The following is a 60,948-nucleotide window of genomic DNA, read 5'->3' as shown; positions in this document are numbered from 1 at the left end:
CATATCTTTCTGTGCCACCAACCATTTGCATGTCCTATCTTTGTCTCTGCCACACACTCCATTATTTTGGCCAGTAGATTTCCAAGCCTCGCTTCTAACATTCTTTCCGATAACTTCATGCTTTGCTTAATCAACATAATAACACCTCTGTAGCTACTACAGTTCTGCGCATCGCCGTGGTCTGAATTAAGAAATAGAAGTCAACACCTTTCCGGGGAACTTCTCGCTTTTTAAGAATCTCCCCTGCCATCTCTCCTTGATAGTTCCATGCTGTCACTGGAATGTCGTCTAGGCCAATTGCCTTCCACTCTCCATCTTTTACAAATGTCTGGGTATGAATTTTATCTATATTTCTTTTTCTCACTCATTGGCGGCCCCACAGAGGGACTTGTAGCGGCTCCACAGAGGGACGTGGTGTGCCAACAGAGGGACCCTGGTGGCATCAACAATTTTGGTGACCTCCGTAAAACTGAGGTCAACAGAGGGAGTGCAGGAAATGGGGTCAAAATACAAAAAGTCCTGCCTAGCTACAAAAACAGATATGCTCAAACCTCATTGAATAAAGTACATAAGTATACAAATAAATAAAAGAAACATTTTAAGCATATAATTATACCTACACACCAAATCAATAAAGACATAACTCGACATTTTTGATAAGTGGTGATGAGAAAGGTTTTTATAACTTTATGATCTGATATATTTCTGAGCACTTTGAAGTAACAAATGACTTTTGATATATTGCCTAAATAGCTTAATGACCCTTAAGGAACTGTGTAATGCATGCCTGATGTTTTTTCTCGGAATCATGGACACGACCAGAGTCGTCTTGACCGTTCAGTACTTGATTGTATCTTGTGTTTTGACTAATGCTAGACGCCAGTTTTTGATTACTACTGAACGCTCTGCACAGAGGGAAATGGTTTGCCTAACAAAGAAAATATACGGTTGGAAGCATGATTAAACTAAGAATAAGCAAAGACATGATGTATCAAAAGAACAGCAATAGATTAATGATGTCACAGCCAAAAGCTAACATAATTTTGTACAAAATGACAAAATTAAAAGAATCCAGCAGTACGACAGTGTATGTCCAACATTGGAGAAGAATGTTCACAGGAAGGTCACGTGGAGATAAAACCAGCAGGTGCCAGAAGGAGCCACCCAAAGACTCGGCCAAAGATGATCGCCAAGGCCGAAAGACGGGAGGGAAGACAACAGCTCCCACCCGAGAACTCGGCCAAAGATGATCGCCAAGGCCGAAAGACAGGATGGAAGACAACAGCCCCCCTCCACACACACACACACCAACAGCCCCCCACCTCCACACCAAATCGCCCATAATCAGCACCACTCCCATGCAAGCAGACTCTCCTTCGAACTTGCCCCACCCCGAAGACTCATCGCCCATCAATCCCGGCCCACAATGTGCTACTGAATATAAAACTGATCTAACAACCTTGGACTTTGCCTTTTCTGAATGGAGACTTTCCGCTCTTGAAGGGCCCAGCGCTGTATTGTACTTTCCTGAAAACAGAGCTTTTTGAACAAGAATTGTGATTGAACTCAACCAATCTGTGTAAGTCTAATTACTGCTTCAGTGTCTTTGCATTTTCCTAAATCTGAAGAAATCAAACGAGCACGCAGTGAGTAAATTGGATAACAGGTAATTGGCAAAGGCTTTTGCCGTGAGGCGCAGATAACGCGCTCCCTAAATTGTGGACAGAATCCAGCAGAATTTATGCAAATGTTTTGTCTGACCCTGGGCAAAACGTTTGATGCAATTTACGGTCGGAGAACTTTTCTGCCAACGCTCGAGCAAGCTTTTTAGCGTGCATGTTAGCGAGGTGTAAGCACGTCCAAAGTGTAAGTTGACGCTGAAAGAGAGCAAAAGCAGTTAGTTTTAAAAGTCTAAGAAATGGGGAAGACTCACCTTAGAAAAACGCTGCATGTTGTGGAAAAGGGTGCAGAGCAGCACGACGTGACGCTGTCAAAAGTGAGCAAGAGAATGATTGTCGCGTGCGGGAGTTGTTTATGCCCATTAGGTCTTTTATTCTGGCGTCCTTGATTACATTCAGGTGAGTAGCGCGCACACGCCCTGATCGCCTCGTTTGACGCGGTTGAGTCGCGTGCGCGCGCACAGTCAGCTGCCGTTCGCCGCGACATTATTTTATCGTATTGTTTTTTCAGCATAAAATGCCAGTTGGTCAAGAATGTTTATAGTTTGAAAAAAAAAATGTTTTTCAATTTCAGGCAAACTGATGCCCATTGAATCTGTTCTTACAGACTGAGAAACGATGTTATTAATAGTTATTCTTGATTGTAAGTTGATCTTTCTTTTTTATATACTTTTTGTTTTCTTAATGTTCTTAATGTTAATAACAGGGGGGGGCAATGTTTTCTTCTCCCGCGGGGGGGCATCTCAGAAGATGATTGAGAAGCACTGGTCTAACTGAAGTGTAATTTGGAGTTCCCTCTCTATTCCTGTAGGTGGCCTTAGAATGTCCACCTGGCGTCAGTGACACGGTTCTATTCTATATTTGCTGGTCACGGAGAATTCAGTTTCAGCAATGTGTGCAATCCTATAATAAGGTAAAGTGGCTGTTGTCGTCCATCACCAACAGCGCTGGTCAAGATCTCCTTTTTAGGACTGAAGTAAACTAGTAGATTGAAAACCACAGCTGGTGCACAAAGCCATGACATCAGCTCCTTGCCAGGTATAAAAGATACGGGCCTGACAGGGGTGGGGGGCTTTTTTACATCCATGCCTTGGGCCACTCAACTTTTTGGAAAGACTTCACTCTGACATTGGTTGAATAAAATCTTTTCCCAATCAGCCGTGGTCCCTGAAGTGCTCATTCGTCGGGAAACAGCCACCGATCACCGAGTGTTTTTTGAAGACCAGCGAAGCAGCAAAAACCATATACCACATAACCTAACAGAATATGTACACGTTACCGTTTCTCCCACTTCAGTGTTCAAAAAATATCATTCACCCGAATCCATTGAGAGTTCATTTAAAAAATGTGCCTTTTGTTTTTAAATTTAGCAGCAAAAAAAATTCAACCCCCGAATTTTGTTCGACAACGCATCTAGAATTTTTTGTTCGAATTCTGATTCGCTCCACATCGTAAAATATACGTGGGGGAAAAAAAACACAATCAATCATCAAATCAAAGGATTATCAAGAGAAAGTTTAATGGATAAGGAAAAAAGTGACACATCTCAATTGTTCGTACAAACGACGGCAATTCCACTCGCCGTTTCTCATTCAAGCGAGAATGATGCCGTCGCAAACCTCTTTGGATTGTGAAGAAAAGAAAAGAAAAAAGAAAATGCAACTGAATTACACAACATAACTAAACGATGATTACGGGGACCCTTACTTTAACAGTCCTTACTCACGTGAGAATACATTCATGTATGAATAAAACATCCATATTGAATACATGTTGATGATCCATCCATCCATCCATCCATCCATCCATCCATCCATCCATCCATCCATCCATCCATCCATCCATCCATCCATCCATCCATCCATCCATCCATCCATCCATCCATCCATCCATCCATCCATCCATCCATCCATCCATCCATCCATCCATCCATCCATCCATCCATCCATCCATCCATCCATCCATCCATCCATCCATCCATCCATCCATCCATCCATCCATCCAACCAACCTTGTGACATCAACAACGATCAACCATGTTTAAAAATATTCAACTGAAACGACACAAAAAGGAAGAAAATGAAAGCTAACTCAATATTCAACGCAACCTAACTAAACAATGGTTATGGGTGGCTACCCTTACTTGAACAGATGTCATTGTAAAACACTCACGAACTTAACACATAATCAATCGTAGCTAACCTATGCTTATGGCCACTCCTTATGTTAACAGATGTAAGGGATTTTATGATAGCAAAGCAAAACATCCTAAAATGATCCAAAAGTGAGTGTGTGTGTGTGTGTGTGTGTGTGTGTGTGTGTGTGTGTGTGTGTGTGTGTGTGTGTGTGTCATTCAAAACAGGTCGTGTTTTCCGACTCAATCATTTTTGACTAACGACGGATTGACCATGTCACATCAGTCTAAATTTGGCACCGTCTGCTGGTGAAATTTTGAACTGCAACAGCGCCAAACTGCTTTTTTAAAAGAATTCATTTGGAGGAACTAACTTCCAACTAACCGTTTGTCAGGTCTCTCTCGTGTCAAGCTTCTGGTGAAATTCGAAATTGCACTTGAGCCCATTTGCCCGGGCCAAATCCGACACACATTTGCGCACCGCCATCTTACTTGACGAGCGCTGCGCAAATGGGTGACGGCGGGCAGCACCCACGTGATCCCACGGGGATGCCGTTCCCAGGCTCCGCCGGCTGACCGCTCACTTTCTGGGCCGGATCTTCATCTCCACAAATCTCAGACAGGTTTCCCATGATCCCGGCACGCCATACCAGACTGCATTGCTATTGTCGCAGGTGCCGGTTGCCTTGTACACCCCGTTCAAGTTGGAGTAGTGACACCAACCAGTAGTGTTGTACCACCAAGCTCCGTCACAAAGTTTGGCGCAATTGCGATCAATGGACTTGTCTTGGTCGCGGTCTTTGGTGGTGAACTTCCTCCCAGAATGGTAGGCTAAATTATTGCCTGCAAAGCACACAAACTTGCTTTTGAGCACACGCAGGCGGCGCAGGCTCTCGAGTGTGCCCCCCCCGGGCGGGAGTCGCTACCTGCATTTCCAGAGTAGCCGCTCACAAGCAGCGGGTAGCCGTCCTTCTCGTGGCCCACCGAGAAGTCGTCGTAGAGAGCGTAGTAATTGCGGCCGTCGGATATGGTGAGGTCGATCCGCAACTGGTAAGCGCCCGAGGCCGTCAGAGCGTGGATGTTTTGCAGGCCTGCAAACACGCAAAGGCGGTGGCGTCACGTCACGCAAACCACAAAGGCTTGACAAGAAGGGTGTCTTTGTTTCCGACCGAGCCAGTGCTCTCCGGCGAGGTCTCCAAAGCCTTTTCGATAGTCGTTCCAACCCCGATAGAAGTCGACGGAGCCGTCCTTTCTCCTCTGGATCACCTGCAAACACACACGCACGCACGCACACCATCAGCGGAGCAAACGAGCATGACTGGCCAACTGGACGTTCAGCATTGAAGAAAAGTGCCAACTTTATTGGGGAAGGCATCACGAGGGGAACTTTGGGGTGTTTTTTTGGGGGGGGGTCAGGCATTTACGGTCCAGCCTCCCTCGTCCAGGCTCATGTTGCAATAAGCCTCCAACCTGTCGGACCCAATAGAGAAGAAGGTATAGACTCCACTGTGGGACTTTCTCGCCCCCATGACGTCACTGCAGTCTCTGGGCAAGAGACCTGAAGCATATAAAAAAAAAAAAAAACATGTGAGAGCGCAAAATAGATGCCCGCTTTAAACAAACTGGACACGCTTGCTCGCTAGCTACCATGGAGTTCCCTGTTAAGTGTGGGCTGATCCACCACCTTCTGCTGCAGGCTGGACAAATCCAAACTGAAGTTGTGTAACTCCTTGGTCTCTTGTGACAGCTCCTGCGCACCAAGCGTTTGAAAAAACTGAAATGAGATCTCCAACTGGGACACTTTGTTTGCAGCTTTCAACAATACTTTTGTTCTTATTCAAAGGAGATAGTAGTTTGTGTGTAAGAGGAGGGAGGGAGGGAGGGAGGGAGGGAGGGACGTTAAGTCCTGAAATGTCCACCTCACCTGAGACATGTTCTTGTAGTCCGTCTCCAGGTCTTTCAGTGTCTCATTCAGTAGGCCTTTGTTGCTGCGAATCTCCTCCCAGACTTTGTCCAGCAGGCTCTGACTCGCCTCCAGGTCGCTGCGAATCGCGGTGTGACTCGCCTTCAGCTCTGCCAATGCCGTCTGACCTGCCTTCAGCTCTGCCAATGCCGTCTGACCTGCCTCCTGACCTGCCTTCAGCTCTGCCAATGCCGTCTGACCTGCCTTCAGCTCTGCCAATGCGGTCTGACCTGCCTCCTGACCTGCCTTCAGCTCTGCCAATGCCTCCTGACCTGCCTTCAGCTTTGCCAATGTGGTCTGCAGCGCCGCCCAGTGGCAGGCTAAGTCGCTGCAGTTGTGGTCCGGGATGCTGTTGGGCAAAGTCGCCACCAGCGCGCCCAGCTCTTTGACGATGTCCTGAGGCCTTGGAACACATAAAGGGTATACATGAAGCTGCCATCCTTTGTGAGGAATGTAACTTGTGGCGGTCAAGTGTTTGTTCATTGCGTGCGTGCGTGCGTTCGTGCGTACCTGTTCAAGTGGAAGAAGACGATGTTTTGGATGACAAGCACGACCAAGAGGAGCGTCGGGACCACCACCAGAATGGAGCCCCAGCGTATCTGAACAAACTGAGCGCAAACGTCGTCACAGGCGGCGGCTCTCTCGCTCTCTCGCTCTCTCGCTCTCTCGCTCTCTCGCTCGCTCTCTCTCTCTCTCTCTCTCTCTCTCTCTCTCTCTCTCTCTCTCTCTCTCTCTCTCTCTCTCTCTCTCTCTCTCTCTCTCTCTCTCTCTCTCTCTCTCTCTCTCTCTCTCTCTCTCTCTCTCTCTCTCTCTCTCTCTCTCTCTCTCTCTCTCTCTCTCTCTCTCTCTCTCTCTCTCTCTCTCTCTCTCTCTCTCTCTCTCTCTCTCTCTCTCTCTCCTCTCTCCCCCCCCCCCCCCCCCCCCCGACGGAGCGAACGACTTGCTCAACTCGACCAAGGCATTAGTCAAGCGCGTGCGCGTCCGATGCGTACCTTGGGCTTTGGTGGTTCGCCGATCAGTTTCTGGGTGCTTTGGTTCATCTCGAACCACTTGTCATTTGCCATTTTGTGCTCTCCTTCTATTCTTGCTTATTCCGTACGAATGTCCCGAGCTTGTTTGTTCTGCGTGCGTCTAATGCCGTATTTTGTGTTTAGCCAAATGACGTGAAGTTTTCTTTCCACTTGACGTTGGTTTTGACCTTGTTTGCGGCAACGAGATGGGACGACACCTCTGTCCGGGCTCGGTCGGTACATTATTGCGAGAGAGCGCGAAAGCCCGACAGAAAAGGAACGGGCTGTACACGACACAAAATGCGACGCCGAGCAAGTTCAAGGTCTCATTGACAATATTTCATTGATTGATTGGTTGGTTGATTGATCGGTCTTTATCTATCTATCTATCTATCTATCTATCTATCTATCTATCTATCTATCTATCTATCTATCTATCTATCTATCTATCTATCTATCTATCTATCTATCTATCTATCTATCTATCTATCTATCTATTTTTTCATTCATCTGTACATGTACTTTTGGACTGATGGATTCATTCCTGTATTTCCTCATTTATTTATTAGACACTATTAGATTACTAGACACTTGAAAAATTAGAGGGAACATTGGTGCCGACACCGTGAGTTTGATTCCCACGTTTGACGCTCTGAACGTGTGTGTGTGGGAGTGAGAGAGTGACCAAAAACAAAAAGCGCATGTGTATATGAGTGTGCAAGGAACAATAAAGAGGAGCAATACCAAACGCCACCACGGTGTGGTGTCTTGTCTCCGATTAGATGGACGTTGAAACGGCAAACCCAACCGACTGGAACACAAAAAAAGACAAGAGCTCTAAAGCTGAGGAGAAAGCCAGCCAAGGCAAAGCCATGTAACGCGGCGAGCCCGGCGCTGTTTCAGAAAAAAAGGACGGCAAACGGCCAAACGGCAGCAGACTTTGTCGTCGAGTAAGCATAACAATACATTTGATTGATAAGGCGCCTTTCAAAGCACTCAAGGTCGCCGTACAGACATAAAATAGCGTTAAAAAAAAAAAAAGACTGGAGTAGAGTGATGGATAAGCTGACTCACGTCTCTGACTGGCCGACGGCCACAGGCAAAGATGCTCCTCCGGACACGCCGTCGTCAGTGGTCGCGGAACGGTCCTAAGTCCAGAAGAGGGACAAAGGTGTGAATTCAAATGGCGGAACTTCGACTATTTGCAGTCTTGTACGTTGTTATCAAAGAAGACCTCTGAAGACATATTGACAGTATTGTATACCTTGTTACAAAAAGTGATTATAATAACTAGAAAGAAAATAGGATGTTGACTTCTGCTACGGTCAATTGTGACCACTAGAGGTCCCTGGTTAACCAAGGTTAACAACGGAACGTCGCATCTCCGTGTGTTACACGCGCACACACTCACCGTTCTACGTTACACGTGCTTATAGATAATAAATTGAGTTGGAAAGCACATATAATGTATATCCAAGCAAACATTTCCAAATCACTAGCAGTATGGTATAAAGTAAAAGACCTTATAATTCAGTCATCATTACATTCCTTGCACTGCTCCTTCATACTCCCATACATCATTTACTGTGTGGAGGTGTGGGACAATACATACAAAACAAACACAGATCCAATCTTTATTTATTAAACTGATATTTAAAAACAAAGCATTACGACTTATAAATAATGCTGATCATCGAGAACCATCTAAACCCTCTTTTTATTATACTGAACTCACTGAAATACGACGACCTAGTCGACTTCAAAACCGTCCAACTCATGTACAAAATAAGAAATAATCAATTGCCAAACAGTATCCAGAGGTTGTTTGAGTGGAGGGAAATTTATTTAAGGGGAACACTTATGTTTATTTGTTGAGAACAAACTTAGTTACATTGTATAACAGTTAGAGGTGTGGAATTACGGAACAGCGGCAGTGAAGAACTAAAGAACCTTACTGAAGTTTAAAAAAAAAATGTCTAAGGACAAAATGTTGACGGGATACCCTAATATGCCGTGAAGTTGTTTAAGTTGCTTTTGTATTTATTTATTTGATATATTTGACGATGGTCAAATCTTGACCGAATCAAAGACATATGTAGTTACAAGGGGAAGAGTCAGATAAGCTTAGGCTCCCTTCTCCTCCCTTTTGAACAAACATGAATTTACTACAAAGGGAAAATTATAATGCAATATCAATTTCTTCTTTTTTGATCTTCTATTGTACTATGGAGTTATCATTTTCTGTGTTTTTTACTTTTTTCTTGTATTTCTTTTCATGTTCGAAATGAACAAACCAACCAAACAAAAACGTTAACGTTTCGCTAACGTTGGTGACTCATGTTTACATTTTCAATATTGATACAATATTCTCTGCATGTTGTTTATACTATTATTGTACTATTTACGTGTATGAAACCATTTTGGAATGTTCTAATCATAAAGTATCCACTTAAAAGCTTTCATGTACATTGATTGACACGCAGAATAAATGTACGGTTGAGAGGGTGCGGTCACGCAACGGCGGCCCTGCCACTAGGCAGACGAGGCCAAAAAGATCTCTTTTTTTATTCTCCCCTTCAAAGTTGTTCTAACTCATATCAATATTGGGTTCAAAGGATCAAATAAAACGGAGGCTGCCTTTTCTGAATGATATCAAAATATCCATTGATATGAGTTTGGTCAACTTAGAAAGACAATGGTCATTAAAAGATGTTTTTGTTCTTTTTTAGGCCGAGTATAAGGGCTGCCTTTGAAGAAACCGATCAAGCTTCCAAAGTGCTGACCAAAGTTTTGATAGTCGCACACACGCACGCATGCACTATAAATTATGGAATTACAACCTGCATGTTCTGAAGTTCCATCTCTCCTTTGCAGTCGTCGGGTCAGCGTCTTGACGGCAGCAGACGAAGGCTGGTGGCAGTGTCCTTAACAACAGTTGGCTCCAAAATGACACACGCACCTTGAGACCAAAACGGCCTGGGCGTCACTGAGCTGGAAACATTTGGCATCAACAGCATGTGGTCAGAAAAAATTCTTCAAGGGAATTGAAGGAAACGAAACCTAACTCTCTCGCACGCGCATGCACACACACACACACACACGCAGTCATGCATGCGCACACGCACGCACGCGCACACACGCACGCACACGCAAGAAGAAGAAAATGGTGGAATCGGTAAAATTCCAATTGACGGCGAGGAAACAATAAATGACCTTATATGGAGCCAAGACCACCTGTGCGTCACTGTGCTGGAAACGAGGGAAGAGGCGGAGAAAAGAAGACGAAACTTAACTCCCAGACACAGCGATATTCATCAAGGAAACCTTGGTTCTCAAATTGATACTTTTCTTGTGATGTTGGCAAAATAGCTTTGGTATTTGCCTGTTGCCGATTGATGCCTGGATGCAGCCAAGTGCCACCCATGTCGAAGGGAGCCGGACGGTCATTTTGCTGCTCTCTTGCATTGTCGCTGAAGAAGGAAAAAGAATTTTCTTTCATGAGATAGATCATCACCAAACAGTTTGGAGATGCTGAATCATTTCAGGGAGTGTACAGTCAGTCCACGTGCTGCCTGCCACTTGGCCAGGCAAGCTTGTTTTTTTTTTTTACTCAAGTGCGGCCCACGTCAAAAGAGTCCACATCCAACTTTTTCTGTTTTTTGTTGGGTCTTTTCTTTGAACTAGCAAAGGAGGACATGTTGGAATTTCACACCTCATAAAACAAAGCTACAGAATCATCTCAGTGACTATCAGGTCCTCTCCGCCCACTGGCTGGCTCGCTCCTCAGCAACCTTGGAAGAGCGCGTTCCCGCGGAGACCCACGTCTTTGCCCCGACGGAACGCGATATTACTTGGGCCACCTTTGTCCAGACTTTGGACACCACTTGGATTTCATTGGGGACGGGAAAGAGGGGAAGCGAGCATGTTTTGAAAAACATATTTGTGAGCTTTGCGCACTCGGCAGCATCATCCTGTAAAGCAGGGGTGTTTTTGCAAGGAGGGCCAGATTTAATAAAGTGAAGGGGCCCGGCCGGGGGTCAATAGTTTTTTTCAGACATTTTTGAACGACAAACATTTCATGCAAATACACACTGTTATAAAACAAATTTCATTGTCACAATTGTTTTTATTTTTCAAATGACAAAATAACAAAATATAAGCTATTCAGGCAGATGTGAACCACTCTAAAAACACAAATTCTGCCTGAAGAGTCAGATAACATATAACAAACGGTTTGAAATATCTTACATGAGTTTAAAATTATTTTTTCCTCATGAACATTTTAAACAAGAGTTATAAGTAATGCAAATCTGTCTGTTATTATTAAAACTTAAAACAAGTGAGTTTTGCTCTTGTCATTTAATAGCTTGTGTCATGTCTACAGGTTTATAACATCAACAGTATTAACATGGCCACTCATTAATGTTTAATATTAAGTAATATTTAAATTCAATTTCATTTTAACTCACAGCCCCGCGTGAAGAATCGCTCCTGTGATGCCATGTTGAGTCTACTAGTGTCTCTTTGGTTGAAATGCTTAATTAACCCGGCTCTGCCCAAATTTTTTTTTTCTAAAAAGGTGCACATTTTCTGGGTCCTGAGGTGTCCCTAAGTACGAATACGCCACGCTTTTTTGTTTATGGCATTGCGTACACAAGATATGCTGCATCTATATATAGACTATGGGCTGATACGTGCACAAAAATCGGAGCATTCTGACGATTTACAAGTGTAACGTGATGTAATTTATTTGAATGTTCAGAGTTAGTTGTGTTTTACACGTAACAGCTGTCTGCAACATGAAAGGGACCATTTCTGCAATTTTCAATGGGCATGCATGTGCAACACCTCCAGTCAACAGCGGCCGTCATCCCCAGGGTACGGGGACCAGTCGTAAGAAAATGCCGAAGTTTCTATGAACACAGGTTGGCTTTCATAGCCGTATTTATTGGCAACAAACTTTCTGGGAAAACGGTACAAAACCATGGTACAATAAGCGCAGTGGACTGAAGATTGCGGTACCATAAACGCAGTGGACGGCCGTGATTTGTAACTCAGCAGTGATTATGTTCAGCCTTGCGCCGCCACTTCTGGTCAGAAAACGGATCACGCGACCGGTGCTTCTCACACATTCTGTTCCGGCTGGTGGTAACCACGGAAACACTTCATGCACAGTGCCACGCGGCACTTGGAGCACGCACTGGACGGACGCGATTTGCAAGTTGGCAGTGCGCACTTTCGGCCCTGCTCCGCCACTTCCGGCCAGTGCTCCATGCCGTCGAAGCGCGAGTCATCGGCAACTGCGCACAGCCGTGGTCTGCCCACTCTCCGAGCTCGAGTGACGCCTGGTGCTGCAAGCAGAGTTCGGGCCACCTTGCGTCGGAAGTCCAGCAGAGACATCCCGCGATGCTCATCCAGCCGGTGCAGCACCCATGCCTTGAAGACGGCCGCGTCCAGCATCCAGGTGAATATCGGTCACCACCACTTCTTCCAGCGCATGTTGATGCGATAGAGCCCGGTGCTCTGGTCCGTGCCGCCCATGCTGCAGTTGTACAGCTGGACAACAAATGGCTGGTCTACTGCCACCTTCATCTTCTCCTTCGCTGACCAGCGTGACGCCTTCTGCAGAGGATGCTCGGCGGCGAGGGTGGAGGCGAGAGTGGAGGCGATGGTGACCACGGCGTTATCCTTCCACCGAGTGAGCGCAATCTTGTTTGCCGTGTCGTACACGACAGACAAGATTTGGTGTCTTCCAAAATATTCAATCAATGCCTCGTCCAGATCAACATTGCAGTCCATTGGATACGCCTCCCTGAACCGAGCGTTGAGGATGTCCATCATGGGACGCAGCTTTGTCATCCGGTCGCTGAGGTTCAGGTCCGCGTTGTCGGCGCAGTGAATGTAGCGGATGATCTCCTCAAACCTGTTGCGTGATATGGCCCCAGCGACGAGGACGCACTGGAGATCTTCATCTGTGCTCCAGTCGTGTCGGCGACTGGGGAGAGAGTGGTAACCCGAGAGCACCAAGATCCCCAACACGCGCATCAATTCTCCGATGGTGAGCTGGAAGTTGGAGTCAGTCACCTTGGTCTCTTGAACAAGGTGAAGATATACATCAAAAAGGAAGAAGTCCAGCTTCTGATTTGCGCTCCTTCCGACGACAATCGTGGGGGCGGCGAGAGGTCTGGCGTCCGGGAATTTGTCAGGCGCAGACTCCACACTGATGACGGGGGGGAGCAATGAATATTTCATCCACAGCTGCGTCTTCATCTTCACCTTTGATTGCATTGAGGACATCCAGCACCGATTTTGTACCCATAGACGCCCAGAGTCTATATATAGATGTTTTGCATAAAATAATACATGGAGGAAATACATCAGGGCGAATCATCACTGCAATCACATCAGTCAATAACCATTATATGATAATTGTTCCCTAAAAGTTTCACCCCTCTATCTCGAGTCTATCATAATATCCTGGAGCTCAATTTTGATCATGTTCCATCGTGAATCGCAACCGTCCGGCTTCATTCACCTACCACGACTGACTCATACACTGGGCAGATGGCGGCGATTCCGGTTTCGACAGGTCAAAAACTGGTTATTACTGTATACAACTGGCACGAATGCTGGTCGTCATTTCAGGACGACAGACGTTACGGAAATTGGAGCATCTATATATAGACTATGGGCAGAATTAAACAAGGCAAGTGTCTCTTTAGAAATGAGACAAACAATTGCCTTGATTTTCAGCGAGCAAGTATTGTCATTCCCATTTCTCTTGAAAGCGTCAACTGTCGGCAGAAATGAGCGGCGAGGGGTGGTGCTGCCACCCTTTGGTAATAGGAGGGATTACAGGTCCAAGTTTCTTTTCCATCCATTCATCCATCTTCTTCCGCTTATTCGGGGTCGGGTCGCGAGGGCAGCAGCTTTAGGAGGGACTCCCAGACTTCCCTCTCCCCAGCCACTTCATCCAGCTCATCCCGGGGGATCCCAAGGCATTCCCAGGCCAGCTGAGAGACATAGTCTCTCCAGCGCGTCCTGGGTCGTCCCCGGGGTCTCCTACCGGTGGGACATGCCCGGAACACCTCCCCAGGGAGGCGTCCAGGAGGCATCCTGATAAGATGCCCGAGCCACCTCATCTGGCTCCTCTCAACGTGGAGGAGGAGCGACTCTACTCCGAGTCTCTCCCGGATGACCGAGCTTCTCACCCTATCTCTAAGGGAGAGCCCGGACATCCTGCGGAGAAAACTCATTTCGGCCGCTTGTATCCGGGATCTCGTTCTTTCGGTCACGACCCATAGCTCGTGACCATAGGTGAGGGTAGGAGCCTAAATCGACCGGTAAATTGAGAGCTTTGCCTTTTGGCTCAGCTCTCTCTTCACCACAACGGACCGGTACAGGGTCCGCATTACTGCCGACGCTGCACCGATCCGCCTGTCGATCTCGCGCTCCATCCTCCCCTCACTCGTGAACAAGACTCCAAGATACTTGAACTCCTCCACTTGGGGCAGGATCTCATCCCCGATCCGAAGAGGGCATTCCACCCTTTTCCGATCGAGGACCATGGACTCGGATTTGGAGGTGCTGACCCTCATCCCGACCGCTTCACACTCGGCTGCGAACCGTTCCAGCGAGAGCTGGAGATCACGGCCTGAAGAAGCCAACAGCACCACGTCATCTGCAAAATGCAGAAACGCGACGCTGAGGTCCCCAAACCAGACCCCCTCAACGCCTCGGCTGCGCCTAGAAATTCTGTCCATAAAAATTATCAACAGAATCGGTGACAAAGGGCAGCCTTGGCGGAGTCCAATCCTCACTGGGAACGAATCCGACTTACTGCCGGAAATGCGGACCAGACTCTGGCATCGGTGATTCAGGGACCGAACCGCCCTTATCAGTTGGCTCGGCACCCGTACTCCTGAAGCACCCTCCACAGAACCTCCCGAGGGACACGGTCGAACGCCTTCTCCAAGTCAACAAAACACATGTGGACTGGTTGGGCGAACTCCCATGCACCCTCGAGGATCCTGCCGAGGGTGTAGAGCTGGTCCACTGTTCCACGGCCAGGACGAAAGCCACACTGCTCCTCCTGAATCCAAGGTTCGACCTCCCGACGGACCCTCCTCTCCAGCACCCCTGAATAGACCTTACCAGGAAGGCTGAGGAGTGTAATTCCCCTGTAATTGGAACACACCCTCCGGTCCCAATTCTTAAAGAGGGGAACCACCACCCCTGTCTGCCTCCGGGCGGATCTCATCCACCCCCAGGGCCTTGCCACCGAGGACTTTTTTAACTACCTCAGTGACTTCGACCCCAGAGTCTCCAGGCCCTGCTTCCTCAATGGAAGGCTTGTAGGTGGAATTGAGGAGGTCTTCGAAGTATTCGCCCCACCGACTCACGACGTCCCGAGTCGAGGTCAGCAGCACGCCATCCCCACTGTAAACAGTGTTGACGTTGCACTGCTTCCCCCTCCTGAGACGCTGGATGGTGGACCAGAATTTCCTCGAAGCCGTCCGAAAGTCATTCTCCATGGCCTCACCAAACTCCTCCCACGCCCGGGTTTTTGCCTCAGCAACCGCCGAAGCCGCGTTCCGCTTGGCCATCCGGTACCTGTCAGCTGCCTCCGGAGTCCCGCAGGCCAAAACGGCCCGATAGGACTCCTTCTTCAGCTTGACGGCATCCCTTACCGCCGGTGTCCACCAGCGGGTTCGGGGATTGCCGCCACGACAGGCACTGAAGACCTTACGGCCACAGCTCCGGTCGGCTGCCTCAACAATGGAGGTGCGGAACATGGTCCACTCAGACTCAATGTCCCCCGCCTCCCCCGGGACGTGGGAAAAGCTCTGCCGGAGGTGGGAGTTGAAGCTCTTTGTGACAGGAGATTCTGCCAGACGTTCCCAGCAGACCCTCACAGAGCATTTGGGTCTGCCAGGTTGGACCGGCATCTTCCCCCACCATCGGAGCCAACCCACCACCAGGTGGTGATCAGTTGACAGCTCCGCCCCTCTCTTCGCCCGAGTGTCCAAAACATGTGGCCGCAAATCCGATGACACGACTACAAAGTCGATCATCGAACTGCGGCCTAGGGTGTCCTGGTGCCAAGTGCACACATGCACACCCTTATGCTTGAACATGGTGTTCATTATTGAAAATCCGTGTTGAGCACAGAAGTCCAACAATAGAACACCGCTCGGGTTCAGATTGGGGGGGCCGTTCCTCCCAATCACCCCCTTCCAGGTCTCACTGTCATTGCCCACATGAGCATTGACGTCACCCAGTAGAACGATGGAGTCCCCAGAAGGAGCGCTCTCCAGCACTTCCTCCAGGGACCCCAAGAAGGGTGGGTACTCTGAGCTGCCGTTTGGTGCATAGACACAAACAACAGTCAGGACCCGTCCCCCCACCCGAAGGCGGAGGGAGGCTACCCTCTCGTTCACCGGGGTGAACCCCAATGTGCAGGCGCCTAGCCGGGGGGCAATAAGTATACCCACACCTGTTCGACGCCTCTCACCGTGGGCAACTCCAGAGTGGAAGAGAGTCCAGCCCCTCTCAAGAGGGCTTGTACCGTAACCCAAACTGTGCGTGGAGACTAGTCCGACTATATCTAGTCGGAATTTTTCTGCCTCGCACACCAGCTCGGGCTCCTTTCCAGCCAGAGAGGTGACATTCCATGTCCCAAGAGCCAGCTTCTGCAGCCGGGGATCAGACCGCCAAGGTCCCTGCCTTTGGCTGCCGCCCAGCTCACATTGCACCCGACCCCTTCGGCCCATCCCACAGGTGGTGAGCCCATGGATAGGGGGACCCACATTTCCTTTTCAGGCTATGCCCGGCCGGGCCCCATGGGCGAAGGCCCGGCCACCAGACGCTCGCCTTCGAGCCCCGCCTCGAGGCCTGGCTCCAGAGGGAGGCCCCGTTGACCTGCGTCCGGGCGAGGGAAAACGAAGTCCATTTATTTCAATCATCATAAGGGGCTTCTGTGAGCCGTGCTTTGTCTGGCCCCTCACCTAGGACCCGTTTGCCATGGGTGACCCTACCAGGGGCATGAAGCCCCCGACAACATGGCTCCTAGGATCATAGGGGCACGCAAACCCCTCCACCACGATAAGGTGACGACTCACGGAGGGGCAAGTTTCTTTTTTTTTTTATATTCAGTTTGACAATGCGGGCCATATGAAATCTGATAGTGGGCCGGATTTGGCCCGCGGGCCGGACTTTGAATATGCCTGCCGTAGTGGTTGTTTTGAGTTCACTTGGCGCTGCTGTTCTCCCCAAAACACTTGTGCTTCTTGACCTGGAACTTGAAGGGGAATCGCTTGTCGCACACGGTGCAGCTGAAGGGTTTCTCACCCGTGTGTCGCCGCTTGTGCTTGCCCAGGGTGGCGCTGTCGCTGAAGCTGGTGTTGCAGATGGAGCAGGTGAAGGGTTTCTCTCCGGTGTGCGTCCTCGTGTGTTTGATCAGATCGCCTCTTAAGGCTTAAGACACTGATTTGCGTAACCATGTGAATCGATGGTGTGGTGGATGCTTATAATTGCTCTGTCGCCCTCTTGTGGTGAATGCCTGAAGCACATGCTTAATTCATTATAAACATAAATATATACATTCAGCCACATGTACATAATATACACATTGCACATAATGAACATAAAGTACATAATATGTAAATATATATATAATGGTTTAACCATGTGCTTCAGACATTCACCAAGAGAGGCCGACAGAGCAATTCAAAACCCATGCCCATCATCAATTTACTTGGTTACGCAGTCCAAGTGAATTTTTGCCCCGTAGGCCAGTGTCAAATTCAAGATTTGTGGTCCAATAAAGTAAATGAAGTGTTTTTACTTTGGGTAATGCCAAATAGATGCACTAAATTTATTTTGTCAAAATAAATAAAAGATTTGAAAAAAATGTCTCTAAATATCAATTTGACTTTTTGGAAATAATAAAGAATTTACCAAATCTCTGTTTAGCAGGAATTTAACAATAATTGTTTACCCAAATATATACTTACTATTTTTTTAACTATTTTCTGTGATTCCTAAAATAAATTTGTTGTTGAAATTAGACTAAGCGAAAATCCATGGAAACAAAAACCTATTTCTGAGGTAAGCCACACCTCACAGGTGTGTCAAGTCGTGAATTAGATGCATGATTACTGCTACCGATCTTTGTGCCATTTTAATTTACACAGATGAATCGTTAAAAAAAAGCACAGATTTAGCCACACTTTTGAAATTGTCGATAAAAGTGAATTGAAGTGGTCAGTAACACTCACGTGAGTCTTTCTGGGTCTTGCTGGCACGTAATGGAGAAGAGGAGCATGGTGAAGGTCCACAAGCTTGGTCTTCTTATTTAAGTGCACTTCCCAAAATCAGAAAAATCCTTCCAGGGAAGCTTGCATTACTTGGTGAACAAACATTAAACTAAAGTAGCAAAAAATAAATTGTTTAGGGTTTGGTGCATGAACTTATGAGGCACAATCTTGACAAAGAAACAATTAGGCTTAAATAATGAATAACTCCATCCAATAGACAAAATCATAAAGAAGCATTCGTGTAAAACCGCACACTCAGATATGTTTCATTTGTTTTCCCATACGGACTCATTATATAGCGTCACCGACAGTGCCACCTTGTGGACAAGCTTTGTAATGCAAGCGCTGCTGTTGAAGAAAAACACAAGTCAAAAAGGTCCTTTTAAAAAAGATGATATATTACAGGAATTATACTTACACACATTATAAAATAATACTTCTCTTTTTCAGCACCATATTGTTTTTCTTCACGTTGAAATATCTTCAAATCAATAAAAACAAACTAGCAATTGAGGTCATTCTCTCTGAAGGACTTTTTTTATTTCGTTGAAGGATTTCGTGGCCTTCCCCACCCACTTCCCTGATATATCTAAAATTAAAATCAACAGCAATAAGATTTAACAAACAAAAACAAAACAACAACAACAAAAAATCCACAATATAGCTAACAGAGACTGGAAGGCCAAGTGGGGTGGGGGTGGGGATCTTCTGCCCTTCCCCTCCCTCCCGCTCACCAATACCTTCTGCCCACTGTGGTCTCTCGCACCGACGTGAACGGTTCAGACGTGAAAGTCAAAAGCAGCGGCAACAGAGGTGGAGATAGTCACCTTTTAATGTTTACACTGGGAGTGGAAGCAACATTGAACAGCACAGGACAGTCCAGGGGGGAAACACAATCTGGCATAGCCGCAGATTCTTTGGTCTGATCTTCTGCAAAGGGGCCGGTGGCAGAAATAAATACAAATGAAATATACCACATGTGACGGCGGGAATATTTGGTGGTCCGTTTCTTTCCTTTTTTTTTTTTTTGTTTAATGTCAAAGCACCCTGTTTTGTTCTTAAATAAATACAATAGAATAGCGCTATGTCTGTACAAATGGAATGTAATGCACATTTGCCCAGCTGGAGGCTCAATGACATGATAAGAGGAGAAAAACGGAGTCAAACTTTTGGCACAATTAGCACTTTTTGCCACACGCGTTCTCTCAGGAAAACAAAGATTTTTATTCAGCGAAGATGGCATCACGCCACATTTAGTTGGTAGAAGGAAACCCCCCCAAGATGCGATCACGCGAACAAGTTGGAGTTTTTTTTTTTTTTAAAGGAATTCTGTGGTTCTTTAACACGTGGAAGAGGTGAGAGACATCGGGGGTGCAGAGAAGGCGGTGTGACGGAGGAGTGGAGGGGCGGATGGCAGGTGGGCGGGCGGAGGGAGGGCAGCCTGGGGGGTGGGGCTTTTTTGGGCCGGGCCCCCCTTTTTGATGCTGCGTCACCGGGAAGAAAACGCTCCCTCTCGATGATCCTTCCCTCCGAGACCTCTTCAGAACTTTTTTTTTTTAGTTATTTATTTTACGTCCATTAGTTGTCGGGAGGATGCTGCGTTGCTGGGGCAACACCATCCCTGTGTGTGTTTGTGTGTAAGTGTGTATGTGTGTTTACGTGTGTGTGTGTGTTACATATCATTTACAAGTTAATTTACAAATTTTTGAGCATGAATGGCTTGTATGTAGGTGTCTCTAAGTGCGTGCGTGTGTATGTGCATGCATGTATGTGAGTTAGCCTTGGAAGCACACAGGTCCCACTTCAAATCCAAACTGTTGGTTACTCTCCCCAAAGTCCGACACTTTGATGTCCAGCAGAGGAAGATGTTCCACCTGTGGCGTGTTGATCTCCAGCACTGTCCTGTCGAAGCCTTTGCGATACTGCCGAGACGCGCAGGAAAAGGAAAGTTCAGTCAAGACAAGTTCTTCTTTGATTTGATCCACCAAAATCTTACTTAAGATTCATTTGAAAGGATTTTAAGATGAGACATAAATGTGGACTCACAGAACATCCGTCCACCAGCGCTTTGATGTACGGGTTGGTCTCGTAGCTCAGCTCCTCTTCGTTAGCGGCCTGGAAGTGCAGCGCCCTATCGTGGTTGTCCTTGGCGCTCTGGTCGGCCCAGGCCACCGAGCGGTGGCAGTGGTAGGTCAGGTTTTGGCGGGCGACCACGCTCAGGAGGCGCAGGAATCCCAACTGGACCACGCCCACTGGCTCGCCGTCAGAGTCCACGTAGGAGAACTGCGAGGAGGCGGCAGTTGATGATGACGAGAACCACTTTGAAGGAGGTCTTCACGTTGAAGAGCAACTCACCTTCCCGCCGGTGGCAAACTCACTGTACCAGGAACCTGGAGTCTCTTTTTCCCACGAGTCCATCTTCACCTGCCACCACAGTCAGAGCACACAACTGCTTACACCACTGGTGTCCAAAATACAGCCCGTGGGTCATTTTGTGTCCCACCCTCCGTTCTCTCACTGTTCTAAAACAACTCTTAATATGTCAGGGACTGACCATGTTGATGTTCTTGTTGGGATACAGGCACGTGTCACCGCTGGTGAAGTTACAGAAGATCTTGAAGGAATCTCTGGAGCAGCCCTGGTTGGGGTCAATCCAGTACTCTCCTGTTTTTGAGATAGAGTGAGATGGTAATGAATTGTGACTTGTTGCAAAGAACAAAGTCGACTTACCGTCTTGGAGCTCAGGCTGGCTGAGGCGGAGATCCTGGCAGGTTCTTGCGGGACTGTCCTGCGTTCCCATCGGGAAGCGCATGGTCTCGATCTCCTGTCGTAGTGAGTTGAGGGAACCGAAGATCTCTTCCATGCCCTCGCTGGGCATCAAGAACTCGGCGCCGGCGGTGTCGGAGGCGGGCATCTCCAGGTCGGGGACCATTTGGCTGGCGTCGATGGAGCGCTTGGACTTGGGACTCCTCTGGATGGGGAGCGGCTGGATGACCTCACCAGGTGGGCCCTGGTGGTGATGGGGGGCAGAACCAAGAGTGAGTCCACCATGTTAACATTTGAATAAAGGAGAGAAGTTACATACAGGAAGTCCTGGAGCTCCTGGAACACCCTTTTCTCCTTTGGGACCAGATCCTCCCTAAATACAAGCGGAAGAGAAAAGATTCAGAAGGAATCGCGGCAACCCCTCCACTTGCTCAGCAAGATTCAGGAACAATACTCACAGAGGCACCCTTAGCTCCTTTGACTCCTTGAGGACCCTGAAAATGACAGAAAGTGTGAGAAGACCTCAGTGGGACATAAAGCACTCTGAATTGAGGCGCCTGATGTATTAAGGTTTCAAATAGTGCTCTCTAATTTTTGTGTTTACTCATTAAACAACGGTGTGAATAGTAAATAAAGACCAAGGTCTCCTAAAGTATGACGAGAAGGAACTCACAGGAGGACCAGGAGGACCAGCAGGACCGAGAGGTCCGGTGCCTCCAGGCATTCCCTGTAAAAAGCAATCAAACATATCACAACCATTCTCATCAAGTCCACAAATGTCCCAGTAAGACTTACAGTTTCTCCCTTGGGTCCGCCAGTTCCATGGGGTCCGGGTAGACCTCGGTCTCCCTTCTCTCCCTGTTCTCCCGGAGGTCCGATAAGTCCAATAAGACCTGGATGTCCCTTCTCTCCTTTAGCACCAGGGTCTCCACGCAGACCAAGCAAACCCGGAGGTCCCTGGAGAAACGACACAGTTAAGTACAGCAAAGGGAAGATCTTCCCAGCAAAGAGGACCACGTCGGAGTCTTACAACAGGTCCAGGTGGTCCCTTTGGTCCTGCAGGGCCAGGAGATCCTTGCTCACCCGAAAAGGAATACACACGCAATTTGAGACCAAGAGAAATTGTGCATTCCTTGATCCACAAACTCCTATCTTGAACAGACCACAGCCGGGGATCAGACCGCCAAGGTCTTTGGCCAAGGTCAAAGGCCAAGGTCAAGCCTTTGGCTGCCGCCCAGCTCACATTGCACCCGACCCCTTCGGCCCCTCCCACAGGTGGTGAGCCCATGGGAAGGGGGACCCACGTTTCCATTTCAGGCTATGCCCGGCCGGGCCCCATGGGCGAAGACCCGGCCACCAGACGCTCGCCTTCGAGCCCCGACTCCAGGCCTGGCTCCAGAGGGAGGCCCCGGTGACCCGCGTCCGGGCGAGGGAAAACAAAGTCCATTTATGTTTTTCATCATAAGGGGCTTGGGTGAGCCGTGCTTTGTCTGACCCCTCACCTAGGACCCGTTTGCCATGGGTGACCCTACCAGGGGCATGAAGCCCCCGACAACATGGCTCCTAGGATCATAGGGGCACGCAAACCCCTCCACCACGATAAGGTGACGACTCGCGGAGGGGGAATAAAAATCAGGGAAATAATTTTTTAAATTATAATATTTTTAAAGTTGAGAATGAAGAGTTAGGAGTTCAAGTGTTCTTTGTAATCAAACTTTATTTCTTTTGCAAAGTAAACATTCGTTAAACAGATGTTGGATGGTTGTCTGCTCAGTGCCGAGTGGTGAGCCGGTGAGACGAGTGGTGGGCCGGTGATGAGTCTGTGCCTGGACCTAAGACAAAAAGATCTGCAAGTCAAAAGTCAAGCCAACATTTGGTGCAGAAAAAGGTTTTGGGTATGAAACTTCAAAGATGTCAAAGATGTTGTTCATAACACCAAGTGTTGAGAGCTGCATGACCAGGAAGCTGAACTTGTTCCTTGCGACCTGTCATAAAAAAAATATGTATAGGAATAAAGTTGTCATGAGGATTGTGCCGTGATGAGCATATTACCTTAAGTGCAAATATTGACTTGGGGATGAGGAAGCAACACAAAAACTTATGTTGCCAGAACGCTGCTGTGCTCTGGTCCTCAGCCACCGCTGCAAGCAGGTACTTGATAGTGCACCAGCCTGGACACAAAATGAACAATTATTCAAATTTTGCAACATGGTGGCTGAAATGATATGTAGTTTCCCGCATCAAGACAAAGAAAAAGCAGGTTAGTGTTCTTAACATACCGCATTTGCCAAGTTTAGTTACCTGTCAGCATGTTGGACAGGAAGATCATGACTCTTTGGTCCAGCACCCGAAACAACAAACTGGTCAAGCATTTTGATTTGTCCAATTTGTCATTGCAATAGGTTCAGACCTGGAACTTTAACTTCAATCCATGCAGCAGGCACCGGGTCGTTTGGCACCACCTGGTGGACGAAACAGGAAGAGAATGCACACGCTAAAATAAATTGGTCAAACAATTGTTCATGTATGAACGTGGTGCACGTGTTTCACCAATGAAGAATGCAGGCAAGGGCCGCTCTGAACTTCTCTCCAACCGCAGTTTGTTGGCCTGAAAGACAAGGTAACGTTGTACCCCATAGTGTTACATTTTCAGTCATACGAGCTGGTTTGATGGCAAGAGTAGACTTGCAAACGTCTCATGAAGTTGGGGCTCTCAGGACTGCAAGCCGGCCATTTTGACCATGCAGACAAAAAAAAAAAACCAAAGAAAAGTCAAGAACTTGAAAGAAATGATCAGACAGAACAGTAGTGTATGGCAGTACTGCTATATTTGAGGTTGCTAGTCGCCGGGATAATACCAGATCTAAGGTATTTCCATTCTTATGCGTTGCTGCCTGTACGGCTTGCGTAAAACCAAACGTATCGATTAAAGTCTGAAATGCCGAAGTCAGTGGTTCTGACGGTGAATTCATGTGGATGTTGAAATCACCCATGATAGCTATATTATCTGCATTTGTCACTAGATCAGCCACAAATTCTGAAAATTCATCCAGGAAGCCAGAGTAAGCCCCGGGTGGACGGTAAATAACAGCAAGATAGAATGACGGTAAAGCAGTGGATCGCACAATGAGAACTTCAAATGTTTGAAATACGTGAATTGAAATCTAGGCTCGGAATTTGAGATGAGGGCGACACCCCCAGCCTTTTTTCGAGGACGCGCCACATGCGAGCTCACAAAATTTGGAGGCGAGGCCTCGTTAAGTGGCAGCAGTTCATTAGGTTTTAACCAGGTCTCGCAAAGGCCAAAAATGTTTCGATTATGTTCCATGATAAGGTCATTAACGAGAACTGCTTTCGTACGAAGCGATCTAATACCGTATTTGCCGGTGTATAAGTCGACTCGGTGTATAAGTCGACCCCCTAAAATTGGACGGAAATTTACGATTTTATGATATATCCTTTGTATAAGTCGAGCTCAATTGTTGCATTATATTAAACTTCAAAATTCAATCAGAAATATGCAAAATTTATTGACGAAATGTGTTCAAATTCACGAGTTTGTAGCGAGCGATCTATACGCCATTTTAAATATTATTTACTTCATGACCCTGTGATATTACGCGCCGAGAGAGACTAACAATGAACACTCTTAGAAACTGGTTTATTTTTAGTTAAGAAACAACAAATTATAATTATAAAGTGATTGCCGGTACATAGAGTTCAAAATTCGTCTTCGTCGCTATTTCCGAAAAGCTCGTTCCATTTGTTTTCGTTTAGTTTGTCATCATAAAGGGCATCTTCTTGGTCTTCTCTATCCTCAGTTTCCTCCTCCTCTTCCCAGATAAGGTCGCCTTCTGACCCATCGAGAGCGTTTGGCGAATATTTTCTAAGTGCCAACGGCTCTTGCGCCATAAAGAGTCCGCCTCGGCTGGTTCCCCATGTCGGCCAGAACAAGTGAAAATTCGGCCTCTTCCCCTGGAAGTCTGGCCAAGTTTGGCGAATATTTTCTAAGTGCCAACGACTCAACCGCCGTAAAGTGTCCGCCTCGGCTGGTTCCCCATGTCGGCCACCACAAGTGAAAATTCGGCCTCTTCTCCTGGAAGTCCGGCCAAGTTTGGCAAATATTTTCAAAGTGCGAACGACTCAACCGCCGTAAAGTGTCCGCCTCGGCTGGTTCCCCGTGTCGGCCACCACAAGTGAAAATTCGGCCTCTTCCCCTGGAAGTCCGGCCAAGTTTGGCGAATATTTTCTAAGTGCCAACAACTCAACCGCCGTAAAGTGTCCGCCTCGGCTGGTTCCCCAGGTCGGCCACCACAAGTGAAAATTTGGCCTCTTCCCCTGGAAGTCTGGCCAAGTTTGGCAAATATTTTCAAAGTGCGAACGACTCAACCGCCGTAAAGTGTCCGCCTTGGCTGGTTCCCCGTGTCGGCCACCACAAGTGAAAATTGGCCTCTTCACCTGGAAGTCTGGCAAATATTTTCCAAGTGCCAACGACTCAACCGCCGTAAAGTGTCCGCCTCGGCTGGTTCCTCCGGTCGGCCAGAACAAGTGAAAATTCGGCCTCTTCCCCTGGAAGTCTGGCGAATATTTTCTAAGTGCCAACGACATTCATTTAGACATGGCGATTGAATGTTTACGTACCGGTAGTTATTGTCGTTGCTTGACGCGCGATGACTCGCACATTCGCTCAATACCCAGTACTTCCCACTAGCAGTCATCGTCGCTGCCTGGCTTTCGATATCCGTTATTGAGGTGAGAATATTTGAAATTGTTGCTGAGGATGCGTGTTAATGCGACGAACGCTTTATAATGATTCAGTTTCTCGCTGTTTGATGAGCCTGACGGACGCACACCCACGCACAACGAGATGCATGAGAAACGGCCTTGGTTACCATCACATTTGAAGCGATGAATACGAAGTTAAATTTTATGACTCGGTGTGTAAGTCGAGGTCGATTTTTTTCGGTCGATTTTGGATCGAAAAAGGTCGACTAATACACTGGCAAATACGGTATTCATAAAACCGAGTTTAAGTGTAATCGGTCGATCGGGGTGCGTATCTATCAAAGGATTTTTAAACGGGATGCGAGTAAAATTGTGTTCTCTAGGCCTAACATCACCTCTCAAAAATTTATTAGCGCGGTGGGATGAAACGACCGTGGCAATTTGATGATGAATATTTGTTACACATGTGAAGTTATCTAAAACAGGCACCGTTTCATCAGCAAGCCCGGTCGGGACGGAGTGATTGGATTTGTCTACTACCCCAGTAGAAAGTGTGTTTGTGTGTACTGCAGCACTATTTAAACTGTCACGCTGTAGTCTACACGAGGAGCTATGTGTATGCTGAAAGTCTAGCCTAGCGCTAATTAACTTTAACTTAGCAGACTCCAAATCCATCCTCACAGGTGGTCTAATCACCTGTACCCTGGCCTGCTCTAAAGTGACCTGTCATGAGTGGCTCAAACAGTAATCTATATTCCTAGAAAGAGTGAAGGCGCCTTCACGGTTAGGGTGAAGGCCGTCCTTCCTCAGCAGGTCGGGGCGGCCCCAGAAGGAGGACCAGTTATCTATAAAATACAGTCCCTGGTTTTTACAGAACCCAGCCATCCATCGATTAAGGGAGACTAATCTACTAAACCTCTCATCAGTGCCACTCCCAGGCAGGGGGCCAGAGACAAATACTCGATGCCGACTCATCTTTCTGGCAAGATCACAAGTCCTAGCTATGTTTTTCTTTGTGATCTCTGATTGTCTCATCCTAATATCATTGGAGCCGACGTGTATCACTATGTCCGAGTAGCTAGTGCTGGTGGAACTACGCTGTTGACTAGGCCTATTGCGAGTCAGCTCCCTAAGATTAGCTTCTATGTCGGGTGCTCTGTCCCCCCAGGAATACACATTACCGTGTCTGGATTTTTAAGCGGAATGTTTCGGGTAATGGAGTCACCTATGACCAAAGTGCGAGGGCCAGTAGACCGAGATGACTTTGGACGGCTATGCGTCTTACCTGGCTCATCGCGATTAGCAAGCCGCTTGGGGCTAATGCTAACCGGGCTAGCGGGCTGACTACAGCCCGCGTCTGTGTCCGCCGCAACTACTGTTATCGCACTATTCTGCTCTAAGGGGCGGACACGTCCCTCTAGCAGAGACAACCTCTCTAAGAGAAGGGTGCAGTTGGTGCACGAAGCCGTACAAACCTCTTGGTCCGCTGCCATACTTTGTGTCCGAAGAGCGGCGATCGATCTAGTGGCGTGAGTGCGCCGGCCGCCGGAAGTCAAGGCTTGGAAATCTCGAGCCAGATAGACCCATTGTAACCCATAGTGTTAAATTTTCAGTCATACGAGCTGGTTTGATGGCAAGAGTAGACTTGCAAACGCCTCATGAAGTCGGGGCTCTCAGGAAAGCAAGCCGGCCATTTTGAACATGCAGACAAAAAAAAAAAAAAAAAAAAAAGAAAAGTCAAGAATTTGAGTCGGTTGTACGTCAAATAAAAATGTGATTTTTGCCTTTTTTGCAGTCAATCTGGGTCTTGTGTTGCAGATGCAGGCCTGTGGACAGAAATGGACAGTTAGATGCAGTTGATTATAAGGTTTACATGCGAATCCACATTATTCGAACAGAAAGTAGGTTACTTGAGGCTCATTTTGGAGAGTCGCTCCTGTAGACAGATAATAGAAAATTAATTTGATTTGATTGATTCTGTTGTGAATTGCAGGAAATGGGGTCAAAATACAAAAAGTCCTGCCTAGCTACAAAAACAGATATGCTCAAACCTCATTGAATAAAGTACATAAGTAGACAATTAAATAAATAAAAGAAACATTTTAAGCATATAATTATACCTACACACCAAATCAATAAAGAAGACATAACTCGACATTTTTGATAAGTGGTGATGAGAAAGGTTTTTATAACTTTATGATCTGATATATTTTTGAGCACTTTGAAATAACAAATGACTTTTGATATATTGCCTAAATAGCTTAATGACCCTTAAGGAACTGTGTAATGCATGCCTGATGTTTTTTCTCTGAATCATGGACACGACCAGTCGTCTTGACCGTTCAGTACTTGATTGTATCTTATGTTTTGACTAATGCTAGACGCCAGTTTTTGATTACTACTGAACGCTCTGCACAGAGGGAAATAGTTTGCCTAACAAAGAAAAGATACGGTTGGAAGCATGATTAAACTAAGAATAAGCAAAGACATGATGTATCAAAAGAACAGCAATAGATTAATGATGTTGTTGGATTCTGTCCACAATTTAGGGAGCGCGTTATCTGCGCCTCACGGCAAAAGCCTTTGCCAATCACCTGTTATTCAATTTACTCACTGCGTGCTCGTTTGATTTCTTCAGATTTAGGAAAATGCAAAGACACTGAAGCAGAAATTAGACTTAGACAGCTTGGTTGAGTTCAATCACAATTCTTGTTCAAAAAGCTCTGTTTTCAGGAAAGTGCAATACAGCGCTGGGCCCTTCAAGAGCGGAAAGTCTCCATTCAGAAAAGGCAAAGTCCAAGGTTGTTAGATCAGTTTTATATTCAGTAGCACATTGTGGGCTGGGATTGATGGGCGATGAGTCTTCGGGGTGGGGCAAGTTCGAAGGAGAGTCTGCTTCCATGGGAGTGGTGCTGGTTATGGGCGATTCGGTGTGTTGGTGGGGGGCTGTTGGTGTGTGTGTGTGGAGGGGGCTGTTGTTTTCCATCCCGTCTCTCGGCCTTGGCGACCATCTTTGGCCGAGTTCTCGGGTGGCTCCTTCTGGCACCCACTGGTTTTATCTCCACGTGACCTTCCTGTGAACATTCTTCTCCAATCTTGGACATACATACCGCATTCAACCGTATCTTTGCTTTGTTAGGTAAACTATTTCCCTCTGTGCAGAGCGTTCAGTAGTAATCAAAAACTGGCGTCTAGCATTAGTCAAAACATAAGATACAATCAAGTACTGAACGGTCAAGACGACTCTGGCCGTGTCCATGATTCAGAGAAAAAACATCAGGCATGCATTCCACAGTTCCTTAAGGGTCATTAAGGTATTTAGGCAATATATAAAAAGTCATTTGTTATTTCAAAGTCCTCAGAAATATATATATATCAGATCATAAAGTTATAAAAACCTTTCTCATCACCACTTATGAAAAATGTCTAGTTATGTCTTCTTTATTGATTTGGTGTGTAGGTATAATTATATGCTTCAAATGTTTCTTTTATTTATTTAATATGTGAATATACTTGTCTGCTTATGTACTTTATTCAATGAGGTTTGAGCATATCTGTTTTTGTAGCGAGGCAGGACTTTTTGTATTTCGACCTCATTCCTTCAATGTCACAGCCAAAAGCTAACATAATTTCATACAAAATGACAAAATTAAAAGAATCCAGCAGTACGACAGTGTATGTCCAAGATTGGAGAAGAATGTTCACAGGAAGGTCACGTGGAGATAAAACCAGCAGGTGCCAGAAGAAGCCACCCAAAGACTCGGCCAAAGATGATCGCCAAGGCCGAAAGACGGGAGGGAAGACAACAGCCCCCACCCGAGAACTCGGCCAAAGATGATCGCCAAGGCCGAAAGACGGGATGGAAGACAACAGCCCCCCTCCACACACACACACCAACAGCCCCCCACCTCCACACCGAATCGCCCATAATCAGCACCACTCCCATGCAAGCAGACTCTCCTTCGAACTTGCCCCACCCCGAAGACTCATCGCCCATCAATCCCGGCCCACAATGTGCTACTGAATATAAAACTGATCTAACAACCTTGGCCTTGGCCTTTTTCTGAATGGAGACTTTCCGCTCTTGAAGGGCCCAGCGCTGTATTGTACTTTCCTGAAAACAGAGCTTTTTGAACAAGAATTGTGATTCAACTCAACCAATCTGTGTAAGTCTAATTTCTGCTTCAGTGTCTTTGCATTTTCCTAAATCTGAAGAAATCAAACGAGCACGTAGTGAGTAAATTGGATAACAGGTGATTGGCAAAGGCTTTTGCCGTGAGGCGCAGATAACGCGCTCCCTAAATTGTGGACAGAATCCAGCAAATGGTGACCATCCGACGTGATTTCTTCAGAAGGGAAAGTGCATGCTCAACAAAGGATTCTTCCTTCTCCGCTCTTGCTCAACAATATTGCAGTCCGACAGGCACAAAAGGTAAGGGGGAACCTTTTTTCTCTCTCCCAGAGCAGCAATGTTGTGGAGTGAAAGCGGAATACAAAAATTAATAATTTCAGCTCTGTGTTCAGGAATGGTGGTTGTATAGAAGTGTGTGTTTGTGTGGAACTTGGTAAAAGTGATTTGTGGAAAAAATTAAAAATACAAAAACAGGTGAAGGCGTCGCTGATATAGCAGGGCGGATGCTGAGCGACTCCAATAGTGTGACCTTAGAACATTATAGGGCTGTCTAAGGCGAGGGACATCTGGGATGTCCGAGTCGTGGTGAATTAAGAGAAAGGTGGTGAGGACTTTGTCTGATCAGCAAAGGGCGCTCACACCGCTGGAACTTGTGGGATGCCAGTGACTAGCATATGGGCACCTGAGTGGCCTCAATAGTAGACACTTAGGAACTTATACTGTTGCCTAAGGTCGGGGTCGATTGGATCGGCCAGGCCACCAATACGAGTCGGGGACTCGTGAAAAAAAAAAAAAAGAAAAAAATGGTGAAGGCATCGCTGATATAGCAGGACGGATGCCTGGCGACCTCAATAGTGCGACCTTAGAGACTTATATTGTTGTCTAGGGCGAAGGGTAACTGGGTTAACCAGGTCGCTACATAATTGTTGAAGTGTGTCTATGATGATATTGTGTGGAAAGCAGGCTTGGCTGTCAGATGGGACAGCGGCGCAGCTGAAGAAGTGAGTGATTAGTTGTGGTGCTGTTCATGGGATGGAAGTGATGATTTGTGGTTCATGAAGAACAATAAGTTGATTTGTATAAAATTGTTGATTTTATTTTGATTTTGCATGAGAGTTGGAGTCAGAAAAATGGCTTAACAAGAATTTGATAAAGAATGTATATTTAATTAGCATGAAGGTTATATCCCATTGTGTGGTGGGGTTAAACTGTAACCATTTTTGTTTTCAAAAGGGTGCGGCTCTAAAGTTTGGGCCAAACGGTCAGGTGGGCACAAATGCACATTTTGGACAGAGGTGGGGGGTTACATTGTGCGACGTGGTGGTGGCGAGGCTCTCCGCACGTCAACTGCCCCCCCCCCCTCTTGTCATCAGCTGGGAAGGTTGTCATGTCTATGTTGTGGGCCCGTGTGTTATCTATGTTTGTCTTTGTGTATCAGTTCGTTATAAATGATGGAATTGGGCTAAAATGGTGCATGAGAAACGGTGTGCTAGAAAATGGTTTATCAGATTAGCATTGTTAAATGTAAAAATGAGAAATTATCGAAAAATCTGAGGGTTGTGGGCAGAAACTGGTCCAATGAGGAGAGTGCCCAGCCCTCATAAAAATGTGAGAGTAAGAGAGAACATACATTGTAGAATTGGATAAAAATTAAATTGTGATTGCAGATGTTACATTTAGGAGGAATTATTGATCGATTAGGACATTAGACTATACAAGGTGGTTACATGTAAGAGTAAGTCAAAAATTTGAATCACTTAGAGTTAAAAAACAACAAATAAAAGCGACATTGCAAGGGGGCACTTTTTATCAAAAGAACACCAAGTAAAGTATTAAGTGTTGGGCATTTGTGATTGGGATTAAATTAAGGCTAAAATTATGTCAATGATTAGAATTCAATGGTGCTCTACACAAAAAGGCTAAAATTTTAATGAGGAAATAATAGGAGTACTGTGTGGGTCCACATATGTCATGGTCCTAGTTTATTTGGTTTTTTGATTGATTGATATCTTTATTTCGAACATCCAAAACAAAAAAGAAAAAACAAAACAAATCACACTCTAAAGTGCTACATATAAGTCCATACAACAAACAAACAAAATATAAACCCACAAACAGAAAAAAATACATAAATAAATAATAATAATAATACATAAGTAAATAAATCAATAAAGAATGCTCGAAAAGGAGTAGGAAGAAGCATAGCTTTTTAGATTCCTACCCCTTTCTCACTTTATCCATTAAACCAATGATTCAACATATACTGTAATTCTACAACAGAACACAAGTAGATACACTTTCACACTTATTTTTCTGTTTCATTTTAACTTGAGTGTAGCCCTTTGGCACTTTTAGCCTTTGTACCCGCTAAACAACATTTTTTTGTACATTCTTTTAAACTGGTGGATATTTGGACTTTGCTTGAGTTCCTCACTTAGATTGTTCCATAGTTTGACCCCAGTTATAGTGATGCAGAAACTTTTTAAGGTTGTTCTTATGTTTAATTTGTATTTAATTTTATTATTTAATTTAATTTTATGTTTGATTTTGAAGTTGTGATTCCCCCTTAACTTATAACCTCCCTCCCGATTCCTAAATAAGTTTTGGATATTTTCTGGTAGTTGTTTTGCTTTTGCCCTATACATGATGATTGCTGTTTGGTAAGATACTATGTCAGTGAATTTCAATAGTTTGGATTGTATGAAAAGTGGATTTGTGTGTTCCAAGTAGTTGACTTTATGAATAGTCCTTATTGCTCTTTTCTGCAGAATGATAAGTGTTTTATAAGTATTCCCCCAAACCTCAGCACAGTAATGCAAATAGGGCAAGACAAGAGAACAATAAAGTGTACGAAGTGAATGATAATCCGGTAATTCTTTTGCTTTGTATATGACTGCCATGCTTCTTGAAATTTTAGACTTTACGTTTTTGATGTGTGGCTTCCAACTCAGCCTGTCATCTATTATAACCCCAAGAAATTTGTTTTCCTGCACTCTTTCAATTTCAGTCCCATCTATTTCTATTCGTATCTTTATGTTCGCTTTGCCAAATACCATAAAATTGGTCTTACTTACATTTAATGATAATTTGTTCCAGTCGAACCACATTTTTATTTTTTTCATTTACTCATTCCACACTGATTCCACTTGTTGGATGTTATCACCTGAACAAAAGATATTTGTATCATCTGCAAAATTGATGAGTTTTAGTTCTTTAGAGACTTTGCACATGTCATTTATATACAAAATAAATAATTTAGGGCCTAAAACTGACCCTTGTGGAACACCACAAGCTATGTCCAAATATCCAGAGCAGTGATTGCCCAACTTTACATACTGTTGCCGTTCTCGCAGATAATCCTTTATCCAGTCCAATACAATTCCCCTTATCCCATATTTTTCTAATTTATTGAATAGTATATTATGATTAATTGTGTCAAAAGCTTTTTTGTGGTCAATGAAAACTCCCACTGCATGTCGTTTGTTATCTATTGCATCTGTGATTTCCTCGATTGATTCCATTAATGCCTGTGCTATTGATCTGTTTACTCTAAAACCATATTGGTTCTCTGCAAATAATTTATGTTTTTCCAAAAATCCATTCATTCTACTGTTAAAAAGCTATTCCAATATTTTTGAGAGTTGTGGCAATATTGAGATAGGTCTGTAGTTTGTAAAAATGTGTTTGCTCCCAGTTTGTCCCGTCTCTCTGTCCCGTCAGTACGGTGATTTGTTCGTCTAATGAGTGTTCGTCCGACAGTCTTGTGTGTTCGTCTCGTCCGTGCTACAAGTACAGCAGGCAGGTTCTGCTTGACATCGGCAGAAGTGGGTTTTGCGGCGTTCTGGACTTTGAAGCGTCGACATTAAAGGCGCTCGGACTGCTACGTCCTGAAACGTCGCCGACCTCACCCGCTATTCCTACCCCGGTTGGGAGCCGTCGGAAACGGTGTGCGAGGAGGCAAAAGAGGGGCAAGCGCGGAGGCGTCCGGGCCAGGCTGGCGGCCAACCCAGAGCGACCGGCGGTGCCCTCCATTCTTCTGGCGAATGTTCGATCGCTGGACAACAAAATGGATTACGTTTGCCTGCTGAGGTCTACGAACCGGACGGTGCGGAACTGCTGTGTGCTCGTGTTCACCGAGACCTGGTTGAGTGACAACATTCCGGACTCTGCAGTGCATCTCGAGCGGCTAGCGTGCCATTGTACGAGGGGGAAAGTCGCGAGGAGGTGGAATATGCGTCTACATCCGAGAAGAATGGTGCCGGGACTCTGTGGTGGTATGTAAGCGCTGCTCGCCGCTTGTGGAGTTTGTGATCATTAAGTGCCGTCCTTTTTATCTGCCGAGGGAATTTAGCGCGATTCTGCTAGTCGCGGTATACATCCCGCCTTCCAACATCGAAGGAGACAGCATCGCGGCGCTTGGTGAACTGTACCAGGCTGTCAGTGAACAGCAAACAGCGCACCCTGACGGTTTCACCATCTTCGCTGGAGACTTCAATCATGCCAACCTGAAGTCTGTTTTCCCGAGGCTTCACCAGTATGTTCCTTTTCCGACACGTGGCGACAGCTTCCTGGACCTAGTCTACTCGGCGCAAAAGGGAGCTTTCAAAGCCACCCCCCTCCCCCATCTGGGGCTTTCTGACCATCTCACCGTTTTGCTTCTGCCCGCATATAGACAATTGGTAAAGGCATCCAGGCCGGTTCGGAGGCAGGTTCGTGTGTGGCCTGAGGGTGCCTCCGATGCACTTCGTGACTGCTTCGACTCCACTGACTGGGACTTGTTTAAGCAGGCAGCCACCTACAACGATTGGACGGACATAGAGGAGTATACTGACACTGTTACCTCTTACATCACGAAGTGCATCGATGATGTGACTTGCTCGAAATCCGTCGTCACTCGCGCGAACTGGAAGCCGTGGCTGACGGGGGCTGTCCTCGGACTGTTGAGGGCCAGGGACAAGGCTTTCAGAGCGGGGGATGAGGCTGGCTTGAGGACAGCGAGGGCCGACCTGTCCCGAGGCATCAAAGAAGCGAAGAAGGCGTTGTCGTGCAAGGTCTCCACCCACTTCAAGGACAGCAAGGACGCACGTAGCCTTTGGCGGGGCATTCAGACCATCACGGACTACAAGCCCGCGCCGAGGAGCTGTGAGGGCGACGTCCGTCTGCTGAACGATCTGAACCGCTTCTTTGCTCGCTTCGACGCCCAGAACAGCACTTGCCCGCTGAAGACCGCTCCCCCCCCACACGAGCAGCCCCTGCGCCTCTCTGCCGACGGTGTGAGGAGGGCGCTTGCCGCTATTGACACCCGTAAGGCGGCGGGCCCTGACAACATCCCGGGTCGAGCGCTGAAGGACTGCGCTGGGAAGCTGTCGGGTGTCTTCACGGACATCTTTAACGTTTCCCTGCAGCAGGCCATCGTCCCCTCGTGTTTCAAGGCTGCCACCATCGTTCCTGTGCCGAAGAAACCTGCACCGTCCTGCTTCAATGACTACCGCCCCATGGCACTGACGCCCATCATCATGAAGTGCTTTGGGCGGCTTGTCATGGAGCACATCAAGTCCGTTCTCCCCCCCATCATTGACCCTTTCCAGTTTGCGTACCGTGCCAAGCGGTCCTCTGAGGATGCCATCTGCTCTGCCCTCCACTCGGCCCTCACCCACCTCGAGAGAAAGGACTCATATGTGAGGTTGCTGTTTGTGGACTTCAGCTCTGCCTTCAACACCATTGTGCCGCAGCGACTCATCTGCAAACTCGACGAGCTGGGCCTCAGTACCTCCCTCTGCAACTGGCTACTGGACTTCCTCTGTCAGAGGCCTCAAGTGGTGCGTGTTGGCGACAAATTCTCCGCCAGCATCACGCTGAGCACGGGGGCCCCCCAGGGCTGCGTGCTCAGTCCATTGCTCTTCACCCTGCTGACGCATGACTGCACTGCGACCTACAGCGACAACCGCATAGTGAAGTTTGCTGACGACACGACTCTGGTGGGTCTCATCACGAAGGGCGACGAGACTCGGTACAGGTCGGAAGTTGACCTTCTGACCACGTGGTGCAGGGACAACAACCTCGACGGTGCTGTGGTGGAGAGGGTGAGCTGCACCAAGTTCCTTGGGGTGCACATCAGTGAGGACCTCTCCTGGTCCGCAAACACCTCGTCACTGGCAAAGAAAGCTCAGCGCCGCCTGTACTTCCTGCGGAAGCTCCGGCGTGCATGTGCTCCTCAGGCAGTCCTGTCTACATTCTACCGTGGCACCATTGAGAGCGTCCTTACCAGTTTCATCGCTGTCTGGGGTGGTAACTGCACTGAACAGAACTTGAAGGCCCTGCAGCGCATAGTGAATACGGCTGGTAAGATTATTGGTGCTTCGCGCCCCTCCCTGAAGGACATTTACACCTCCCATCTCACCCGCAAGGCGACCTCGATTGCGAGAGATGTGAGTCACCCGGCTCACTCTTTGTTTGACCTTCTGCCCTCTGGGAAGAGGTACAGGAGCCTGCGCTCCCGCACCACCAGACTCGCCAACAGCTTCTTTCTCCAGGCTGTTAGGGCCCTGAACTCGCTACCCCCTTCTGCGTAGTGTGCGGCACTGTTGCGCTATTTTCTGGAATGTCTGCTGTACGCGCACTTGCTCCTTTTTTTTTTTAGCTCCTCTTATTTATTTATTTATTTGTTGTTATTTATTCATTATTTATTCAGCACACTTTTGTTATACTTGTTTACTTGTTTGTCTGTTGTGGGCCATGTCTTGTCACCGTGGGATATGGGGGAACGAAATTTCGGTTTCTTTGTGTGTCTTTGGCATGTGGAGAAATTGACAATAAAGCTGACTTTGACTTTGACTTTAACTTTATCAAAAATGTGAGAGTGAAGGAGGAGGTTTGATTTGTAATCTGGCATTTGGGTGCCACTTTTAAGAATCTGTGCAGGAGCATAGATTGTTTTTGTTTGTTTTAAAGACATATTTAACAGTTTATCTCGGTGCAGTAAGGATATAGCAATTTTGAAAGACTTAAAATTAAAAGCAAAATTACATTTTAATTCTGACACATGCCAGCTAACATGAGGATAGGAAATAAATAAAGGAATAAATACTAGCTCAAATGTGGCATGTGTTTTAAATTGGGCGATAAGACATTCACTTCCAAGCACTATCCTTTAGCGCTGCTGACAATAATAACTTACGAGATGTCAATAATGATGGTCTTATTGACGTTCAGCAGGAGGTTGTTGTCCCTGCACCACGTGGTCAGAAGGTCAACTTCCGACCTGTACCGAGTCTCGTCGCCCGTCTCGTCGCCCCTCTCATCACGAAGGGCGACGAGACTCGGTACAGGTCGGAAGTTGACCTTCTGACCACGTGGTGCAGGGACAACAACCTCCTGCTGAACGTCAATAAGACCAAGGAAATCGTTGTTGACTTCCGGAAGGGTCACACAACACACCTGCCGCTGATCATCGACAGTGCTGTGGTGGAGAGGGTGAGCTGCACCAAGTTCCTGGGGGTGCACATCAGTGAGGACCTCTCCTGGTCCGCAAACCCCTCGTCACTAGCAAAGAAAGCTCAGCGCCGCCTGTACTTCCTGCGGAAGCTCAAGCAGTTCTGTCTACATCTACCGCGGCACCATTGAGACCGTCCTCACCAGTTGCATCGTTGTCTGGGGTGGTAACTGCACTGAACAGAACTTGAAGGCCCTGCAGCGCATAGTGAATACGGCTGGTAAGATTATTGGTGCTTCGCTCCCCTCCCTGAAGGACATTTACACCTCCCATCTCGCCCGCAAGGCAACCTCGATTGCGAGAGATGTGAGTCACCCGGCTCACTCTTTGTTTGACCTTCTGCCCTCTGGGAAGAGGTACAGGAGCCTGCGCTCCCGCACCACCAGACTCGCCAACAGCTTCTTTCTCCAGGCTGTTAGGGCCCTGAACTCGCTACCCCCTTCTGCGTAGTGTGCGGCACTGTTGCGCTATTTTCTGGAATGTCTGCTGTACGCGCACTTGCTCCTTTTTTTTTTTTTTTTTTTTTTTTGCTCCTCTTATTTATTTATTTGTTGTGTTATTTATTCATTATTTATTCAGCACGCTTTTGTTATACTTGTTTACTTGTTTGTCTGTTGTGAGCCATGTCTTGTCACCGTGGGATAGGGGGGAACGAAATTTCGGTTTCTTTGTGTGTCTTTGGCATGTGGAGAAATTGACAATAAAGCTGACTTTGACTTTTTAAATCAAGGAGGAGTGTCATATTTGGAACACCGGCGCTGTATGACCTATAGTTCGAACAATAACTGTCAGGTTTAAAATCAGCAAAAGGACCAGCAAACAAAACCAGTGAGGCAGAATGTTGAGTCTTTTCTCGCGAGGAGTGCATCCACACTTACAGCAGTCCGACTACACTAAAGATCTGTCACACCCCTCGCTCTTTTTATTTGGAATTCCCTACCACAATGTGAGACTAGCCCCTAACAGGTGGGGGGGAAAGCATGGCTTAGTCTCATGTGAAACAAAAAAGAGCGCAAGGACAAAATGCTATGTGAAACAAGTACTCACAAGACGTCATGAGAAACAAAAGAGTGCAAGGACAAAATGCTATGTGAACAAGTAGTCACAGACAAGACGTCATGACAAAATGCTATGTGAAACAAGTAGTCACAGACAGGACGCCATGAGAAAGGAGTGCAAGGACAAAAATGCCATGTGCAGACATCAACAAAATGGATTGAGCTATCAGCAACTTTCTTGGATTCCCAGAGGTGTAGAAGGTCAGGAAGCTCCAGACAGCATCGTTTGACTTGTTGTGGACTGGTGGACGTCTGCAAGGCGAAACAGCAAGCATTCTGCGCAATAATCTTATTAATAAGTACTCATTAGGGAACGCATGATAACATATATGTACAATTTATCTAACAATTCCCCCCTGTTTTATCATAAGTTCCCGGAGACCAACTCATCACCCATATGGCCACTTCAAAAAGATTTTCAGCCAAGGGATCACATTTCGCAGGAACCAACTTCCACTCGGGAGGAAATCGAGTCTTAATCGGCAAAGCCCGGGTCAGAAAACAAATCGGACAGGTTTACCACAATAGATTCGCTGACCGGGTCGTCACTAGAGAAGGAACCCCCGTCGATCGAAAGGTCCTCCCTTTGGAGTAACGAGAAAGTCCCAGCTGGTGGAGAGATAGCAGTTGTAATTAGCCTGTTAATTAGGGATCGGAGACAAGGGATGCAACAACATCCACACAAGGTCAAAATGGCAGAGAAAACGGCAACGGAGACCAGGGCAGAGGAAACCAGGGTGCGGTACTCTCCGAACACGTTCAACCAGTCGGTCCAAAGCTCCGTGTTCACCCCACTGTGCTCCTTCATCTTCCCGTTCAAGGTCCGCAGACCCTCAAGGGCCTGGGACAGGCTTCCGCCGGCTGCAGTGTTATTTGGAATAAACGTGCAACATTGCTCACCGAACATGGCGCAGACACCGCCTTCTTTTGAGAGTAGCATGTCAAGGGCCATTCGATTCTGGAAAGCCATGAGGGTGGTAGCGGCCAGTTGGAAGTGGACCGCCTTGAAACCCGCCTCGGACCAGTTTCCAAGCCTCTGCACGTTGTAATGGACGTAGTTAATCCTGTCAACATATTTGTTAAGAGTACACCACCAACACAGGGCGGATTCAAAACCAGCTGCTATCTGATTCACCAGCTTATACTCATCCGGTACTCCTCTAGGAACACCAATGGCGTCGATGTAGGTTGGATTAGCTGTGCCCCGCCATTCGGCGTCTCGTCTCGTTCTTGGCCAGAATTTGGGCACTACGGACTAAGTAAAAGACGTTAGATCATAAGAGGACATTCGTATCAAATGAACAGGTAGCAATAGGGTTACCAAAGCGCAAATTCCAGAGCTGTTGAAAGGCAACCTATCATAAAGTTTGTTACTATTACACCAAAACCAAATATCACTACGAGCAATGGGCAAAAAAGGGGCAGTGACATTGGTCACGGACCCACACCATGGAGCAGGTAGGGCGCTGAGCTTCTCACCGGTACCAGGTAACCTGATGCATGTAAAATTACCCTTAGCTACATCAGACGAAAAAAGGGGTTTATACTTTGTCATAGAGGCAACAGGGTAAACCGCATCCCATTTAAAACAATCATGAGTGGGTGAAATGGACGAGCTTAACATTAAAACAGCAGCACACTTAGGAACTATATTTGCAGGTATGATTTTCAAAAGAGGTCTGGGACCCATGCATGCAATGCAACTGGTGTTAGCCATCTTCGCGGCCTGCTCAGCCATAAGAATCCAGTTGTTGGTCTGACCGCTTATTCCTGTGGAGGCTACAAAATAGCTGTCTACATCAGTGAGGAGCACACTTGTGATTTTTGCTCCTGCTGACAGGGTGTGATTATTCGTGACGGGACGGTCTGCGATCGACATTGTTTTATTAATGCAAATAGCAATAGGAAAGTGAGGATCGATTCCAGAGGACCAGGCCCACAGTTGAAAACCCCAACAAGAAGTGTTAAACAAGGTGGCATTTGGAGGACGAATTCGACCATCAGGGAGTGTAAGAGTTAAAAGGAGGCTTGTGCCCTGATTCTTTAAAGTCACTCGTTTAGCAAAGAACACAGCCTCTTCACTGGAACCAGAGGGCCAATATTCTTGCATTTGTGTGGTGACAAGGGTGCCCCAGTCGGTGCTAACCGGGTGGCCAGTTAAGTACCACCAATATCCGAGCCATTTATCCCCAGTAGTGGGGTGACCATTATGAAAACCTTTCAAACTCTTCATAGGTAAAATAATAGAAGAAGACGTATTAGGAGCCACAGTAAACATCAATGAGTGATTGTAAGTCCAAGAATAAAGCCATGGTACGCAAGTTGGGACGCGGACGGTTTCTGGATTACAAACAACATGATCAAAAGGGGACTTAGTGTTGCACCTATGTCTAGCAATTTTTCCCCATGAGCCATACTGCTTAGAATTAGCGTTGGTAGTTGCCTGAGAGAAGAATGTTCGAGGCTCATGGTACTCTATCCATACAAATAAAATAACCCCCGAAAAAAATATAATGGTAACACAAACCAGCAAAAGCAACCAAAAGCACATGGTAGACTTTGCGTAGGCTACAGCCCGATTAAAGCACTCACCAAATGACTCTCTAATGCTCATGTTTTGGATCTCCCCAGAGTCAACACCCTGAGCTTCGGGTTGGTGTCTTTGAAATTTGCTTCTGCTAGCTTTCGTGTCAACCCTGGATCTTGGCACCAGGATCAGGCACTATTACCAGACTTTGCTCACTTTCCGTACTTAGGTTGGGTCTGCGGAGATCACCTTTTTACAATGAGATAAATGAATCCACGTGTTGCGTTCGGCTATTTTAAAAGCATTAGGTGTCGTGAGTAGCACCAAAAAGGGACCTTCCCACTTGGGTGAATGCCAATTCTTCCTCTTGATACTTTTCATCAAAACCCAGTCTCCCGGTACCACTTTGGGGTCTTCCTGCGGAGAAATGGGTTCATCATCAGTGTTATTGGTTAGATTCTTTTGACGTTCCAACATTTTTCTCATGTAATCAGCTAACGTGGCTTCCTCGGGGATCTCCCATATGTTCTTGAACTGAGGAAGCCTGTAAGGTCTTCCAAACATAGTTTCATAGGGAGTTAGCCCTGTTGTACTTGTAATATTTATGTACATTTTGACCAGGTCTAAACACTGAGTCCACGGTCGTTTCGTTTCTTCCATACATTTCTTTAATCTGTTTTTTATCGTCGCGTTAACCCTTTCAACGAGGCCAGCTGACTGCGGTCTGTACGAACAATGGTTCTTTACATTTATGTGGAACATTCTCCCAATGTTATGCACTATTTGATTTACAAAATGTGGACCATTGTCGCTGTAAATTGTTTCTGGAATACCGTACCTTGGAATGATGTCTTTGCATAAGGCCTTTGCCACTGTGAGTGCATCTGCATGTTTGGTAGGATATATTTCTACCCATTTAGAAAATACGTCTATTATGACCAATCAATATCTTTCCCTTCACATTTATGTAGTTGGATATAATCCATATGTATTGTCTGAAACGGGTACAATGGAGTCGGGAATTTCCCTCTCTGAGGTCTTAAATTGCCTTGTGGGTTATGTTTAGCACAGATCAAACACGCTCTGCAAAATCGTTGTGAAAAAGCTGCAAAGCCGTATGTCGTATAAATAGCTTCAACTTGTTGCACCATACCCCCCGCCGAGACATGGGTGACCCCATGACTCGAAATAGCAGCCCATTTGAACAAGTTACGAGGCAAGACAGGTTTGCCCAAAGGTCACACAAAAAGACCATCAGTGGTCTTAGTCGCACCCCGCCTTTCCCAGGAGAGTCGTTCCTGGGAGGGGCTCTGAGACTGCATGTCAAGCAACACATCAGGGGAGATGTGTGACATCGAATCATGATCCGTGAGAGACGAGAGGACATGAAGCAGGCCTTCCGCAGCGGCCTTAGCGGACTTGTCAGCAAAAGCATTACCGAGAGAAACAGGATCAGAGCTCGCAGTGTGAGCAGCACACTTGCAAACCGCTACCTTTAAAGGTAGCTGGACAGCATCCAAAAGTTGAGTTAGTATTGCGGAATGGGAGACGGGCTTCCCTGTAGAAGTTATCATGCCACGGTTGCTCCACTGCTGAGCAAAAACATGCACTGTAGCAAAAGCATACTGACTATCAGTCCAGATAGTGACGGACTTGTTTGCAAACAATTTGCAGGGCCCAGTCAAAGCAATGAGCTCAGCGGCCTGTGCCGACATATTGGATGGCAGTTTAGCAGCCTCCAAAACCTCGTCGGCAGTAACAATGGCATACCCAGTAAGGGTCACACCAGATTCATTTTTCTTAGAAGACCCATCAACAAAAAACACATGACCATCTGGCAGAGGCGTATCTTCCAAATCAGGCCGAGCCTTTGCAATCTGTTGGGCAGCATCGACACAATCATGGAATTCGCCATCGTCAGGAAGGGGAATGAGAGTGGCAGGATTGAGTGTCGTGCATCGTTCAACGGTCAGATGCGGCTGAGACAGCAACGTAGCCATGCAAGAAAGATGACACGCAGGCGACAGAAAGGTCATATTAGTCTGTAGTAGAAGAGCCGAGACAGCATGAGGAACTTTCAGTGTCAAAGGATGAAACAACACAACACCAGCACTGCTCTCCACAGCCATGGAGGCTGCCACCACGGCCCTCACGCATGGTGGGAGAGCACATGCAACACTGTCCAGTTTAGAGGAATAAAAAGCAATAGGACGCAATTTTGAGCCATGTGATTGGAGCAAAACAGAGGTCATGTAATGACCTTTGCAGTCAACAGTTTGGACAAATACCTTATCGTAGTTGGGTAAGGCCAGAGTGGAGCTGGAGACCAAAGCCTGTTTGATCAAAACAAAAGCATCCTCAGCTTCAGGAGTCCATTTTAAGCGAGTGGACATTGAGATGTCTTCCACATACATCAATTTGGACAGAGGAGCAACAATTTGTATCCAGCTTCTACAATAACCTGTGAGACCCAAAAAAGACATCATTTGCTTCTTTGTTAGTGGCTTAGGAGCTTGTAAAATAGAGGCTTTTCTGCTTTCAATTATGGATCGACCTTGGGAACTTAGATTGTGGCCTAGATACTTAATTTCAGTGGATCACAGTTGAAGCTTGTTCTTGCTGACCTTGTGGCCCTCACTTGCCAAGTGATGCAGCACTGCAAGCGTGTCTTTATGGCAAGAGGCAAAATCAGGAGATGCTATCAAAATGTCATCAACGTAAAGCAAGATTTGACTTCCCATTGGCGGGACAAATTTAGCCATGCTGGCTGCCATCACCTGTGAGTAAATTGTCGGGCTTTCACAGTACCCTTGTGGTAACCTTGTAAAGGTGTACCTTGAGCCAGCATATGTAAACGCAAACCAAAACTGACTCTCTTTTGCAATAGGGACAGAGAAAAAAGCATTGCTAATGTCAATCACTGTGAAGATTTTCGCATCAGGTGTCAATGAATTCAACAAGGTATGCGGGTCAGGGACACAAGGTGCTCTCTGAATAACAGCATTGTTTACAGCTTGCAAGACTTGCACCATTCTCCACCCCACAGAAGGGGGTGCCTTCTTTACAGGGAAAATTGGAGTATTGCAAGGAGAATCCGGGCAAGGAACAATGACACCTGCTTTTAATAAATCAGAAATAACAGGTGCTATACCCTGTAAGGCATCAGGTTTTAAAGGATACTGCCTCACACAAGGGCGGTATTCAGTTTTAGGTCTTATGACAACAGGAAGCGCACCTTTCACTAAACCAACGTCAGAAGGACCCGCAGACCAAAGATGACTTGGGACCTCAGCGAGGATGTGCTCGTCAACACATAATCTCAAAATGAGGGTGTTTGCTCAACACCAGGATCAGCGTGGATTCCACTAATGAATGACAAGTCTTGAGTCATATTTTGTTTGAAGAGCTTGGTGGAAGGACTGTAAAAGGAGTCAGGATTAACCTGAGTCCAGTCAGAAGCTGCCAAGGCATCACCAGCCATAAATCCTAAACTTTGCCAAGTTGCGGTGTGAGGCCTGTAGAGAGAGATGTGGAGCGGAGTGGGAGACACGTGTAACTTCTGCACAGCAGGGGGAGCCGCTTGTATGACAACACAAGCACGGCTCTCACCATCATGCAGAAGGAAAGATGTCGTCAAGGTGGCAGGTGTAGCAGCCTCAAGCATGTTCTCGTAGTTGTGATCAGGACCAGGTGTGTCTTTATGCCACATAGTTATGTGTAGTTCATTGGCTTCCATTGCCTGTTCAGGGCAGCGCAAAAGGGTGGCCACACGGGCCAAAAGAGGGGAACCAAATTCCATCACTTCTGCATCAGCCAAATCCAATGAATAAAAATAGTAGCAGTGAAATTGACCAAAAATCTGTAACTGGTGTCGCCGTTTGACAACAATTTGACCGTTAAGAGACACAAGGGAAAGCCCAAGGGCAGTGAGAGCATCTCTACCTAGCAAATTAATAGGGCAACTGGGCATCAGCAAAATGGGAATGCAACAACTTCCCCCTTCTGGGTCCCGTATCCAAACTGGTCGAGACTGGGGAACTGGGGTTGCCAGCCCATTTGCTGCTCTCACCCAAAAGGATTTACCGTTACTTTGCACATCTGCAGGTATGTCACGACATGTGGTCACACATGCCCCTGAGTCACACAAAAAGGTTATTGGAGTCCCGTTTACGAATAGAGTTATCACGGGCTTCTCAATATTGTTCATCAACAAATCTTGAATGTTCAAATCTACATCAACAGGGGGAGCCGTTGGCAAGACAGTTGTTTCAACTGTATTTTGGCCTTCGGCTAGTCATAAGGGAGGCCTATTCCCACCCTTGTGATTATCTGGGCAATTTCTTGCTATATGGCCTGTTTTCCCACATGACCAGCAAATAGGAGGTCCAGCATTGTACCGTCTTGACTGACCTGAGGCGGGCTGGTCATTTGTTCCATAATTGGGAGGATCACGACTGTACCCCCCTCTACCCTTGCCACGGAATTTGTTACGACCACGCCCCTCTAGGCGTGGTTCGAAGGCCTTATTTTGATAGAACACCTCAGACTGCTCTCCGTTAACAAAAAACACGGTGCCTGTTTTCCCCTTCTCTTTTGCTCTTTTTGCATTGACAACTTTTTCGGCGTGTATAGCATGATCAATGAACTGTGGCAAGGTAGATGTTGGGAAAGTGATCATATGTTTAGTGATCCAGCTTTGGATTGCTGGTCGCGAATCTGCATGTAGAGCATTTTTGAGTTGTTGGTCATAAACATCAGTTCCATGCTCCAAGCCACTATTGGCCTTGAACACTCTCTCGAGTCTGTGTCTAAAGTCTTCAAACAACTCATCTCCTTTTTGTTTGGTTCGGCCAATGTCTGTGTAATTTGCTCTACGTTCAAATTTTATTTTTATCCTGCCCAATAGTTGGTCAATTTCTCTTCGTAATGGCACCCCGTTACATTCCAATGGACGGCCCCGGGAATCAAAAGGATCCCAGGTGCCTTTAACGCTTGCCCAACGTTTGGTTAAGGATGCCATGAAAACCTGTTGTACTTCATCGCCTCTCAAATTGTACGAAGCAATGAGTTGTCTCATGTCGGTACAGTATTGATCAACATCTTCAGTGGGCAACGCTATACCCTCAATTGCTGATTTTATATCAGCGTGGGTCCATGTTCTGTATACTAAAATTGTGGGTCCTTCCTCATCATGAGGATTTGCCACTTCAATCATTGGGTATGCGTCTGCGTCAGCCGCAGAAACCAACTTAGCACGGCCCCGCGTCAACACACTACGAGCACGGCTCCGCGTCAACATACCACGAGCAGAAGCACCATACTCAGGAGGATGATTTGTGCTTGGTAATTTGGGGTACAGAGACGGGAAAATTGGTTCGCTTTGGCGTGCTGCAATCTCCGTCTTTATAGATTGATCATTTTTTTCATCCTCATTCATCGCATTGTCAGCTTCTGACTTCAAGCGAGCCCGCGCTGACACTGTCTCATCATCCTCCTGCCTGTGCAACAACAAGTTCTTTTTTATCTTTTCTTCGTCTTCCTTATCTCTCAGTTTTTCTCTTATGTGCCCACATTTTCTCTTCTCAGCCTCCAATTCCCATTTTACTATTAGATGATATCCGTCTTTATTCCTCTTTACACCACATTTAGCATCAATTGATTGCTTTAGGTTATTCAACGAATTCGTTTTCAGCTGACCATCAAATTTGTAATCGGCTATCCATTTGTCAAGATATTTTACATTTTCGGGGTCAACTTCTTCCATCGATTTCCAATCTTTGCATTTCAATTCATGTCGGGGCAGCAGCTTTTGTTTGCTATTTGCCGTCCCCATGGTTTATTTGTTTAGTTTTCGGAGTTGGCAATTTGAATGTCACCTACAGTGTCCTAAAGCCAATTTAATTCACAGGACAGTGGATAAATGTTCGATGTGTGGTGAGTCTCCGGAGGAAACGGAGAATCCTTGCTTTCGTCCACACAAAGCCACTGTTGACACTCCTGCGTGTTTATACAGAGGACTCAAACCTCAAATCAGAGCTCAAATGAGGTCACCCTCAGTCAAACCATACACACGCACACACACACACACACACACACACACACACACACAATGCGCATTCTTATCGTCTCACAGGCAAGCAGGGGAGCCCGCCCTCCAGTGGATTTTAACAACTCTTTCACCTTCCTATTGTGTAAGGAAAACTTATTTTTACCTTTTTCTCAAAGTAGACATAAAACCTATCTTTTCATGGATAAAGAAGCCAAACCAGCTAACCAAGGTTTAAGAAAAAAACACCACAGATGGCAGCAGAAAACTAACACATCAGGAAGGTTAATTAGGAGGCCCCACGACACCTCAGCGGGATTTAACTGCTCCAAAATACCTGTACTTCTTTAGAAAACAGAGGAGTCCGCCCTCTCGTGGAATTTAACTGACGTTTACGTCAGTGGACTCCACCATCCCATGCAGAATTTAACTGTTTCTAATTGCACTTGATAGGGTCTAGAATTGTCAAGGTTTTAGGCGGCCTCTTGCCACCGCACTTTCATTCCTTTTAACAGAATCAACATTCGTACTCACAGTCTGCTGGGCCTTTCCCCCGGATGTTCTCGTCAACCACTCCGGCGTCCAACCGACTGATCGAGACAGCCCCGTGAAAAGGGTTTCTCTATATGCCTTGGCCAAGGACTTGTCCTGCGTCGAAAAGTCAGCCGGAACCCGAAGTAGGTCTATTGAGATGCCGGAACGAGCCCCCAAAAATCTGTCAGGTTTAAAATCAGCAAAAGGACCAGCAGACAAAACCAGTGAGGCAGAATGTTGAGTCTTTTCTCGCGAGGAGTGCATCCAGACTTACAGCAGTCCGACTACACTAAAGATCTGTCACACCCCTCGCTCTTTTTATTTGGAATTCCCTACCACAATGTGAGACTAGCCCCTAACAGGTGGGGGGGAAAGCATGGCTTAGTCTCATGAGAAACAAAAAAGAGCGCAAGGACAAAATGCTATGTGAAACAAGTACTCACAAGACGTCATGAGAAACAAAAGAGCGCAAGGACAAAATGCTATGTGAACAAGTAGTCACAGACAAGACGTCATGACAAAATGCTATGTGAAACAAGTAGTCACAGACAGGACGCCATGAGAAAGGAGTGCAAGGACAAAAATGCCATGTGCAGACATCAACAAAATGGATTGAGCTATCAGCAACTTTCTTGGATTCCCAGAGGTGTAGAAGGTCAGGAAGCTCCAGACAGCATCGTTTGACTTGTTGTGGACTGGTGGACGTCTGCAAGGCGAAACAGCAAGCATTCTGCGCAATAATCTTATTAATAAGTACTCATTAGGGAACGCATGATAACATATATGTACAATTTATCTAACAATAACATTTACCGCATATACAACCATGTTGGTAGATTGTTCAATTACATTACAGTTTCTTACAAAGGATTTCGGAACTGTATTTGATGATAAACACTGGAACGAGGATTTTAGCCGTGTTCATGGGTAGGGTGGATGGATTACTCAAAAAAAAAAAAAAAGCATTTGATAAGGGCGGCTTGATAGTAAGATTATGAGTGTGCGCAACTGATAGGATACAAAATGTTAATAGGAAGATTTGGGATGTAAGGAACAAATACTACACAGGAAGACTGATAACACGAAGATAGTTTTGTGAAATTTGTGTCCCAGTGTGTTCTGCCCTCGCGCGGGGCACAATTCCTGAACTGAGTCATCTTACTCCACTGGCTGTCTCAAAATCAACAGAGCACTGTCCCTGGTCATGAGACACCTTTGACCTTTGGGAGAACAACAGGAACTATTATCATGCTTGAAGGGGGCAAGCACGGCTCTTCACAGGACAAGAACCATACAGTTGGTAGAATACACACAGTTGCAGATCAAAAAGAAAATGGACTGAGAGAACAAAGACAAGATGGACGCATTTGAGAGTGCCGGACGGTCCAGCCCTGAATCATCATCATGAGAATCTAAGAGGAGAGGCTGCTAAAGACTTGCACGAGTCACATGAAGTCAAACTGGACACATTGCTAAAGACTGCTAAAGCATTACAAAGTTGGTGCAGTGTGGGACAAAAGGGATGGAAGCGTGTTTGGGTGCTGGGGCGGACATAACTGAGGAGTTTTGATAAAAGAGGGAACAATAAGGCTGCTTATTGACACTAAAATGGGGATAAAAAACAAAATACATAGATATGGACAGTGAAGATACACTAATAATAACAAATCATGACAGCGTGATCAGAAACTTTGCAAAGTGGACATTGATCGATAGAAATTAAATCATTTGAATCATACATTTTTTTATATGTAACAGGATTTTGAAGACATGATGAATCTAATTGGAATAATGACATTTTATAATTGGACCTGTGAAAATTTGGATTCGGGCAACAGAAGGCATAATTGCTAAACTTAATTGACCTGTATCAAAACGACAGAATTTAATTACACATCAATTGCGACTGATTTATAGGATGCATATTTGAGCCTGAAGGGGTGAGGGCCCATAAGAAAGTTGGAATTCTGGATAGTCAGCAAAATAGTAATACAGGGCACTACTTAATTAAAAAAGAATACAGTAGGCTTTAAATAACAAATACATTGACATGACCATTGCGACAATTGATTTAAATGGCAATTTATGATAGGCACTTGGGGTTAGGATTAACAATCCATCCATCCATCCATTACTGGTGCGGCTTGTCCTTATGAGGGTCACGGAGGATTAACGATAATAACTAGAATTTGTAATTTCTGTAGAAATTGCGTGTGAAGGCGAAGAGGCTGAATAAAAATTCGGGGAATGCTACAAGATTATGTTTAAATTTGGAACGTGTTGAATTGGTCAGAAAATGGATGAAAATATAGAAAGAATTTTGTAAAATTGGGCGTGAATTTTAAAGTTGAAAATTTGAAATTTTTCACAAGTGGGAAGTTTTGGAATAGGTAGGCATAAGATGAACAGTTAAAAAATTGAAATGGGTTGAGTCAGTGAAAAAAAAAAAGGAAACTAGAAGAAATTAGAAGGGAAAAATGAAATTTTGCAAAGTTATACCGCAATGTTGGAAGTGAGGATGTGAAATTTTAATCTAGGAAGTGAAAGAAGGTGAATTGGAGGAATTATGAGGATGAAAATGAGAAATGTTGAATGTGCCCGGAAGAATGAATGGTGAAATTTTGGCTTAAAACTTATAAATTTCTCAAAAACCGTAAATATTTGGAATATTTGGCATGAATATTTAGAATGTGTTAAAAGTGTAATGGAGTAAATCAGATTAATTATGTGGAAGTAGTTAAGATAAAAATAAAATAAAAGGCAGAAGAATGCAGAAGAAGTTGAATGATAATAAAGTCAAGTTTATTTATACAGCCCTAAATCACAAAGCAAGTCTCAAAGGGCTTCAAATGTACAAAAATTGACAATTTAAAGTGCAGGGATAACATGTGTGAGGGCCACAATGATGATCATGACAGCAAAAATATTTCTTATTGTTTTTTTTTTTATAGGTACAAAGGGGGAACGTGGAAGAAGGTTTTCAAAATTTGTGATATAGCGTGACTCCATTATCAAGAGTAACCATTTCTTTTTAATTCTAAGAATTGGCATCAACAAAAATGAGAACGATAATCTTCAAGGTGATAGGGTTAGGGTTAGCTGTGTATGTTGTTGTTTTTTTTAAAACATTATTTTTAGTATCATGATTTTTTAGGAGGGTCAGTAGTGCTTGTGATGAGATGAATGAAGGAACAAGGTAACAGTAAAAGGGAGTGCTCTATACATTTTTGGTTCTTTGCCAGAGGTAGTTATTTGGAGGGATGAAATCATGTTCCAGCATTATGCATATTGGCAAACGATGAGAGGACAGGAGACCAGACAATTAGATATTTATTTTGGATTTAAAATAAAAAAAGGGAAATTTTAATCGAGGAGAAAATTTTGCGTAGGGAGGGTTCCTTTTATAATTCAATATTGTATGTTTTTATGTGTGTGTTGTGGGATGACAGTTTGTCTGTAATGGTGTATGAATGTCAAGTCTGTACTTGTGGTGTGGTGTTTGTGTATTGTGAATGGTTAACATGATTCAAGGTTGGGGTGATGTGATCACAGCTGAGGATAACATTCCTCTCACCTGAAAAATATAAAGATACTACAGATTTGAAACAGCAAGATTGATCAGGGCTAATTTTGGACTAAATATGGGTTTAGGATTACTCTGGGGCACCATTGACAACAAAAGACTTTAATGGAGAAGGCCCATTTCAAGATTATGACTAGACGTGACTATACAAGCATTGACAATCAAGACTCTGAACCAAGACAGAGTATGACAACAACTCTGGACTTACCTGACAGTGTGACGAAATGTAAGTGACAGAATTTGTGATGACTTGCTTTGTTTTGATGTTTACCCCAATTGTATTGCAGCCTCTAACAGCAATCCAGCGAGCAGATTGTGCTTTATTTGTTAAACTCCTGTTTACTTTGCAGGTTGTCAACTGCAGTCTTGGAGAATTTTGTGTCATGTCTGTGAACATGCATTAACAACTAAGCCCTTACTTTTCATAATGAGTTTGTAAATGTGATCGTTTTCAGGACAGGCTCGGCAGGTTCCAGTTTTCAATTTCATACGTTTGACATGCGCCCGGGTGTAGATTATTTTTTGTTTATCATTATGAATTTTATTTATATTTTTTGGTATTATGAATGTTTATTGTGCGGAGAGCTGCATGCACAGCTACAGGAGGGTGATGGCTTTTGTTCATACAGCCATGTGAGATGCTGCCAGTCGAGTTTCAGGGACTGAGAATTGATGATTCTAAGCCAGGATGGCATCTGGAGGTACACCGAAGTCCAGCTGGCGATGGGTATGTTACCATGGGTATTGTTATTTTTACTTTTAACCATAGTGACACATTTTTTAGAATGTGTCAAAAGGTGGATGGGGAAAAAAAAAAAAAAAAACCAAAGGGGGGAATTGTAAGATTTTAAGTGTTTTCAGATTTGATGGTTTTTAAGTCTTCAACATGCTAGACGGAGGAGAAGAAGCAGCTCGGCAGAAATGAACTGAATGGGAGACAACATCGTGAAATGGAGCCAAAGCCTGGTAACAAGTGTGGAGAGTTTTAAAATAGCTTATAAAAAAAATTGTAGATCTTTAAAAGATAGGATCAAATAGGTGGGAGAGTATTAAATGTAAACAATTGGAACAATAACATACAGACTAGAAACAAATTAGGAACAGGTGGATAACTTATGGAATCGTTTCCATATCTTTCTGTCCTGTCACACCAACCATCTGCATGTCCTGCAACATCTTCATCTCTGCCACACTCTCCATTATTTTGGCCAGTAGAGATTTCCAAGCCTCGCTTTTAACATTCTTTCCCATAACTTCATGCTTTGCTTAATCAACATAACAACACCTCTTCAGCTACTACAAATCTGCGCATCGCCGTGGCCTGAAATAAAAAAAAAGGAGTCAGCACCTTTCCAGGAATCTTCTCGCTTTTTAAGACTCTCCCCTGTCATCTCTCCTTGATAGTTCCATGCTGTCACTGAAATGTCGTCTAGGCCAATTGCCTTTCCACTCTCCATCTTTTACAAATGTCTGGGTATGAATTTTATCTATACCGTATTTGCCGGTGCATTAGTCGACCTTTTTCGATCCAAAATCGACCGAAAAAAATTGACCTCGACTTATACACCGAGTCATAAAATTTAACTTCGTATTCATCGCTTCAAATGTGATCGTAACCAAGGGCGTTTCTCATGCATCTCATTGTGCGTGGGTGTGCGTCCGTCAGGCTCATCAAACAGCGAGAAACTGAATCATTATAAAGCGTTCGTCGCATTAACACGCATCCTCAGCAACAATTTCAAATATTCTCACCTCAATAACGGACATCGAAAGCCAGGCAGCGACGATGACTGCTAGGGGGAAGTACTGGGTATTGAGCAAATGTGCGAGTCATCGCGCGTCAAGCAACGACAATAACTACCGGTACGTAAACATTCAATCGCCATGTCTAAATGAATGTCGTTGGCACTTAGAAAATATTCGCCAAACTTGGCCAGACTTCCAGGGGAAGAGGCAGAATTTTCACTTGTTCTGGCCGACCGGAGGAACCAGCCGAGGCGGACACTTTACGGTGGTTGAGTCGTTGGCACTTAGAAAATATTCGCCAAACTTGGCCGGACTTCCAGGGGAAAAGGCCAAATTTTCATTTGTGGTGGCCGACACGGGGAACCAGCCGAGGCAGACACTTTACGGCGGTTGAGTCGTTCGCACTTTGAAAATATTTGCCAAACTTGGCCAGACTTCCAGGGGAAGAGGCCGAATTTTCACTTGTGGTGGCCGACATGGGGAACCAGCCGAGGCGGACACTTTAAGGCTGTTGAGTCGTTGGCACTTAGAAAATATTCGCCAAACTTGGCCGGACTTCCAGGGGAAGAGGCCGAATTTTCACTTGTGGTGGCCGACATGGGGAACCAGCCGAGGCGGACACTTTACGGCGGTTGAGTCGTTCGCACTTTGAAAATATTTGCCAAACTTGGCCAGACTTCCAGGGGAAGAGGCCGAATTTTCACTTGTGGTGGCCGACATGGGGAACCAGTCGAGGCGGACACTTTACGGCGGTTGAGTCGTTGGCACTTAGCAAATATTCGCCAAACTTGGCCAGACTTCCAGGGGAAGAGGCCGAAATTTCACTTGTTCTGGCCGACATGGGGAACCAGCCGAGGCGGACTCTTTGTGGCGCAAGAGCCGTTGGCACTTTGAAAATATTCGCCAAACGCTCTCGATGGGACAGAAGACGACCTTATCTGGGAAGAGGAGGAGGAAACTGAGGAGAAGACCAAGAAGATGCCCTTTATGACGACAAACTAAACGAAAACGAATGGAACGAGCTTTTCGGAAATAGCGACGATGAAGACGAATTTTGAACTCTATGTACCGGCAATCACTTTATAATTATAATTTGTTGTTTCTTAACTAAACATAAACCAGTTTCTAAGAGTGTTCATTGTTGTTAGTCTCTCTCGACGCGTAATATCACAGGGTCAAAGTCAAAGTCAAAGTCAGCTTTGTCATGAAGTAAATAATATTTAAAATGGCGTATAGATTGCTCGCTACAAACTCGCGAATTTGAACACATTTCGTCAATAAATTTCACATATTTCTGATTGAATTTTGAAGTTTAATATAATGCAACAATTGAGCTCGACTTATACAAATGATATATCATAAAATCGTAAATTTCTGTCAAATTTTAGGGGGTCGACTTATACACCGAGTCGACTTATACACCAGCAAATACGGTATTTATTTTTGTCACTCATTGGCGGCCCCACAGAGGGACTTGAAGCGGCTCCACAGAGGGACGTGGTGTGCCAACAGAGGTAACCTGGTGGTATCAATGGTTTTGGTGACCTCATTTAAACTGAGGTCAACAGAGGGAGTGAAGGAATGGGGTCAAAATACAAAAAGTCCTGCCTACCTACAAAAACAGATATGCTCAAACCTCATTGAATAAAGTACATAAGCAGACAAGTATATTCACATATTAAATCAGTAAAAGAAACAATTTAAGCATATAATATACCGACACACCAAATCAATAAAGGAGACATAACTAGAAATTTTTGATAAGTGGTAATGAGAAAAGTTTTTGATATATATTTCTGACCACTTTGAAATAACAAATGTTTTTGAGATATTGCCTGAATAGCTTAATGACCCTTAAGGAACTGTTTAATGCATGCCTGATGATTTTCTAAATCACAGACACTGCCAAAGTCGTCTAAAAATGTTCAGTACTTGATTGTATCTTATGTTTTGACTAATGTTATATGCCAGTTTTCCATTACTACTGAACGTTCTGGACAGAGGGAAATAGTTTGTCTAACAAAGAAAAGATATGGTTGAAAGCATGATTAAACCAAGAATTTGATGACGTAAGCAAGTACATGAAGTATCAAAGGAACAAACAAATAAAAACATGGTAAGTGGTGAGTACAAACTTTGCATAGTCAGGGAACATTAATAAATTGATGATGTCACAGCCAAAAGCTCACATAATTCCGTACAAAATGACAAAATTGAAAGAATGATGAATGGATGAGGTGCAACAGTATATGTGCAAGAATGGAGGAGAATGTTTACAGGAAGGTCACTTCGAGATAAAACCAGCAGGTGCCAGAGGGAGACAGCCAAGCCAAAGATGATCGTCAAGGCTGAAAGACGGAAAGGAAAACAACAGCCCCCACACATCGAATCGCCCATAATCAGCACCCAACCCCACGGAACCAGCTCTAACCGAACCAGCACCCACTCCCATAGAATCAAACTCTATTGCAAACTTGCCCCACCCCAAAGACTCATCACCCATCAAACTCGGCCCACACCGGCATGTGCAACTGAATATAAGCTGAGCAAAGAACCTTGAGCGTTGCCTTTTCTGAATGGAGACTTTCCGCTCTTGAAAGGCCCAGCGCTGTATTGTACTTTCCTGAAAACAGAGCTTTCTCAACAAGAATTGTCATTGAACTCAACCAACCTGTGTAAGTCTAATTTCTGCTTCAGTGTCTTAGCATTTTCCTAAATCTGAAGAAATCAAACAAACACGCAGTGAGTGTCAGGGTTTTCCAGATTATCTCTATCGTATGATTATGTTGGAATGCAACCTGTAACAAATATCCTAGCTTGTCCCATTCTACACAACGTCGTAAAACACCCCTTGCTATGTTTTGACGAGAAGTCAAGGGCTTTCTCTATCCAGTCCACTCTTACCCCACCCTGTTTCTCTTAATAAAATGCTCTTGCAGGAGTCAGATTTCATTCGATCATCGCTGTATGCACAGCGACGAATGGACTCTCCACCTGCAGGTGTCTAAAAGAACTTACTTGTCTCCCGTGTGGTTCTTGCAAAATAAGTTAGAGTGAGCACAACGAAACCCGGGATCCCTCATACCCGCTATCTGGCTGACGAAGGAGGACGTGCTGCATTGTCGACAGGCCAGCGTCCACTAGGAAGACCTGGTAAAGAAAGACCTGGGAAGGAAATTCTTCGCTGGGCCAGCATCTTAGGTCTGCCTTTGTCTGACAGAGGTGGACTGACGGGATCCGGCAGTGCAACAAACCAGGGGACAAGTAAGTTAAAGCCCTAAAGTTGTGTTGTTGTGAAACGCGTAAAAAGTTAAAGGTGCACGAAAGATACGGCTTTGGTTTGCCCGAGCTATGAGATACGGCTTTGGTTTGTCCGAGCTATGAGAGATACAGCTTTGGTTTGTCCGGGCTATGAGATACGGCTTTGGTTTTTCCAAACCATGAAACAGGTTGGGTTCAAGTCCCAGTGGAAGGAACAGGCTAAGAAAAGCAGAGCTTCTTTTTCGTTCATCGAAGAACTGCGTGGATTCTCCTTTGTCTGTTTTTCCAAGCTGAGGGATCTGGCTTGGGTTTGAGTCCCAGTGGAAGGAACGTGCTAAGAAACACGGAGCTTCTTTTTTGTTAATCAAAGAAGAGCGTAGATTTTTCTTTGTACGTTTTTCCGGCCAAAGAACAGCTTGGGTTCAAGTCCCAGTTGAAGGAACAGGCTAAGAAAAAACAGAGTTTCTTTTTCCTAATTGAAGGAAGGCGTAGATTCTTTTTTTTTTGTCCGTTTTTCTAAGCTGTTTGGGAGGGTTTTACACCCATCCTGGATAGGCCTAAAAATAAAAAGTGCTGGAGTTTGTGTGGTTGAGAGTGTGACTGGTAGGATAAATTGAGTACAAAGAGAACTTGTTGTAAGGTCAAATTAAATCTGCATTGAGGATCCTCAAAGAAAAAAAAAGTTTTGAAAAAAATTGTAAAACCTAAAACTACTAAAATTAAGATGGAAAATAAGCTGTGAGTGTCAAAAAAGGCAGAAGTTCTGATGTATTTCATCTAGATGATGATGGTAATGATCTAGATGAAGATACAACGGTCTTCTTCCAAAGTTCCCAAAGGGGCAGAGGAAGAGTTAGAGACCAACAAGGCCGAAGGCCACCATACAATTCAAGACCCCCATCAGATTCTGACAACTGTTGGAACTGTGGGAAATGTGGACACTGGTAAAAAGAGTGTTTTGGAAAAAAACAAAACCAATCAAAGGGCGAAGGAAGAGGCAGAGGAAAAGTCACATTTTCAGCATGACAAGCTTCCTCCCCTTTGACCGCTTATGCTCATACAGAGAAAGAAAGAATAGATGCCCATATGACAGCAAAACATGTAATTGTCAGATTATTAGATTTTATTTTAGATTATTAGAGCTCCTGTCCATACAAGTATGACAATGCTGTTTGTATGCCCAATGACAAATGACCAGCGATCAAATTGTGTGCACACTAAAGTTAAAATTTGCAAATTAAGTGGTAAAGAAATACAACTTGCTTCTAGAAGATAAATAAAAATTAGAATGTGCTGTCCTCGTGTGCGTGAGATGGACCAGCTCATGATCGACCGCAGGAAATGGCCAGCCTGTGACGAATCATTGGTGCTGGGACCTACCTTTCGCGCGCAAGAGCTGTGCATGTGTGTGCGTATGTGTTAAAATGATTAAAATTGGCTAAACTATTAGTGTAAAGAAATTTGCTAGACTGTGGTCTATCCAATTTGCACCGCAGAACAGAAACGATTTGGAAAGATTAAAATGAGAGGAAAAGAGAGAAATCTGTTTGCGAGCAAAAACTAATCCACACTAGTGCATGTTAGTGTCGAGCCCTCATGAGAAATTCAAAGAAAAAAAAAAAAACGACAGAACATGCTTTCAGGAATTGGAAGAAGCAAAATTGTGAATTTAAGATATTGCAATACTACATTTAATAGGAATAATTGATTGGTTGTGTCATAAGATTATACAAAATTCTATATGCGAGCTAAATCTGAGAAACTGAGTTCTTCAAATTTAAAAACAAAGAAACAATTCAGATTAATTTGCCACTAGTTTTTTTTGAGTTGAGTTTTTTTTGGATTGGTGGATTGTTCTTTCAGGAACCTTGACTTGAAAATGGTATATGAATCTTGTGTGGTGAGCTTGGATGAATTGGGACCAAAGTGATAGGAAGACTCCTTTTTGGAGACTGTGTGTGAGATGCATATGAGCATTGATGAATGATTGCCTGAATGAAAGGAAAATACAGGTTGAATGGTTGAAGTTGTTGGCGACTACTATGGAAAATTAGTAGAGCGACTTTGATGAAAGAGTGATTTTGAGTAAGTTAAATGCTAAAAAGAAAAACGTAGCTTTTGGATTGATAATTAACTAGAGAAAAAACTGGAGAACCAGTAACACATGCAGAAGATGTGTGAACTGGGAAATTGAGAAGCGTTTTGGAAAGAAAGTCAAATTAAATGACGATAGAATCATATGTAGTAAAGAACATGTTCTCCCAAAATGTTTCTCAAGGTGTGAGGCATGGGTGTTGCCAAGCCTCAGAAGGAGGGAGTGAGTAGGACAGATAGTGGAAGATAGTAATAATACAACACTTTAGGACATGGATTTTCTAATACATTTGGTGTTATACTGTGGTAAACCTTTATTCTGGTATCATGCAATGTATATCTCACTAGTAAGCCTAAGTGTGACCAGGTCATGTTTCGGGTCAGGTTCGTGCGGGATTGTTTGGGCCTTGGTCCATGAACGTAGACTCATTGGCAAAAGACACATCTGGTTTCCATTAACAATTGACAAGATATGCACCGTGTAGAGTTGGGGAGGCTGACTGTGGGGTCATGGATCATCCAACAACCCCGTGTGCACGCACCCGAGTGAGGAAAGCGGGGCTAACTCATAAATAATGAGGAGATATTGGGAGTAATCTGTTGGTCCTTTCTTCAAGACCCTTTAAATGGTTTCCTGGTGTAGATAGGTTAGCAACACGAGAGATTTAGAGGTTCAAAAGAAAGACAGTTAAAAGAAAACAACATTTTTGATTTAGACAATTGCAGGCTAACAGGAGCGTGAGAAAGATAAGAGCTAAGAAGAGGGATCCAATTTGATTGGGGAGATTGAAAATTCACAGCACCATATTCTAAGTCACATTTTTGAGCAAGCATGACACAGGTAACATAACATTTGAGAGGTCAAGACAGATCATGGCTAGATGTGGAACGCAGACCTCGATGAGCTAATTTTCAATAATGGTACTGAAGACAACGTACTGTTCCATTAAATTGGTACTATAGATGAAACGTAGCTCAAAAATAGGATGCGTTGCAGGACTTACAATATAGAAACAAGATCGCTGTTATTGGGAGAATTTGAAGTTTGGTAAACAAACGTTACTAGCGAATTGATGGCAGCAGCTACATTTGGAGATAGTCTTACAAGTTTGATGTCCAAGTCTGTCACTCTCAGTGTCAGGGTCCCTGAAACTCAACCCCGAGACTCCGCCTGCAGCCGTGAACAACTACAAAATGGTGCCTGGCTCCGAAGCACCTTTGACCTTTGGCGAAGGACAAGGAAAGACTGCTGTTGTGCTTGGAGGGGGGCAAGTACACTCCGGAGGAAAGACGACATCCTCGGGGACGAGAAAAGACAGTGAGAAGCAGAGGAACTCACAATGAGGAAAATTGACTCATTTGAGCAATGGACTCATTCAAGAGTGATGGATGGGTTGGCTCTGAAGCAACAACAAAAGAACACCAACTTGAGAGGGTGAAGTGCCGCAAAAGATATGGACTTGAAATGTCCGACGACTAAATCGCACTCCTTCCTGTGGCGTTACCAAACTTGGTGGTGCTTGGTTCAAAGTGGAAGGGAGCTTCATTGTGCACTGAGTTTGACAGAACTGAGGAGATTCGATAAAAAATTGAATAATGCGTAGAGCTACAGAGAAAAGCATCATAATCGGAGAATGAACAGATTTGGATAGAACAAATAGGCTAAAACGGTAGGAAACAAGTGCAAGATCTAATATTTTGGCTCGTCAGGCTTAAGAAGTAGAGGTCGAGTTATAGAAAATTTTAGAATAGGACATTTGGACTAAAGTGAATTCAGTCAAGAGGAAGCTAGGTTGCTCAATGTACCTACTCAATACAATAGTACGTTTTTTTGTACCACAGTGGAGGTTGGATGGTCAGAAAGTTAAATACGTTCAATTTTTGACTTTCACACAATCATGCATAGGAGTCGCAAAAGGCGACAGTTAACAAGACAATGACTGCAAAAGGGGTCACTTACGACTACACCGACATGAAAAAGTAGAAGAAGAGAGCTGAGTAAGGGATTATATGCTAAAAAGTCCACAATAGGAAATTCTATCAAAAGAAGCTACATGAGAGATGGATGGGAATCCCTTTGTCTGTGTTCTGTGTTCGTGCGTAATCTCTGTAAAATTGTGACAGTCTGTTGTCGTTCGTCTGAACTTTGTGTGCGCGTTTTGTGCATGCGTGCGTGCAGATGTGTGTGTGTGTGTATGTGCACACCCTGTGTGGGTGCGGGCGTGTGAGGAGGAAGAAGGCATGGATAAGAGAATCTCCTTTAAAACAGGAGGCAATAAATGGGAAAGCCCCTGTCATAAGTAGTCTTTGGTTAGAAGGAATCATTAGGAAGTGCTCAAACTCTTCCCACAAACACTCCTATCTGCCCAGTTAAAAGGGCATTACAATTGACTACAAGAGTTGCAAAGAACAGACGAAGATCAGTCCTTGGCAGATTATATGATCAGGACGCTCAAACTGAAAGATGTGTCAACCCCATCAATCCAGGAGACTGGGTCTACATCAAGGTCAGCATTCTGGTCGCCTAAGGCAGAGGGACCGTGTGAGATTTTTCCTGCACTAAATCGTGCCGGGGTGGCTCGGTGGCGCACTGGTAGCACGTCCGCCTCACAGTTAGGAGGGTGCGGGTTCGATTCTACCTCCGGCCCTCCCTGTGTGGAGTTTGCATGTTCTCCCCGGGCCCGCGTGGGTTTTCTCCGGGCACTCCGGTTTCCTCCCACATTCCAAAAACATGCTTGGTAGGCCGATTGAAGACTCCAAATTGTCCCTAGGTGTAAGTGTGAGTGTGATTGGTTGTCTGTCTCTGTGTGCCCTGCAATTGGCTGGCAACCAGTTCAGGGTGTCCCCCGCCTACTGCCCGATGACGGCTGGGATAGGCTCC

The 60,948-nt window shown here is 45.3% G+C and overlaps 2 protein-coding genes and 2 long non-coding RNA genes across 8 annotated transcripts; 1 reads left to right on the top strand and 3 right to left on the bottom strand.

Annotated features, from left to right (window-relative positions):
• Positions 1-3,173: 3,173 nt before the first annotated feature.
• LOC148385599 (uncharacterized) lies at positions 3,174-10,129 on the bottom strand. 4 transcript variants are annotated; one of them, XM_088401331.1, is made up of 11 exons: positions 9,999-10,129; positions 9,626-9,776; positions 7,860-7,933; positions 7,530-7,596; positions 6,286-6,383; positions 5,737-6,178; positions 5,460-5,562; positions 5,237-5,370; positions 4,982-5,078; positions 4,739-4,903; positions 3,174-4,655 (listed from the first exon to the last, which is right to left on the bottom strand). In XM_088401331.1, exons 2-11 carry the CDS (start codon positions 9,644-9,646, stop codon positions 4,393-4,395), a joined length of 1,464 nt encoding a protein of 487 aa, XP_088257457.1. In that variant the 5' UTR covers positions 9,647-9,776; positions 9,999-10,129; the 3' UTR covers positions 3,174-4,392. The 4 variants fall into 4 exon arrangements, with proteins under 4 accessions (XP_088257457.1, XP_088257459.1, XP_088257456.1 ...); XM_088401333.1 differs by lacking the exon at positions 9,999-10,129 and having other exon boundaries at positions 5,737-5,903; positions 6,006-6,178; positions 9,626-9,923; XM_088401330.1 differs by lacking the exon at positions 9,999-10,129 and having other exon boundaries at positions 9,626-9,932.
• LOC148385598 (uncharacterized) lies at positions 6,730-11,010 on the top strand. Its single transcript, XR_015863545.1, has 3 exons — positions 6,730-7,108; positions 9,515-9,560; positions 9,660-11,010. It is a non-coding gene; the product is annotated as an uncharacterized LOC148385598 (long non-coding RNA).
• Positions 11,011-18,773: 7,763 nt separating this feature from the next.
• On the bottom strand, positions 18,774-22,025 carry LOC148385597 (collagen alpha-1(V) chain-like; the record flags this gene model as incomplete). Its single annotated transcript, XM_088401459.1, has 10 exons — positions 18,774-20,025; positions 20,150-20,386; positions 20,459-20,527; positions 20,658-20,767; positions 20,834-21,113; positions 21,189-21,242; positions 21,328-21,363; positions 21,543-21,596; positions 21,665-21,826; positions 21,900-22,025. Coding segments are annotated over 10 exons (1,275 nt in total), but the record flags the coding sequence as incomplete, so codon positions are not given.
• Positions 22,026-22,568: 543 nt separating this feature from the next.
• LOC148385596 (uncharacterized) lies at positions 22,569-27,546 on the bottom strand. Of its 2 annotated transcripts, XR_015853085.1 has the most exons (6): positions 27,070-27,546; positions 23,420-23,477; positions 23,280-23,331; positions 23,171-23,202; positions 22,922-23,040; positions 22,569-22,854 (listed from the first exon to the last, which is right to left on the bottom strand). It is a non-coding gene; the product is annotated as an uncharacterized LOC148385596 (long non-coding RNA). The 2 variants fall into 2 exon arrangements; XR_015853086.1 differs by lacking the exon at positions 23,171-23,202 and having other exon boundaries at positions 27,070-27,545.
• Between the last annotated feature and the right edge of the window lie 33,402 nt (positions 27,547-60,948).

Source organism: Syngnathus floridae, chromosome 16 (assembly GCF_059516105.1).
Source record: "Syngnathus floridae isolate MCC-2025c chromosome 16, RoL_Sflo_1.0, whole genome shotgun sequence".
In the NCBI taxonomy this organism is placed as follows: Eukaryota; Metazoa; Chordata; class Actinopteri; order Syngnathiformes; family Syngnathidae; genus Syngnathus; species Syngnathus floridae.
Note: the sequence above shows the minus strand (reverse complement) of the source record. Positions and strands in the feature narration are given on the sequence as shown.

What these genes read in the sequence shown, in the direction of transcription:
- LOC148385599 (XM_088401331.1), bottom strand. Translation starts at nt 9,646, where the DNA reads ATGGAACTTCAGAACATGCAG. An exon ending in ACTACAAGAACATGTCTCAG is followed by an intron (nt 5,563 to 5,736) that starts GTGAGGTGGACA and finishes CTTGGTGCGCAG; the next exon opens with GAGCTGTCACAAGAGACCAA. An exon ending in TGGACGAGGGAGGCTGGACC is followed by an intron (nt 5,079 to 5,236) that starts GTAAATGCCTGA and finishes GTGTGTTTGCAG; the next exon opens with GTGATCCAGAGGAGAAAGGA.